The following is a 72,089-nucleotide window of genomic DNA, read 5'->3' on the forward strand; positions in this document are numbered from 1 at the left end:
TCTATTTTATTTTCCACCTTTGTGTATTTATACAAGCTGTTCTCCATGCCTGAAATACAATAGCTCCTCATTTCCAGCTCTCACAGTACTTATTATCCTTCCAGGCTCAGCTTAGGTATCACCTCATCTATGAAGCTTTACTTCACCCTACCCTCAGTTTCTAATGTATTCCTCCTTGTCAAATTCATTACAACTATTTATCTATATACCTCCAAGAAGAAATGATTTCCTTGAAGATACTGACTTTTATTTTTGCCTTTGTGTCCCATGTCTGAGCACACAGTAATTGCTTAATAAATGTCTCTTGAATTGAACTGAATTGTATTCTCATAGTGCAATAAACTAATTAGAATCCTTAAGCTATTTTCCTATTTGTGTGTAGCGGGGATAGAGAGTGGAACTCAATAATGAACAGGCCACGCTGAGAAAAATATCTAAGGCAAGCAAGTCAACAAAGGGCAAAGTACGTACTTCAAAAAAAAAAACAGATTAAATTTAACTCTATTACAATGTCCAAGGAGCCAGACATGAGCTAAATGTTCCAAATGTTTGGACGTGAACACTCATTCATCTGACCACACAAAGTCACACATTCTTGAAATGTATGGTTCAATGAGGAGTGCTTTTGTCCCCAGAGTCTTCATTCAGTGTATTTTCCAGTGGTATGTGAGCAGATAAATGCACCTAATTACTAGATTGCACAGCCTGATATATGTTTATTTGACGAAGCAAACAACCCGCCAAATGTACAATTTTCTCTTCTTAAAGAACACAGTAATTTAAATGCAAAAGATATGTTAATCAGCATTATCATTGAGTATTTTTCATATGACAAGTTAGGGTATTCACAATTATCATTTTCCTGACAGCAGTGAAGGAGCTGCACTGGAATTCTATTATGGCAACATTTCTGTGGACTCAGTAAAAGCAATAAAGTCCCACTGCCATACTGAGATCAGCACCACTACAGGGACAGTTCTTTCTGCATTTACATCCTCTGTGTGTATACCCTCTTTATAAGGAGAAAGGTGGATTTGCAGCTCTTTCCTAGTACTGTAACTTCTCTGCAAGGGGTCGACAGTCCCAGTAACATAATGCGGAAGAAAAGAGCCTATAAAACATTTAGGAAAGCAAAATTTGAAAATGAAGGAGATAAATAGGATGTGTTCTCCAAAATTACTGTACATCTTCTTTTGAAGTCAGGGCAGTCGGAGCAATGTGATAATGTGAAGTTGAGGGGTTTTAATCATACCAGGAGGGATGGGGAGCCAGCTAGCAGAAGGACGCTGCTATTAGTGTCTCTAACAGTAATTGTTATTTTAATTGGCTGAAATAAACTATAGTGCCCTCAGGCCAGTAATAAAACTCTACTGGCAGGCAGCTCCTCTCCCTTTAGGAAGGAGAACCTTAATGAAAACCTTGCCCTTTGAATAAAACAATGGAACATTGTTATTAATTTTTATCAAGACTGAATGGGCTGAAAATACACAGATCAGATTGGCCTGCTTTTGGCAGTAATGGCTCCTCTTGAGGGGAGGGTACTTATCAGACATTCCCCCCTTCCTCCAAGAAGGTGAAGAGAAGGCCAAAGCCATGTTACAAATCTGTAGCTATGGCAGTAGAAAGTATGCTTTTAAACCATAGTGAACTTTCTATATTATAATATAGTAATAATGAAAACAACACACAGGGAGCATCCTTGTAGCACTTTATATATTTCACATTTATTATTTCATTTCATACTTGTGACAAACTGTAATGGGAATGTAAATTTTTAAGATCTTCCCTGCCCCTAGGCTAAGGTGCACCTGGAGCCTGGGGTGGGAGGCTTGTTTTTCAGTAGATACTTCTTGATTGGCCAGTGGGTCAATAAGGTTGTTACATTCTCTGAGCCAGGAGAAGGGTATATAAACCCCGATTTGAGGCTTTGTTTTGTAGCTCACTTTGAGAAGTATTCTGTGATTTGATATGGATTCTGGGAAGCTGTTGTCCAGAGCCCCCCGGCTTTGAACAACCCAGATGCTGAAACCCAGATGTTGATTGGGTATGGATGTAATGGTTGGACAGTTTGGAAATCTGTCTACTTGATCTGTTTCTCTGACTTGATAATTCTGTCTGTATACTTTGAAGTTCGGGGTGCTGACCTTCTCCCCCTGAACTAGGTGAATGATACATATCTGACTGATTAAAGTAAGCTTGTTAACCCATTTTGAGTTGCTTTCCTTTAACAAAGTAGATCCAAGAACCTGTGTTGGCAGCAAACCCTGAGGACGCTTGGGGTGCTTGCTGCTACAAAATGGCATCACGAACAGGATCTGCAGAGTAAAAGGAAAGTATGGGGGCTGGGATAATTGTTTGTTTCCCAGTTGTGGTAGCTGTGATTCTGTGGAGCCGTGGAGCAGGAGAGGAGAATGGCCTGCATGCGGACTTCGCTGACCTGAGAGCAGGAATGGTGAGCTGCCTGCACTGCAGGAGGAGAAGGAGCCCAGGAGTTCGGAATTCAGCCACAGGAAAAGATAAGAACTGAGCAGCAAAGCAGGAGCACTGAATGTGTTTCCTGGCTGCATCCCACAGTTTGGGACCCAGGGGGAGGATGGACTTGTGACTATGGTGGATGGGATGAAGTGCCTTGAACCCCCAAGGACCCCACCTTGTTGGTTTTGTTTCCCAGCCCCCTCTCTGTACTTGGAAGCAGAGGCTGGAGCTGTGTGAGGGGAAGGACACCCCCCTCCTCCCAGGAGAACTTTGGACTCTTGTTTTGAATTGAATTGGTAATGCAATGTACTCTGTGTTTGTTTAAGGCCCAGTGGTCACTTTGGTAACTTCAGTTATATATCTTGCAAATGTGACCTATGATTGTTAATGCTAATTCAAAAGTAAATTGTCTATGCTATGGGCATGAAAGATCTTGGGGCCGAATGTAATGGGAATGTAAATTTTTAAGATCTTCCCTGCCCCTAGGCTAAAGTGCACCTGGAACCTGGGGAGGGAGGCTTGTTTTTCAGTAGATACTTCTTGATTGGCCAGTGGGTCAATAAGGTTGTTACATTCTCTGAGCCAGGAGAAGGGTATATAAACCCTGATTTGAGGCTTTGTTTTGGGGCTCACTTTGAGAAGTGTTCTGTGATTTGATATGGATTCTGGGAAGCTGTTGTCCAGAGCCCCCCGGCTTTGAAAAACCCAGATGCTGAAACCCAGATGTTGATTGGATATGGATGTAATGGTTGGACAGTTTGGAAATCTGTCTACTTGATCTGTTTCTCTGACTTGATAATTCTGTCTGTATACTTTGAAGTTCGGGGTGCTGACCTTTTTCCCCTGAACTAGGTGAATGATACATATCTGACTGATTAAAGTAAGCTTGTTAACCCATTTTGAGTTGCTTTCCTTTAACAAAGCAGATCCAAGAACCTGTGTTGGCAGCGAACCCTGAGGACGCTTGGGGTGCTTGCTGCTACACAAACCTAAAACGTGTGTAGGGTAGGTATTAACTCTTATTAAAGATAAAGAGAATGACTTTTCTGTGAGGGAACACAATAAGCTAGTAGCCCTGCAGTGAGGAGTACCTGAGTTCACATGCAGCCTCAGACATGTAACACAAAACTAGCCGTGTGACCTTGGGCAAGTCACTTAACTCAAATTGCCCTCCCTTTCTCCTCAAAAAAAGCAAAAATAAAATGAATCTAAAGCAGGTCATGTGATCCCAAAGTAGCTGAGAACAGTAAATATATTTTAGGCTCTCCACTCTTATCTCCTGGCATGCAACATATTATCCATTGAAAACTAGGACTTCCTCTTTCCAACAATGAAGAACAACTTATAGCAGAAGACAGAATTTGTGTTGCTTTACTTTACTGGGGGAAAGGGAGAGTATTTTGTACTGTTTCTGCTTGTACACTTTCAAATCATCTAAGGTATCTGGATTTTATTCTGAAAGGAGTAGACAGTGTCTAAAAGTGATTGGATTGGGGAACAATGAAAAAAAAGAGGTGTTTTTAAGGAAGATTGATCTGGAAGCTATATGTTAAATAGACAGGAAAGATAAGAGATTGGAGGCTACTCTTGAAATGCAGGCACAAGATGATGGGGCTTTGGAATGGGGTGGGAACAATGGAACAGGAAGGAACAATGATAAGGGATGGGTGTTTAGAAGGAGGGGAGGGTAGAGATTTATCACTAATTGGCTATGAGATGCAAAGAAACAGAGAAAAGTCAAAGATAACTACCAGGTTTCTAGCTCAGGAGCCTTGGACGATGATGGTCTAATAGAGATAAGGAAGGTAATAGCAGCAGTTTAGATAAAAATAATTTTAAATTTGGGACAGTTAAATTGATTAGCTATTCTATGAAATATAGCTTTGTTTGTTTCTTTCCTCCAACCCTTAAGGCTCTGAAGAAACAGAAAATATCCTGTCAAGTAAACATCCAGGGTTGTTGTGGCTGGTTTGTTTTGTTTTCAATGGCCAAACAATGGGATATGTGGGAGCTTCTCCCACTTCTAGGATGCATTTATTAATGAAAGAATTAGAGCACCAGAATGATATTTCATTTCTGCTTCCACTGTAGGCTTTTCCTTCAAGGTTTCTATGGACTAAAGAGTATGCACAGCAAACAGAAGGCAAAACAAATACTAGATCCTGTACAATATTTTATAAGACTTTTACAATGATGAAATGATATGCATATTGAACAATTAGTAGACAAGTAGATATTACTAGGTCCAGGCAACCCACTTCACAAGTGTGTTTGAGCTTGGTCCTGAGGCTCAGTCGATAATGCTCCAAATTTTAAGTATGCCCTATAAATAATAGTTCTCCCTAAGGATAGTGACTAGACTTATAATTTTTTCAGTTCAGAGTACTTCCTACACTAGAAAATTTCCTATAATGATGCAGCTTGACCCCTTTTTTACAACTTGTAGTGTTAGAGAATTGCACAGAGCCATGCGAGACTTGCCCACAGTCACCCAAGCAGAATGTAGTAGAGGAAAACAAATGTAATCTGATAATTTTTGATTCCAAAGCAGGCTCTCTATCCATTATGCAACAGTGCTTAACCAGTCAGGAAACTGATAAAAAGTGCATGAAGAGCCTTTTGCTCCATTGTGTTTCTCTCTGATAGATATCTACCAACCGAAGCATTTATTTAAAGTCTACAAGTTCACTTTTATAAGTTTTATAAGTAATTTATAAGTTCACAGGCAGATTTAACATTAAATACTTCTCCCAGACACACAGATCTATGCATGCATTTTCAAAAGGATTGGTTAAGTCCATCTTGGCACACTGGGGGAAATGACAACCAAATGAATAGAGTAGTAGAAGTTCAATTAGCATATTATTGATAGGTCTGAGGAAGAGATAATATAGATATTCCTGCTGTTCCCTAGCCAATGCTATTAATAATTATAGACTTATAGGCATAGAGCTGGTAGTAACATTGGAGATAGGATAGTCCAACCCCCTAGTTTTATAGTTGAGGAAATAGAGGTCCAGAGTAACACAAAGACTTGCCCATGATAACATAGTGGTGGTAGTAAATAGTAGAAATGGAATTCAAGTTTAGGGTGAGTGACTCAAAATTTAGTTTGTTTCCTACTTCATAATGTTGCTGCTCATTTTAAAGAAACAAATGAAACCTAGACCAATTCCTGTTCTAAGCTTAGTCAGGCTACCTATTGAAATGGAGATAGGAACAATTGCTAAACAATAATATCCTCTCTTGCCATGTTTGGTTCTCAAAATTGCATTTGATTTCTTTTTTCTTTTAAATGGAATATCCTCCTTTTCCTGCAGAAGAGGTCTTTCAGTTCATCAGATTTTGGAGTCACCATATTCAGAGATACACAAATGTTTTTTTTGTGTACATACCCAAAATTATCCAGCAGATCTTACTTGGGAGTAACTAACAAGGAGAATTCACAATGTAGAATTTTCAAAGAAGACATAATATTTTTTAAAAGATAGTATTTTCTATTTCTGAAATAAGGTTTTTAAATTTTTTTTCTTGTAGTAACTCATTTCTGAGTTAAAAATAATTTAAGATGAGTTTTTAAGTTAGAAAGAAAACAGAAAATGTATCACACAGGAGATGTTAGTTAAAACCTTAACAATAATAAAAATGGATGGACCTACCTGTTGTGAACAAAAGGATTTCTGGGGAGGATTGTAGCCAACAAGAGTTTATTGCAGCCCAAATCTTGGTGAATCACATCAGTGGTATCTGCTATTTTCTTATCTACCACATCTTCACCTCTCAGCCTTTAATGACAGTGTTCTAAAGACCTAAAAAGGGGAGGGAAAGACATTTTTGAAAAGACTGCTGAGTTACAGCAATGTCACCTTGTGCCTGCTTGAAATTGTTGTGCACTCAGGAATATAAAACAGAAACTTTTTTTTTTTTTACAGCAGTCAACTTGTTGAATAAGTTGAAGGGGTGGAGAGGCTAAAATGGCAATGAATTCTGAGGGAAGAAAAAAAAAGAAGCTTTTCTGTAAAAATATGTGGAAGGCAAAGCTTGATCAAAAAACTGTTCTTCACCAGATATTTTCTGCAGAAATCTAAATTGTTTCATCATCATGTGTAGAATGAACTACCTCAGGAGGAAATGGGTTCCCTTCACTGGAGGTCAGGTAGGTTGTAGAGAAAATATTTTTTTTGAGTCTAGGTTGGATTAGATAGCCTTGTAGGTCACTTCCAACTTTGAATTTCTATGATTCATGTCACTTGAAACACAATAAATGTTTCTTGGGACTGACAATCCATTATCTCTATCAACTAGACACACATTAGGCTCTACTTGATCTTCATTACATATTTATTTCTAGCCACATCTGAAGGCAATCTCTCTTCCTCTTGTACGCCCTCCCTGACATGAATATGTCCTGCCTAAACAAGTCCATACTGACCTTCCATTCTTTAAATTGTTAGTGTGGCTGAATTAGAGCATATTCTACATGCTGAAGAGAACATTGAAGGGATTTTTACTCAGAGCAGGTGGTTTCTCCCCTGTCTATGAGAAGGTGATTTCTAATTCACTCAAAGTCCATCATCTCTATTTAAAGAGCTCCATGTGTTCTAGTGGTTCATCTGGGATTATAGTTTCCTTCTGAGAAGAGAAGCTATTTTTTTTCTTTCCCTTCTATCTACTTTTTCATTTTGTTATTTGTTGATTTTATTTTTTTTCTCATTGTTTGGGGTAGAACAGGTCCTTATAGATACCAAACAGACAGACAGTTAACTTAGGATACAATTTGCAAAATGTTGTTTTCTTGCTGAATTTGCATACATTTGTATTTTGGGTTTATTATAATTTTGAAGGTATGTGGTACAGTGTATAGAAGAGTAGGCCTGGAGTCAGGAGGACTTAAGTTCAAATCCAACCTAACAAACTCTCTTGGCTGTGTAACCCTGGTCAAATTACTTAACCTCTGTGTCCCTCAGTTTCCTCTTCTGTAAAATGGGACACCTACTTCCCAAGATGGTTGCGAGGATCAAATGAGGTAATATTTATAAGGTATTTGGCAGAGTGCCTGTCACATAGTAGGTATCATATAAATGTTACATATTGCTGCTGCTGTTGTTATTAGTGCCATCAACTGTGGTAGGCTGGAAACCATTCAAGGGCCAATTAAGTAGAATTATCTAACAACTTTATTTATTAGACTGCTAAAACACCTTATATGACATTTAAAAGAGCCTTTAAGAACTATTTGAGACTCTCTAGAGTAAGGCACTAGGAGAAAGTGCTTGAAAATGCAATGTATGAGCCTCCTCAGATCCCCAGAGAACTTTCCAGAATTGTGCCAAATATGCCCTAGATAATTTATATGAATAACAACCTGAGAAGAGAGGGGTATAGCAGAGACTAAATAAAAATACACACCATGGAGTAAATGTGGAGCTGAGGTGAGCTTCCCTGGCCTCTTCTAGGAATATATTTGCTTAGTGCTGAGAGATTTGGGGATGATTTGGCAATTTCTTGGATCTCATGATGATAGTAGGGTTCTGAGGGGGTTAGATTGAGTGGAGGTTTTATTGGCCTAGGAAGAATGGTCAATTCCGTGGACGTTAAGAGGAATGATTCTTTCTTCTGAAAAGTCACTCCTTTTAAATAACTTCCAAGAGTCACTTGGAAGAAAACTTCTTTCTGGTGCTCTGTCTCTTTCCATCGGTCCAACATGTGGAATATCTTGGAATTCCCTTGGTAGATCCTTGATCCTACCCCAACCACCCACTACTATTATATTGTATGTTCTCACATGGCAGGGGACACATGTTCTTCCTAAATGATACTCAGAAATAGGCTTTTCCTTTGCTTAGGTAACAAAACAGTAATTCTGAAACGAACTATTTCGAGGCTTGGAAGGAACCTTTCTCATGAGTTCAAAAGATCAGGAGATACTGGATTCCTCAATCAGAGATGAATAAGGAGTTTTCCAAAATGAAACTCTTCTTAGAGAAGATGAGCATTACTTGAAGGATGAGTCTAGGCCTAGGCTATGCTCGGGCTTGCCTGAGGATTTGGAAAATCCCCCAATTGATAAATGGTCAAATGATATGAGCAGCTAGTGTTCAGAAGAAATGAAAACAATCTGTAGTCATAAAGAAAAAATACTTGAAATCATTATTGATTAGAGAAATTCAAACTAAAACAATTCTGAGGTACTACCTCACACTATCAGAAATGACAAATGCTGGAGGAGAGGTGGTAAAATAGCTACTCTAATGAATTTATGGTGGAGCTGTGAACTGGTTCAACCATTCTGGAGAACAATTTGGAACTATGCCCAAAAGGTTACAGAACTCTGCAAGCACTCTGACTCAGCAATACAAGTACTAGGTGTATATACACATCAAAGAAAAAGGGAAAGTGTGTGTGTGTGTGTGTGTGTGTGTGTGTGTGAAGAGTAGTTCTTTTTACAGTGGCAAAGAATTAGAAATTGAGGGGATGCCCATCATATAGGAAATGGCTCCGCCAGTATGATTGTGATGGAATAAATACTATTGTGCTATAAGAAATGATAAGGAGGCTGCTATATGGCACAGTGAATAGAGCACTGGCCCTGGAGTCAGGAGGACCTGAGTCCAAATCCAACCTCAGACACTTAACACTTACTAGCCCTGTGACCTTGGGCAAGTCACTTAACTCCAATTGCCCTGCCTACCTGTAATGGCAATATAATTGTTGACTGAAACAGGAAGCTAATGCTGAATATATATAAAGTAAAATTCCCAGGAAGGGCAGTCAGAATTTCTTGGGACCAGCATCTGGAGGCAGAGCAGTTACAGAAGAGAAATGAGAATCAAGAACTGAATCTGAATTTCCTGAGAACTTGTGATGACAGAGCTTCTTCTGAAGAGGAGCCCAGGAGCACCCCCCCTTTTCCCCAGGCTGAATAAAGTGATTCTTATTATTGAATGCTCTGCAGAAGACTGAGGAAGCATGACTGGGATGCTAAGACTTTGTCTGTTTGTGGCTTGGTTGAGCCTTGAATTCCTGGGAACAGAAATTGTGAAGGACTTGAGATGGACCCGACCCTGTGAACTTCAGTGTGGGACAGGACTTACACTGAGAGCTGGACAAGGAATTGGGAGCTTTCTGCCTTTGAATCCAGGTTACTGTGTGGTAGATTCAGGTAGGAGTTGCCTGCCTTGAGTCAAGATGAAAAGACCTCTCCATGGGTACTGAGTAGTGATGAAATTGTAGTGACCTAGATGTGGAGCGTCTGTGTATTTTCTAATGATTGTACTTAGTGATTAATGATACTTAGTAATTGATTGCTGAATAAGTGACTGATTGAGTTAACTTAGTGTGCCCCATGAGTGGAAGACTTTGACTATTATATTTTGAGATGTTTGAATGACTGAGTAAGGAGGCAAGCCTCCTGAAGGATGATTTTGATTGAGTTACAAAATGATTGAGTTACTAAATGAGTGTTCTTTGTTGAAGACTTTGTGGCCACTATGGTAGAAACTATGCTGCCATTTTAATAATAAGCTATTGTGAATATTATATTCTGATTTTCTGTATTGTTATAATATTGTAAATGGTGTACCTTGATTTTCTGTGAATGTTTTGCTTTGATTTGTTACTGAATAGAGTGTTCACTATATGGTGTAATCAGAACCTTAAAAGCTGTTCACAGTAGCATTCTTCTGGAAAGTTGCTAGTGCTTGGCTTTATACTTCCCCACTGTAAAAAAGGGAAGGAAAGAAGAGGAGAGAAGAAGAGAGGATAGGAGAGGAGAGGAAAGAGATGAAATAATAAGAGTGTTGATTTATAAAAGAAACTTTTCAAAACCTATATGAACTGATGCAAAGTAAGGTGAGCAGAACCAGGAGATCATTGTACACAGTAACAGCAATATTGTAACAATGATCAACTGAAACACTTAATGACCGATCACTTTAAGGAACCAATACAATTCTAAAGGACCCACGATGAAAAATGTGATCTACATCCAGAGCAAGAACTAACAAATTCTGACTGCAAATTGAAGTGTAGTTTTTATCACTTTATTTCTTTGCATTATGGCTAATATCAAGATACTTTAAATAATTTCACATGTAAAAAAATAGTATCTTGCCCATCTACCATCACCTTTTCATTCATCTTAATCCTTACTCCTCATTCCATCTCCTTTCCCCAAATGACATACTCTATGATCCAGTGACAATGGTCTCCTTGTCACACAAATGAAACACTCCATCTCCTTGGTCCTCATACTTTTACTGGCTCCATGCCTGCAGTTCTCTCCCACTCTGCTTCCTGACTCCCTTCAAGTTCCAGGTAAATATTGCCTTCTACAAAAAAGCTTCCCCTGATCCACTTAGATTTTAGTGCCTTTCATTTGTTGATTGCTTTCAATTTACCATATATATGTATACACACATATAGTTTACATTTAGTTTTCTGTATGATGGTGTCCTCCATTAAACAATGAGCTCCTTGGGAACCTGAACTGTATTTTAACATTTATTTCTGTATCCCTTGTGGTGAGCACAGCACCTGACATAAGGTAGGCACTTAATAAATGCTTATTAATTGACTAATTCTAAAAGTAAATAAAGTAATTGTCATTGAACACTTAATCTTTCTTTTAGCATGTTTATGTGTGTGAAATAAATAGCATATTTTAAATGAGATGCTTTTCTATTTTCTTTTGAAGAGTGCCTAAACAGGAACCAAATCTAAATTTTCAAGTGATTTTTTTCTTCTTCTGGGCTCTGGGGTGGATAAGGAGATGGGACTTATTGCATAAAGGAAGAAATTCTGTGGTTAAGAGTCTGACCAAGCCAAATGTGTTCAGAACTGAAAACTTGTTGGAAGAGGATGCCCCCTAGTCTTCTGGATTTATGCTAGTCTGTTGCTATGCTAAAAGATTTATGTCCTGTATCTTTTATCATTTAGGCATATAAGGTCACAGTAGCTAGATGGTAGAATCATTAGAGTGCTGAGCTTAGAGTCAGGAAGACCTGAGTTCAAATGTGACCTTACTAGCTGTGTGATCCTGGGCAAGTCTAATCCCGTTTGCCTCAGTTTTCTCAACTGTAAAATGAGCTGAAGAAGAAAATGGCAAATTACTCCAGTGTCTTTGCCAAGAAAACCTCAGATAGGGTCTAGAAGAGTTAAATGCAACTGAAAATGAGTAAAGAACAATAAAAAGCCACAGTTTTTGTGTTCTTTTGTTTCTTGGAAAGGATTTTTTTTTAATAAATTAGGTGCTGTGCATCTGGATAGTGACAATGTTATATATTTTATTACTCAATATGCAGCTAGGTGGCACAATGGATAGAGTACTGGACTTGGAGTCAAGACTTGAGGTCAAATTTGGCTTCACAAGCTTGCTAATTATACAGCCCTGGGCAAATCATATCACTTCTTTCTTAGTTTCCTTGGCTGTAAAATAGAGATAATGATGGCACTTACATTCCAGGATGCTGTGAAGAACAAATGAAATAATATTTGTTAAACACTTAGCACATAGTAGATGCTTAATAAATGCTTGTTGCCTTCCTTTTCCTTCTTTTTCCCTGAAGCTTAAAAGCAATAGGCAGGCTGATATACTGTATATATAACCAACCTTGATGTAAGAAGAAATAGGTTCAAGTCATGACTTTAACACATGTACTTGCTGTGTGACCACAGGCAAGTCATTTAACTTCTGAGTGTCCCCAGTGCCTCTCTAAGTTTTGAATGTGTTCCATCTATAATGGGAATTTCCACAGAAAGATTTTTTTTTATATTGAGGAAATGACAGTTTTAAGTTTCCTTCATCCTCCACAAAACAAAACAAAAAAAAATTACTAGTACAGTACTAGGGTTTATATTTAGGTCCTTAATGCATTGAAATTGAATTAGTTTCTTCAATTGTCTATTTAATCAATAGCCATTAAAAAGAATAAATTTAGGGTTTTTAAAAATAAAAATCATGTTTAACTTAATGAAGGAATTTTAAAATAACATTTTTAAAATTTTTATAATGATTTTATCTGCATTTGGGGACATTTATCTGGTATGATGAAGATGATTTACATAATTGCAAACTGGTAAGTTTGTGCTTATAAATTACAAGAGAAAAAGTCTATTCAGTTTCTGTCAACATGCTGCCAAACCAAATGAGTTTTACAGATTAGAATCCTTTCCCACCCAAATCTTTCACTGTTACCAAATTCTTAATGTATATGTAAGAGTTTGGGGAAGCTCTTAGAGATAATTTTGTCCAATCCCCTAATTTTATAAGATGAGGGAAAAAAGGGGCCTAGAGAGCCCAATGAAGTTCATTGTCCAAAAACTTCATAAAAATAGTAAGTTTACTACTTAGAAATCACTTAGTATACTGCTCTGAGATCACCCAAGTAAAAGTCAGAACTCAAAATCAGGTGTAATAATGCCACACCTAGAATGCTTTTCTGTACATAGTCCCCCACCCCTGCCCTCACACACACACACACACACACACACACACACACACACAGAGAGAGAGAGAGAGAGAGAGAGAGAGAGAGATTGCTACTCATATGACTGATTGTAATTTCTCTGTAACCCAATTTATCTGTTCCTACAAGGCAGGTAGGTGGCACAGTGGATACAGCATATGATCTGGAGCCAGGAAGACCTAAGTTCAAATCTGACCTCAGACACTTACCTTCTGTGTGACTCTGAGCAAGTCACTTAAGACTTTGTTTCAGATTTTAATCTCTAACATAAGCCAGAGAAGGAATTGGTAAACCACTTAATTATCTTTGCCAAGAAAACCCCAAATAGGGGCACAAAGAGTCAGATATGACATAAGTTTGTCATGCCTGACTGAAACGACTGAATAATAAGAAAGATAAAAGGTAATATTATTCTAATGAAAATAATGTATTATTCTTATACTATTTGATGCAGTTTGAAAAGAAATGTTCTCACAGTAAGTCACTGTCTTGCTATTATTCTGCTATTTTTCATTATTAATCAGGCCTTTGCTTCTATTATTTTACTAAAATTACTCTCAAATACCATCAATCACCTCAGTTACCAAAGTCCCTAGTCTTATTCTGTTCTCATCCTCTCTGACCTCTGTAACTTAATAGCATATACCTGACTTTCCTAATGGATAATCTTCCATCTCTCAGTTTCAGATACCCTATCATCTCTTTACCTGCTGCCTCTCAATCTTCTTTGTCTCATTCATTGGTTCGTTATATTCTTTTCCTGAATAGATAAATTGTGCATTCCTTAGGGTTCTATACTCAGTACTCTCCACTTTTTTTTTCTAAGCTCTTTATTGAGGAAAATATTCAAAATGAATAAAAAAATATAAATTTTACTAGTAGAAAAAAACAATAAAAATAAATAAGAAATAATAATTTGAAGAGAAATCAGAGTATGATAGCATCTAGGTAAAAAAAAAATTCTTGATGAAGAGATCCTTGAACTCTTTTTGAGAATGGCATTGTCATAGATTAGGCAAAAATAAATTAATGTGTATTCTAGAAGGATAAAAGCAGATAGCGTTATTTTCACAAATTTGTGTAATAAGGGAGAAGCTACTAGTATACCTTCTACACTGTTGTTGAAGGTGAGCAGATGGCCTATAAATGGCTTGATTAAAGTATATAATAATTATATTTTAAAATATCAAATTTACCATTCCAAGAAATAAACAACCAATCTGAATACAACACTTCAAAGCAAATAGCAAAAAAAAAAAAAAAACCTCCAAAATGTGGTTTGTAAGGTCCTTGGTCTTCTTCGGAAAATGAAAGATTCTTCCTTTTCTTTTTTAATCTTTGCTCTCAGAAATATCTTACAAATTGGAGACCTTTGCCAGTATATGAAACATCTTTATTTTGTGAATACATACATATATGCATGTGTGTATGTATCAGAAATGCCAAGTATTAAGCAAAAATAAGAATTTTATGTTAGTTTTCACAAGCTCTGTTCTACCATAGAATTAACCTTGAAAATAAATTACTAATAATTTTACTATTTTTTCTGCTCATCCATACTGTTTTCAAACACTGAGGTAGAATTTGCATTAGTCAGAATGTAGGGCAAAATCTCTTTTCACTGACATATACAAAATTTGACAAAAGAGGCATGGGGTGGGGGGCATGATGATTTTAACTTCTTCCATAGTTTTTTTTTTTTCTCTCCTTAGCTTCATTTTCATGTCAATCAAAGAGAATTTGTTAAGAGACCTGGCTTTCATTTCCAATCTCAGAATATCTTTTCTATGGTTATTTTTTGGATACCTTCCAAAACAGGTTTGGGGTCAGACAGTTTTGCAAGGTTACAAATGGTGATTACAAGCAATTTTCATATTCTAAGAAAGGCAGTTTTCTGTGACTATGGAATTTGAATCAGTACTGGATAGTGGAATCTGAAAAAATAAAATACACAATCTAATCCAGGATCATTTGGATTGGTTCATAGCATTGCCTATGAACTAAAGAATTCTAAAGTGCTAAAAAAAATGTGCTCTTCTCAGAGAGAGGCTTTCTGATCATCCCACAATATCAAATGGGATCAGGTAACTAGTAGATGACAAAGAAGACCTAAGGCCCAATTCTATAGATGATAGCAGAGAATATCTAGTAGGCACATGCTTAGGATGGTACTCACCAAAAGAGAAGAGACCATAAGATTGAACATTTAAACACAATGCCTAAAAATGAGCATCATGACAATATTGTCAGTAGTCACAAATAATCTTATAATATCAGAATTCTAATTTTGTTTGGCTATACATATCCAGTGCATATGTGCCCCCATTCATGTTTCTTGGCATATGTATATGTAGATATGTATACACATATACAGACAGATATGTATATGTATATGTATGGGTGTATGCATATATGTAATGAGAAAGGGAATTTGATGATCTTCCCTGCCCCTTAATAAGCCTAAGGGAACTTCAGGACCTTTCCTGATTTGAAAATATACCATGCCTCCTAATATGCTGAATGTGGTCACATGGAACCTGGGTGGGAGGAGTTTGCTGAAGGGTGGAGAGGAGCCCAACAGGGGAAACTTGCTTAGGGGAGGCTTGTTTTTCAGGAAGAACCACACCTTATTACTTTGTAATTAGGCAGTGGGTCACAAGGGTTGTGATGTTCTCTCATCTGGCAGAAGGCTATGTATACCTCTGAGGTGAGGTTTTGCTTTGGAGCTCACTTTGGGAAGAGTTGTGTGATTTGTCCAGATGAGACTCTGGGCAGCCATAGAGCCCCTGGCTTTGAAAACCTGGATGTTGGTGCTTCTCTCTGGTAAATAACACTATATGGATGTGATGGTCAGACAGCTAGAAATCCTGTTTGTTAGTCTGCTGAATTGTGTTATTTTCTCTGTCTGTATATTTTGTCTGCTTGTTACTTCTGTTTGTACTCTCTGAAGTTTAGAATGCTGACTTTTCCCCCTGCACTAGGTAAATGACATATGTTTGATTAAAGTAAGATGGTTAACCCTTTTTGAGTTGCTCTCCTTTAGAAAAGCAGATCAAAGAACCTGTGGTAGCAGCCATCCTGGGTATGCCAGGGTGCTTGGTGCTACAATATATAATATGTGTATGCATGTATGTATGGCATATGTATGTTTATGTGCATGTATACATGTACATCTATATGCACACACATATAATACACTATATGTATATGTGTACACATGCACATGTATTGTATATATGTATACACATACACACATGGATATGCATGTATGCATATGTGTGTATCTGTAATGTTGCTGCCTTTTGTTCTTGAAGAAGACCAGAATGACAACACTATGCTAGAGTCAAGTTACAGTATGTCTGATTGTGGCTGATCAGACCAATATGAGCTCAGAATATTCTACTACAGGTTGGGCACAAATAGTCCATGTGAACATATAAGCTCCAAAATGTCATTGACCTTTGTTTTAAGATCACTATAGAGAGTTTGAATTCAACACGAACTCATTAAGCACATGATATGTTCAAGGCAGTGAAGTAGGGGCTAAGAATAAAAAGACAACATTTAACTGAAATTACTATATGCCCTTAAGCAGCTTATGTTTAACAAGAAGGATATAATATACACAGTTGGAAATTTAAAGTAAATAGAAAGCATGGAGGAATACATAGAATTAATAAGTGGATGGGCCAGGAGAATCCTTATGTAGGAGGTTGCATTGGAATTGAGCCTCGAAGGGATGGAGAGATTCCAAAAGGTTAAAAATGAAAAGATTTCAGGTAGGAGGAATAGGGTGCACAAAAGCCTGGTGGTGGCAGATAGACAATCCTGTTCAAGGAAGAGCAAGTAGGCAAGTTTGGCTGGAGTTCGAGGTATATTGTGTGGGGAGTGAGGGGATAGGGGACATAAAGTAAGTCTGCAAAGGATGGGCTGCAGACAGGACTTGCAATGTCAAACAGAAAAGTTTATATTTTGACCTAGTGGTAGATGAATGATTGAATGACAGTTATTTTACCTATAGTTTTTTAAAAAATAAAATGATAAATTCTAGCATGTTGGCATCTCTTATAAAATGCTTCAGGAAAGCCAATCCATTTATTTAGAAAGCACTTTTGTTATGGAAATGCTTGTTTTATCCCATAAATTAAATATAAAATAAATAAAAGAAAATAAAAAGAAAGTAGGATTATTTACTTCTCTGATTAAACTAGGATTTTTCAGATAATTCAGGGGAAGAAAGGACAAAAAGAGGGAGGAAAAAGAGAAGAGAGAAAAAAATAATAGAAACATTTGAAGTAGACAGCTTTTCTCACATTTCAGAATTTTAATACTCATACGGAGGCATAACATGATTAACCAGGCATCTGCCTTCCTCCCTGGTAGTTTCAGAAATTCTGGTCCAAACTTAGAGACCAGGAAAAAGGAATTATTAAAAATGAGATGCTGCAGGTGGTGGGTGGACACAGACAGGGAGTTGTGCTCACGAGGAGAAATTGCTGAGCCTGGCTTCTTGCAGGGTCTCTTTTGTTGCCATAAATGGACTTTGAGCACCAGAATTTGAGCGATTTAGGCTATGTTATCAGCTCTGATTAGATTCAGCTCTATGCATCTCAGAACTGGTTTGGTGGCCTAGAAACAGTAAGGATGGATGAACTGAATTAATAATTCTGCTGAATGAAACTGAAATTAGTGTGATTCAGTCAGATGGATTTGGGGTTGAATATCAACCCTTAAAAATTCCCTTCAGTCTAGCCCTGAATGTGTGTATACATATTCAGATAAATATAGTTGTACATTCATATATACATGTATATGAATGTGTATAGGATATATAATCAAATATATGCTATGTATATTTGCGTGTATATATACATATATGCACACACATACATATGCACACGTATATGCTATGTATATTTAGGTTATCTGATACATTACATATGCAATTTATGCAGTCTATCACCAAAATTTAGCTTTTCTACACAGTTATTAATCAATCTGTTATGATCCAATTTTTTCTGAATGACATAATTTTCTCTAAGCTAAATAAGCTTTTACAGAAGAGAGAGTGAGAGGGATGGCAAGAAGGAACTTAAGCATAGGCAGAAAAATGGATTCTCTTCAGAAGAACTTGGCTACCATATAAACATTTACTTTTTTTTTCAAACTTCCAGAAATCCTTATGTCTATATTTTTATTTGGCAGCTAGGTCATGCAGTGGATGAAGCACCAGGCTTAGCATGAGGAAGATCTGGTTTCAATTTTGGCCTCAGATACATATTAGCTGTATGACCCTGCTCAAATCACTTAACCCCTATTTGCCTCCATTTCTCATCTTGAAAATTGAGGCACACTGGAGAAGGGAATGGCAAACTACTCCAGGATCTTTGCCAAGGAACTCCCCCAAGAACAAAATTCCATGGCATTGTGTAATGTCATATAACAGAATTTTTTAATTGTTAGTATTATATGCATTAAATCTCTGATGACCTCCCCCCAATTGGTCTAGCAATATTAATTTAAATATTTTCTTTTCATTTTTTCCAGTTTTCCTTAATGAATGGAAAACAAAAACAAAATACATCCAACAGCAAACCCCCCTCTCCCCCCAAAAACCCTAGTCATTTAATTTCAAAATATGAACTGAAAGAAAAACTGGAATTTCCTATTTATAAATGTTAAACTTTAAATGAGAATAAAGTGGATTGTGAAAGAATATCAAATGTACATCATCAGTGAAGTTGAAATTTAAGAGAGATAAAAAAGTTTTAAGAATATATTTAAACTGTATTTGTCTAATTAAAATTTCTCCTTTGCTTTTATATATTTTGATTCCCTCAGTGTAGTATCCAGCATCTAATTTTCTCATACATCTATCTAATATCTCTCTCTCTCTCTCTCTCTCTCTCTCTCTCTCTCATCTATATATCTATATCTATGGGTATACACACACAACACACACATACATATGTGTGTATACATACATGCATACATTATATACACATATACACATATACTGCTCTCCCTTTATAATTGAAACTCATGAGTATAAGTCAATTCATAACTGACCCGAGATTTCATAGGTGGGAACTTCTTCAATGGAAGCAGATCATGATTGGTCTAAGAGTTATAGTCTTAAAGATTTATCTGAGGTGGAGAAAGGCAATGTGATACATCCAGCTTCACAAAGCTAATAAGTGTAAGAGTCAGGGTTTGAATTTAGGACTTCTTACTTCCAAATCTAGATATCTGCTAGATACGTGAGGCAGGGGTGATGCTTTCTTTAAATTTTGTGTTCTCCTCAGACCTTGATAAGAAATAACCTAGGATCCCAAACCAAAGAGCCTTGAGAATAGCAAGGCCCTCTCCCTCACCAATGCTCTTGATCTTGCTTAAAGAATCTATAGCTATATTTGAGGGAATCAATCCTTATGGGGAAAATGTCCACTTTTTCTCACCACCACCATCACTACCAACTGCTGACTAACTGCTACTATCAGATATATAAGCTCAAGAGTCCCAGATGTGGCCACTTTCAGTGGCCATACTTTCAGTCCTGCCCCTAAGTCAGCCTCCATTCTTATATCAGGTGAAGCAACAATCTCAGTGGAGATGCTACTAGGCAACTTCGCTTTCAGGTACTGGATCCCCTGTCTCCTTAACAGTCAGACTCATAGAAGATCACAAAAATAAGATCTTTGCAACCAAATTCCTTGGCATAATTAAATGTTTCAACATCAGAAATTGATAGGATTATCAGGAGAAATGACATTAAGGAATATGCATTACCATCTGTTTTTCCCCTGCTCCTTAAGGACCATGGGACATTTTCATTTGACTTGCTACTGAAACTGCCTATATGTATTATCTCTCCTGTTAGAATATGAACTCCATGAAAGCAGAGGCTGTTTTGCTTTACTTTTTGTTTCCCTACCACTTAACACAGTGCTTTGCACTTGACTAATATTTAATAATTTTTTTTCTTTTCCCCTCCCCTCCCCGTCATGTTTCTCTCTTCTCCTTTCCTCTTGTCTTCTCTCACTCCCTTTTCCCTCCCTCTTCTTTCTTTCCTTCCCCCTTTCTTTTTTCTTTCTCTCTTTCTTTTCCTTCCTTCCTTCCTTCCTTCCTTCCTTCCTTCCTTCCTTCCTTCCTGCCTTCCTTCCTGCCTTCCTTCATTCCATCCATCCTTCCTCCCAGCTTCTAGTAGAGGTCTAATTTCAATGTACAGACTTAATAAATGAGTTGGCTTGTTTAACTTTTCATTGTTGGAGTTTTCAAATACCCCCACTGAGTCATCTATGCTTCTTCTCCACTCTGTTTCTGCATAAACTGACAATCCTCACAATTTATGCAGCTCCAGTGGAAGGGTCTCATTTGATCCAGTTCCCCTCTCTTTCTGCCTCACTGATCTTTCTTTTCATTTAATTAATTTGGGCCATCTTCCTCCCACTATTAAATCAAAAGATCAGAGTACAAATTATACAATTGAGGTGACTGGTTCATCATTTCTATATTCTATTTCCACTGTCTAAATCTGCACATGTAGAAATACCTAGACAATAATTACTGTAGCATAGATTATCATTGTAACCCAATTATCCTAACATATACAGATTCCAGAAAGTTAAAATGTGAAAGGAGACAGTGATATGAAAGGTGGTAGGGGAGGGAAGAGAACACTAATGGGGATTAGAAGAAAAATAAAGGCTTAAAAAATTACCACTGGGCTTACTAGAGGGGGGTGGGTGGGAAATAAACAAACCTGGATGCTACCCTGAGGCAATTCAAATACGTGGAAGCAAAAGAGGAATTTTAATTAGACAGATACAGTTTAAATATTTCCTTAAAACTTTTTAAAAATCTCTCTTAAATCACAACTTCACTGATGATGTATATTTGACATTTATTCACAACCCATTTTTTTTCTCATCAAAAGTTTATCTTTTAAAAGTAGGAAATTCCAGTTTCTATTTCTGTTAATATTTCAAAAGGAAAAGACTAGGTTTTGTTATTGGATATGTTTTGTTTTTATTGTCATTTTTACTTCATGAAGGAAACGTTCGAAGAATGAAAAGAAAATATGTAAAACTATTATCAACAGACCAATTTAGTGGAAGAGCCATCAAGAATGTAATGCATGTACTAGCAATTACACACACACACACACACACACACACACACACAGAGAATTTTCTGGAGGTTTGAAAAAAAAGTATTTATAAGGTAGCTCTCTTCTGGAGAGAATTCATTTTTCTGCTTATGGTTTAGTTCCTTCCTACCATCCTTCCTATCCCTCTCCCTACCCCCCCCCCCTTTCTGAGAAGCTTGTTTAGCTCACAGAAAATTGTGTCATTCAGAAAAATTAGGATCACAACAGACTGATTAATAACCGTGTAGAAAAGCTAAATTTTTGGTGATAGACCACATAAATCTTTCTAATATGAGATGTCGACCTGGCAGCCTGTAGGGCTGATAGAGTTTATTGTAGATTTTAGCTGACTTTCTTCAGGTGCTCTGGCAATGTACTTCCACTCAAAAAATGTCATTAGAAGAACCTATATGTTCTTAATGGAGAGGTGGGAATTCTAGTTCTGGAAACCTCTGAATAGCACCACAGGTTATTAGAGTGGGGCATCAGGGGTTGGAAGGGATTTTCTAAATGTGAATGAATAAAAATTATTTTAAGAATATTCACTGGAATGCAGGTAGCCTGTCTTTGGAATGATGGGAGATTAGTTATTTATTACTCAATTAGTTTTAGAAGTTTAATTTAGCGAGAAATGTTAATTGGAGAGTCAATTTCAGTAACACAGTCCCTTTTAAAAACCCACTTTATCTAATAAATTCATTTAGATATTTTTGGCCCTCATGGAATATCTTCTTACTTTGTTGTTATACTCTTATTATATGAGCATCATACACTTATTGGTGTACTTCATAATACAATTTTTTTTTAGTTTTTATTTTTAGACGACCTCTTTTCCAGTTCTCTTCAGTTTAATAAGTATTAATCAAGTCCCAAGCACATGCCAGGCATTGTTAGGTAGTGGAGAGACAGAGGCTAAAATTTGTTAAACAGTCACTTTCCTCAATGAGCTTACATTCTATTACAAGATACAACAAATACATCAATAAGTAATTTTGGAACTCTTTAATAAAGTAAATACAGAATAATTTTGAAGGGTAGACTAACAAAGGAAAAAGGAAATCAGTCTTGTAGAAGGTGGCATTTTTTATCACTACTGAAAATATTTCTCCCTTCCCTAAATTAGACCCTGATATTATTAAGTAATAAAGCATAAGTTAAGACTCAGTGAGAAAACAGTTGAGAGGGTGTTAAAGGGTTGACCTACAAACTAATAATAATATGGGAGAGAAATTGTCTTCAGGTGAAACCAGTTACTTAATTCTCTCAGGCATTCCTTTGCACTCAGTTGATCTCTGTCCTGACTCTATCCCAATATATCTATGAGTCATAACTGGAATATGCCACCTAACACTTCTGATCTGCTTTGCCACATGCCTAACCCATACTAAGCAATGAAATCTGATATCCTAGTTTATTAATTACATCTGATAACTTGATTTGTATGTTTCTTGTACCTATTCTCCCTTTCTTCGAACTCTGCTTCCTCACTAGATATTAATCCTGTGTTTCCAAAAATATCATTGTTTGCACAATTTTTGGTATTAATACTCTAGTCTCAGCATTATTAACTTGTCACAAAGCGGTGAGTAAGTCTAGGAGATTATGAAATTTTACAATTATATTTGTTCTATAAAATGTGAATAGTTATTTGCCACAGTAGAACTACTCTCCAGAAATCTTTTGATTTTCATATCATTGAGATATATAAACACCAAACAGTTCACAAAGTCAATTTCACACGTCTATCTTATATAATTGAACAGAATATGTTAACTTTCTTTTGATCCCTCTCTCTGAATTTCATTGGGTTTGCTGCTAGATTTCTTTAAAGTCTCACATATTATTTTTATAGATGACTTATTAATCAATAGTTGCATTAATTACACATAGACTCAAAACTCATATCCTCATTTCATAGAAAAGATTTCCCAAGGAAAATTTAATTTGAGCTTACCAAACCAGAAAGGTCACTATTTCTATGAACTAGGCTACAGGGCACCAAGGTAAGCATTTGGTGGCATTATATTAAAAAAAAAAATCTCAACAATAACAAAAAGGGATAAAGATGACACTTTTTTGTTCATGCAACAACCTTGATCATCTCACTAGGTCACTTTATGGACTCTCTGGGTTTCCATATTCCATATATGGCTTTCTATAGCATTTACTAAATTTTTTAAAAAATTATTTATCTTTTGCTAGCTTGAATAATTTTTAAAAGTCATATTGAGTGAGCCTCACAATTCCTCTTTGGTGTGCTCTAGCTCTAACGAGGAAATAAACAACATTTTTCTGGCATCCCCATCTTCTCCCACGTAGATGAGTGATCTGATTAATTGAACTAATTTTTCAGTGTTATGAGGTGCATGATTTGTTCAAGTCTCTTAACATTCTCTTAGTCCCCATGATATCTTTCTTATTCTTTACAGTTTTGACAATAAAGCAACTCTCTTATTTCTTTAAACCCAAACCACAGAATTATGTCTATGTATAGTGTTAGTTTCCCTGAGTCTATGTTAAATTAAATATTGACTTTGCAGAGACTATATCATTTATTATTTACCGTTCTCAATCTGTGGAATTTATTAAAAAATTGATAAGAATGCCTACTGGTGAAATCCCTACAGGTGCCAAATTGGAATACCAGGCCAAGCCAATTACAAAATTGACAAGTCTATAGTTACAGAAATAAAAATGACACAATTTGATTTTAACAGGGACTGATATTCTTTAAAGGACACGTGGAGAGACACTTTCTTTCAAGAAATAATGTTACACAATTTTAGAAAACTTTCTCTTTTGGGGGGAGAAAATTGCCTTCTTATGTTGTTTCTTAGTCCTTTCTTTTCCTTCTTCTGCTCCCCTAGAAGTTGATTTCTCATTCTTCTGTGGTGTAGAAAAATGTAGGTACAATTTCAAGCAATACACAGACACACACACTCACACACACGTATGTGTGTGTGTGTATTAGCAGATTTACCTTTTGTGCAAAGTGTCAGACAGTTCAAGGTGCATTTTGAGCTTCCTCATATCCTTTTGCCAACAGAACAAAATTTCATTCCTAAAGAACAATTGTTCACATGACAAAAATAAAACCGGCACAGAGGTGCCCTTGATGATAGCCTCAAGAGAAAGGCTAAAATCTAAATGAACGTCTAGGCTTATTAATCTCCTCTCTCACCCCTAACTGAAACTCTGGCTTTCAGTAAAGTCATAGTGAAGGGACAGTTTGAGGAAACTTACTTTGTGGTTTCCTCTTCTAAATAGCTTCCTAAATTTTTATCATGGGATTGTTCTCCAGCTTAGTTTCCCTGAGGAAAGGTCATAGAAATAAAGTATAAAAATATAAAATAAAACAAATCTAAGTTGAAAGTAGGGATTTAGAATGTCTGCTGATGCTAATGTAAGAACATGTTTAATAATAATGCCATGCACACAGTAATATATTACATATATACACATACATACATATATACACACACGTGTGTTTAATGCCTAATGCACACAGAAATTCTCTCTTTGAATTTCTACATCTATAGAGGAGGAAGGGAATAAGCATTTAAATAGCACTTAATATTTGTGAGATTCTGTGGTGAGTGCTTTAAAAATATTATTTCATTTGATCCTCATAGCAACCCTGCAAGGTATATGCTGTCATTTTCTCCATTTTACAGTTGAAGAAACTAAGGCAAAGCATGGTTAAGTGACTTGTCCAGGGTCACACAGTTACTGATTTTCTGAGGTTACACTTGAACCGAGGTCTTCCTCACTGCAGGTCCACTGCTTTGTCCATTGTGCTACCCCAGTACTTGCTTGTTTCAACTAATTCCTGGAAAAGCATTGACCTATTATTAGAACATTAACTTCTAGATCATTTGGCTATTTACTGCCTGGAATCAAGAACTTACTCTTAAATAATTATTATAATATGCCTAAGGCTTAAGATTATATATTTTCTCACTACTCATTGGGAGGTCAATAAGAAAATCCAATTCAACAAACATTTATTAAATTCCTATTATATGTAATGCTATAGTGGTTGAGGGAACAGCCTTGGAGTTAGAAAGACCTGAAATTAAGTTCTGACTCTGACAGAAATTGATTATATTATCATACTTCCATACTGTAATATGATTATTTGATTACTTTTTTTTATCCCTTTCTACTAGACTCTTAAGTTTCATTAGGACAGAGACCACATCATCATATTTATATTTCCCCTCAGTGCTTAACAAAATGTCTTTAATTTATTCAATAAATGTTGAATGAATAAATCAAATAATGGATTCTAAGTAATCTGAGACATAAACATTTATAAATGATAAAAAGAATATTATAAACTGCTTGAAAGAGGAATAGCCAAATGTGCCCTATGATTAGAAATCTCTAGAGAAAACAAACCGAGTTTAACAATGAAATCAAATTATAAAATTAATATTGAATAAAAATAACTTGTTAAGGCAATGGAAAGGGCAAGGAAATAAACAGGCAATGCTTGTGCAACAAACTCCCCCCCCCCCCAGTTAGGAAACTGCATAATTAAAATGTCTACTTTCTATGTAGCTTCTAACTATCATACAATCACTATATATTTAATAAGTACTATGTATATTATACTATGGGACATACTCCACCAATGTAAAGTAATACTCTTGTCCTCAGGTTACTTGTGATCTAGCTGGGAAGACAATATAAATAAGAAATTTTAAAAAATAAAGCAGTTACCTTGGCAAATGAATGGTATAGACTTACTTCTATTGATGTTAGAGGAAGAGGAAATCCCTACGGGATGATCAAGGACATTATCAACAAGTTAGGATGTGAACTCAGTATGGAAATATGGGTAAGATTCAACTATCTAGAAATAAAAGATGACGAGAAGGCATGGAACATTCTAAGCATGGGGAATGTTGTATACAAAAAATCCTTTTCCTGTTCTATGAAAAGAATAACCTTAATTCCCTAGTAAGGTATTAGATTCTAGTTAATATTTTATAAGAAACAACATGTATCAAAGAAGCCAGATAGTAAAATTTGTCATTATACTCAACAGATCAATCCCGGGGTTAATATATAATCTTTTTTTTTTTTTTGTACAGGATGGGCAGAACCCCCAACAACGAAGAGACAATATCAGGAACTTTGCTTATTCAGGCATACAATATTACTCAAACTTTTCAATGATCTAGATGAAACAGCACTGATAGCAAAGTTTATGATTTTTCATTATGTTTGGATACACTATTAATAAAGCTTTCTCCCCAGTAAATCCACAGCAGCGTCATATCTATCAATAACAGCACTCCACCACTAATGCTATCAACAATAAAACAGTGATCATAATCTCAGAACTGCATATAAAGAGCTTATGGGCTTTTATTTGATAACGAGTTACCCAGATGGTCTGTGACTCACTCAATTTTCTCTCCTCATAGCTAGAGCAAGAATTAAGCGGCTCACATCTTAAATACATATTTGGCTTACCATATACAAATGTAAGATTTAAAAAATGCAATATGATATCAATGTGAAAATTGGATGTTCCTAGATGAAAGCAAATTCAATATATATTTAGAAAATTTTCTAAGTGTGATGTGTGTGTACTTGTCTGCATCTGCAGTGGTAGTGGTGGTGGTTGTGTGACTAGATGTCCAATACTTCAATACTTCATCTACTCTTATTTAACATTATGAGAAAATTCTCTATTCCTTTGTAGTCACAAGGTGAGAAAATCCTTTTACTTCAGGTGAATCATTTTCCTCCATTGGAAGCATCTTTACAATTATTTTCTTTTTGAGAACTGTGCAACTCTCAAGGGAATGTAAAGAAATTCTCCAAAGAGAATTTCCACATTATATCCATGGACTCAGTGTGTAATGAAAAACCTTAATAAATTCAACCTATTAACCTGTGCACCAGGTCTCTGCTTTTAATGAACAACCATGTATAAGGAGTTTCTAACTTATAAATGGGCCAGGCTCCAAAAATTCCTTTGTAAGGCAGCTATTTAGAACTTATAACAGTTTCCTGTAGAAAACAATGTTATAAATGGCGATCAAGGTCTCCCTAGACTAAAAAAGCTTATATAACATATATTGTAGTTGAAGTCCTTCACATTTACTGTGAAAATAACAGAAATACCAGTATTGTTGACACTAGTAAGTAGTTCAGTCAATAAGCAGAGATTAAGCACCTAGTGTATAGAATAGATTGTATCAGTTACCCAAAAGATAAAGATGAAAATAAAATAGTACCTGTACTCAAGGGATACACATTCTTTCGGAAGACAACATGTACACATGTGAGTGTATTCATTTTTTTTAAGTTATACTTTTGACTAGGAGTGTAGCTGGTAAGAGATCTAGAAAGGCCTTATGGATAAGGTACTATTTAAGCCAAGTGTTGAAGGAAATTAAGGATTTTCACAGAGAGATGTAAGGAGGGATCACATGTGTACCAGACAAAGCAGAAAACTTAAACAGAGGTGTGAAGATAAAAAAAAAAAGGAATCCCTATAAAATCAGTGGAGAAAAAGGAGTGGTATGCATGGTATGTGTGGCTCTTCAAAAAGTTATAATCTGAAAAATAACATTTTAGTAACTATGTGGCAGTATCAGGCCAAGAAAACTTGATTGTTGAGAGTAAGGCTAGGCAAAGAGGAGGATTGAGGGCAGAACTAAGCAATATAGCAGAGTTTCTTTGTTTACATAGGATATTTTGTTGTTGTTGAGTCATTTCAGTAGGGTCTGACTTTTTGTGACTTTATTTTAGGGTTTTATTGGCAAAAATAGTGGAGCAATTTGCTATTTCCTTCTCCAGTTCATTTTACACATGAAAAAACTGAAGCAAACAGGGTTAAGTGACTTGCTCAGAGTCACACCACTAATAAGTGTCTGAGGCCAGATTTAAACTCATGAACGTGAGTTTTTCTCATTCCAAGCCCAATATGTAAAATATCTATAATGCAATGAAAGAGGCATTGTAATAGAGTGATATTTATATTTGTCTGTTCTGGGGTGGTATACACACATGTGTATATATACATAGATACTATATATACATATATAGCATACACACATGTGTATACATGCATATATGTTTATATATGATCTATTAAATGCATTATGATTCAAACTTCTCACTTAACCCATTCATCCCTTCTGTATAAGAACTCTGGTGATGTTTCTAGCCTGCTAAAAGTTCAATTTCACATTCATTGTAGGAAATAACATGGTAAAATGTTGGGATTTAAAATTCTTAGGACTTGAATTTCAATCTTCATTGCCACTAAGTAACTTCCTTTTCTTGAGTCAAATATGTTATCTCTGAGCTTGGGTTTCTGTATCTATATAAAGGAGGTGGTGAGAGTACTGGGTGGTATCTAAGGTTCCTTCCAGCCCTAAAATCCTGTGAATGTGAGAGAGTCTCTATACCCAGTTTGGATGATTTGATTTGAGCAGAATATTTGATTCTATATTCAAATACAGTCTCTAAAGATTGAGTGAAATAGATACCAGGGAACTGAAGTAAATTGCAGATGTGATCCCAGACTAACTGGGAATAGAATAGGACACTGGAATAAAAGTTGAGCAAGGATATAAAATACAGAAACTACAGCTGGCTGGGGTTTATATGGAATTGTGGGAAAATTCTAAAACAAATTGTCAATTGTCAAATGAATCATTTGGAAGCATTTAGCCAAAACAAAAAAGGTTTGTCAGACTCACCACTGATTCACTAAGGAAAAAAAAAAATCTTGCCAAGCTACTTTCATTTATTATTTTGATAAGGATAATCAAGAAAAAAGCCACGATAACATCAATCTTAATTTTATTAAGGTATTTGATGTAGTCACTCATGATTTCTTTACAGGTATCATGGTGAAACATAGGCAATACATTATTGTAAGATGGATTTAAGATAGCGGCTATATCAAAGTGTGTTGATAAATCACTCAGTATGAACCTAGAGGGAGTCCTTTAGGTGAGTATCACAGAGCTATGTCCTTGTTCTGTTCTGTATAACATTTTTTTCAATGAATTGAATGAAGACATATGAGTTAAGCTCATCACTTGTTGCAGAACTACATGGGATAGCTACTAGGTAAATGACAGATTCAAAATTCACAAAGATCTCAAGAGACTATAATGCTAGGTTAAAACCAATGAGATGAAATTTAGTGGAGATAAATTTAAAATAGTTCAATCAGGTACAAATGATCAGTTGAAAAAATAGAGGCTAGCAGAGAACTGCTAATCTGAAAAAATATCTTGTGCTTTTTGTCTGCTATATGCTTAATATAAACCAACAGAGTGATCATCGAGGAGTCTGTGATCTCACCAGTGGACATATTCCCTCCAGTGGTGCAGGTATCTATCCATGCCTCTTCATGTGTGTGATTATTGTTCTTGTTCTTCCAAAAACTCTTTTATAAAGGAATAAGGAAGTCATTAACAAAGAGACTTTCAATACACAAAAAAAAATAATTATAGCAACATTTTTTGAAGCAGCAAAGAACTGGGAGCAAATTGGATGCCCATTCACTTGAGAACAGCTAAAAACAGTGGTACAGGAATGAAATGGATTGTGGCCTATGGCTGAATGTCCATTACTGAACTGAAAGAAATGAATATGATTAATAAAAAGAAATATGGAAAGATGTATATGAACTGATGCACAGTAGTATAAGCAGAAGCAACACAACAATACACTCAGTCGCTATAGCAATGTAAATGGAGAGAACAACACCACAATTCAAAATGAAGGCCAAGAAATTGCAATAACCAAATTTGAAGTCAAAGAGAAGATATGAGAAAATTCCTTCCCCCTCCCCTCCTACTTCTTTGGAGAAGTATATGAGTATGAGACATTGCATAGTGTCATGTATATTATATAACAATAAAATATACACATTATATTATATATATTCTGGTTAATTTTGATGAATTATATTGCTTTCCCCTCTTTTTGTTCTTTGCTATGGGGAATCAAAATATAGGAGGCAAAGGAAGAAGAGAAATATATTGGGAAATGCAGGTGATAGAAAAATAAAAGTTAAACTTTTTATATTTTTAAGATGGCCTTTGGTGGCAGGGAATATATTGAGATAATTAAAAGTACTATATAAATTTTTTTTCTAAATGTGATCTAGATGTTTATTCTGTCTTGTTGAATTCTGAACCTAGTTCGTTGTCTAGCAACAGGTTATTTCTGTTAGCCCAATTGCATGTTAACTGGGTAACATGCATTCTTTTTTTTTTTTCTTCTTTATGTTTCACTAGGCTGATCTTTGAGAGCCTCCTTGGTTCTCACTGAGAAGGACCAGCACGGTTTCAGAGCTCATTGTAGTCAGGGCAATGACATCAGCAAACAAGAGAACTTAGTATCGCCCTCTAGAGGGAATCCTTCCTCCATTTAAACTTTGTCATTTTCCACATTGAAGATATGGTGATAAATGGTATCTTTTCTATTGTTAATTTTATATTTTTTTAGAAATAAGGTTGTATTAGGTTACTTTGTAAAACCATATATGTATATATAATATGTGTATATATGTTCTTATATGCACGCATATATATGTGAATGTGTCTATGTTAGATTGCATTTATTGTAATTCACACTCAGAATCCTCTTTTTAAATTTTGCTTTCTTCCCATTTTGACCTTTGTTCTAACAAGTCAGTGATTTTACTCATGCTAAGATCCGAATCTGAAGTAACTCCAGCATCCGTAACTGGTTAATTACTATCTGTTAAGACATAATAAATTTCGGTTTTTATTAAGGTGTTCTCTACATGTTATGTCTACTACTTCCATACTCCCTTCTTGGAGGAAATATTCATCATATAAATATATGAAACTTCTGAGTAATTTTATATCTATGACCATTTTTTTTCTAATTATAGCAGACCAGCTATACCTTGACTTTTCTCTGCTTGTATCAGTATTACTGTGTTCTCTAACACCTAGAGTTATTCCTCCCTGCCCCACACCAAATTGTTTCCTAAACATTTCATCCCCTTAATATTCTTGTGCACTTGGTTTTCTGAATCCAAGTGAATGATTTTACATTTATGTCCTTTAAATTTCATCTTATTTACTTCATTCAGAGGCAGTATTACATAATAGATTGAGTGTTTGCCTTGATGTCACAAAGCCCTGGGCTCAAGACTTACTTCTGACATACACCTTTTTTGTAACATTGAATGAACCACTATATCTCTCAGGGACTCCAGACAACTCTCTAAGAAAATAAGCTCAAAATAAGGACTCTATCTGATTTGGTAAAGAAAGTTCCTTACTATACTTCCTAGAGCAAAGAAATCACAGATGGAGTTCAAAACAGAAAAAAGTAACAGCAGTAACAACAACAGCAACAAATCCATTTAGTCTATTATTCTTTCCTAAGATATTTTTTTTCAGTCAGTCAATAAACACTTATTCAACACTTGTATGTTAGACTCTCTGCTAAACAGTGGAATCCTTTTGGATCTTGATTGTATAATATAAGGTATTAGCTCAAAATAACCATTAAGTGGTAGTTGGGCAGGGACCTACTGTTCAATCCAGGAGATACAGAGTAAACAGGGTTTAAGGTTTTGTCTTTCAGAAAGAAGTGAGTGTAAATAGGAATTGCTTTTGGCCAGCAACCCTGAGGGTCTTCCCCTCCCAGTCTGAATTTTTTAAAATAAATTTTTTGAGTCACTTCTTAAAGAGGCCTATTCATTGAAAGGGCTTTGCCTCAGGCAAAGTGAGGACCTGAAAAAGACCTTAGCTTAAAAGGGTCAAGGTCTTCTACTGCATTCTGGGCAATCTCCAGTCACCTGATTGATATTTGGTCACTGGACCCAGATGGCTCTGGAGGAGAAAGTGAGGCTAGTGACTTTGTACAGCCCTCCCTCATGCTAATCACAGTGAATTGTGACTCACGTCATTATTTCCCTGAGCTTGGTCCTCTTTGAGAATGAAGGACAAACCACAATAAGGTATCAGCTATTCCCCTTAGTTGTATACTATCTGGAAACTTGATGTGCATACCAGATAGAATTTTATTAAATTTTATCAACCTCTTAATATACTCGTAGCTCTCCAAATTGTGATGGTAGCTAAGGGCAAAATTCTTCACTTTCCAGGTTCAGAAAAAGCTTGATTGTCCTGCTAAGGTAGGTACAAATTTTAAGAAAGGAAATATGCAATGATAACTAGTTTCATGTTAAGATTATAATATTTTAAATATATAATCTGGAACGATACAGTGGGAGATGTGGTGGGAAAAGGAATGGACATATGTTGTACTAAATACCTACAAAGAAGACACTAATGAAGGGATAGTCATAAGATATACACCAAGAATTCAGCATCAGCAGAACTAAAGATAAAATAAGCAGGAAATGGATTTAAAAATATCCAAGTCAGTATTGTGCTATAAGATATGATGAGCAGGCAGATTTCAGAAAAAAAAAAAAAAACTTGGAAAGACTTACATGAACTGATGCTGAGTGAAGTAAGGAAAACCAGAAGAACTTTATACATAGTAATAGTAACATTGTGTGGTGATCAGCTATGATAGACTTAGCAATACAATGATCTAAGACAATTAAAAAAAAAAACTCTTGGCAGAAAATACTATCCACATCCAGAGAAAGAACTACAGAGTCTAAATGCAGATCTAAGCATACTATTTTCAAATTTTATTTTGTTTTTCTTTCTCATGGGTTTTCCTTTTGTTCTGATTCTTCTTTCAGTACATGACTAACGTGAAAATATGTTTAACATGATTTTAAATGTACAACCTATTTCAAGTTTGCTTGCTGTCTTTGGGGAAGGGGAAGGGAAAGAGGGAGAAGAATTTAGAACTTAAAATCTTATAAATGTTAAAACTATCTTTACATGTAATTGGAAAAATGCTATGTCAATATCTATATATCCAAGTCAAACTAAGAATTAACTTAAATTATGGTGCACTAGAGGAGTAAAAATTGGTTGCCAAGAAGAATAGATTGTGATTTCCTCAAGAGGAAAGAGTTTCTTTTGCCATTCTTTGTATCCTTAGTGCTTAGCATAGTGCCTGACATATAGCCAATGTTTAATAAATATTTATTGACTGACTGACAGTAATAGAGTCTGGACCTTGAATTGGTACAATGAATTGGTACATATATCTTGGTTAGCTCAAGACATGCCTGTTCATTCCTTAGCCATCTTGTCACCAACTACTGGGCACTGGCATGATACTACACCTAACTTGGAAAACGCACAGACACATACAGACATAGATATATACACGTAGACAGACAGACACACAAACACACACAAACACATTGCCTTCTAGTTCTGGAACTAGAATCAAATCAATACTGACATTATTATTAAAATTATGCAAGTCTCCTCCTTTATGGTTGTATCTATCCATTATCTTTATAATTTTTTGAAACAAAATATCTTCCAGTGACCACCACTCCCCTTTATAATGTCTTTTCCTGAGAAATTCAAGCTCCTTGAAGGTAGAGCTTCATTTTCTATTTTATTTATATCCCCAACACTCAACACAGTTTAGCATATTCTAAATGCTTAATAAATGCTTTTTCTTTCATGCATTCATATAAAATGATGCAAAGTACAGCAACTATCAATAAAGGCAGGGGATTTGAGGCTGGTATTTGCATGGTAATTGGAGTAATGAATGAAGGGGAGAATAAGCTCTGTGAATGTTTTACAATGGGAGGGAAATGGAAAGTAGTGCCATATATTAGAATATGGACTTTAACTTTACATGCTTAGCAAGACTACCCTATAGTTTTAATGAAAATTGTGAAAGAGATAGTATATCCAGTATAGTAGAATAAAGAGAAGAATAAATAACATTTGAACTCAAGTCCCAGCTCTGATACAATCAAGCTATGTGAGCATGGGCAAGTTATACGACTTTTGAGTATTCCAGGAAACTCTCTATGACAACAAATTACAGATGTGTTGCCAGTCTTCATGGGTGGAGGAAGTTTTCACAACTAGTATATTTTATACTTAGGAAATCACTGATATCAATTAAGAAAACCAAAATGTATGCTCTGTAAATGATTCAGATGAATCTAGGCTCTTCTATTACTGGGGCTATTTAAAAGGGGGCCAAGATATTCACCTGGCACAGACAGTATAAAAGAGGGTCCTGAGTGGAATGGGATTTTATATGAGATTACCTCTAACCTCTGCTCCAATTTCTGTCATGACATTCTACTTGATCTTTTTTACGCAATTAAAATAAAACCTAATACTATAATTATGTGAATACATACATCATTCCTTCTTTTCTAGACTATAAGCCCCTTGAGGTCAAAGACTGCTTTAATTGTCATTATTGAATTCCTAGAGTCATGCATAGGGTTTTTATACAAAACGGGTATTTAATAGCTTTTAATTTAATAACTATCTGTTGAACTGTTTTGAAAAAAGATTTTAGGATTCTGCCTAGCAGTCATATATTGATATGAGCCTAAGTTTAAGCACCCTGTGTGAGAAGCAGTTAGATGTGTAAAAACATATGGTTTGACTCTTAGAGAAAATCAAGGAAGCAAGCATCATTAAAGAGAAGACATATAAACAGTGAAAGTACAAAGTCCGGCAAGTTTCCAGCCTGTACTCCTATAATAAGCCTACAATATTCCCCACAGGAAAGTGTGAGTGAAATCCCTCTGAATAATGAATTTCTCTAGAGTTTTGTAATTTAGAAAACTCTTTGTTATCCATTGCTTTCAATAATTTTCAGTATGTCTCAGCTGTTCCCCAGAAAAGCTGTTTCTAAGGTTGGGTCATAGTCATTTGGGGATGTTGGCATGAGATGATTTTAAGACCTGACAATTGCCTAGTCTATTTCATATGAGCAGACAACAGATTTGAGGAATTGAAGAAAACAACCTTAGTGTTTATATATGAAGAAACAACAAGGCCTCCACATAGATAGGAAGAGGAAAATGTACCTTATGCATGCAGCTCAACCCTCAAAGAATACGTGCTTTTTACCAGAAACATAAAGAAAGCCTAATATAAATTTCGGTGAGTCCATTATGTGTGATAACACATGGCAAAAATTCAAGGATCAACAATGAGACTTCCTTCATTAATATTTGCAGCCAGTATAGACAGAAGCAAAAGTATCTGATTAAAGATGATTTTGCATTCTTTTCCTCTGTCCATTCCTAATCTCCACAGCATCTTTTCCACAACCTTCTCTTTTTCCCACAGATTTCCACATTACCATCCCTCCCTTTCTCTTCTCACTTCCTACTCTATTGAGACTTGAGTTTTCCTCATTTGATCCACATTATAAGGGGGAATCATAGAATTCTGGGAATGGAAAGGACTTCAGCAGCTAACTTATCCAATCCAAGCATGAAAGGAACAGTTGCTACAACATACCTAGCAAAATATGGGCCCTCTCCTTGACACGGTTAACTCCTAGACTGTGCTTTTCATCTCATCTGTAGTCATTACTTCAACCTAATCTTCAATTTCTCCTCCTCACGCTCTCATCCTCTGTTGCCTACAAATAAATCAATATTTCCCTCATCTTAAAACAAAAACAAAACAAAACAAAAAACACCTTCACTTGATCCTCTCATTTTTTTTTTTTGCTTTTTGGAAGGGGAAGGCAGGGCAATTGGTGTTAAGTGAATTGCCCAAGGTCACACAGCTAGTAATTGTTAAGTGTCTAAGACTGGATTTGAACTCCAGTCCTCCTGACTCCGGGGCCAGGGCTCTATTCACTGCACCACCTAGTCACCCCTCTCATTCTTTCAAACTAGCATTTGAAGCTCCTTTCTGTTTGACAGTCAAGTAACTGGATAATATCGACTATATTTATCTCCATTCACTCCCACCCCCTTGCACTCCTTTCTCCATTGCTTTTAGTCTGCATTTTGACTCCACCACTGGACTGAAACTGCTCCCTCCAAACTATAAATTATTTCTTTTCTACTAAATTCATTGTTTTTTTCCCCACTCATTCATCATTACTTCTCTACAGATTTTGAAACCTTCTCCTCCATACTTTTCCTTCCCTTGGTTTTATGAGAATGCTATCTCTTTGTTTACCTGCTTTCTTTCAGTTTACTCCTTCTTATTCCCAACTTGTGGATTTTAATCTCCACCCCCCTTCCCAGCCAAGTGTATACATCCCCTAAGGTTCTCTCTTGGTACTTCGATTTTTTTTTTTATTTACCCTCTCTCTTGGTGATCTTATCAGCCCATATGTGTTTAATTATCATCTCTATGCAAATGATTCCCAAATCAATGTATCTAGCTTTAATCTCTCTTTTGAGCTCCATTTCCCTATTATCAGCTGCTTAGTGGGCACCTCCAGCTAGACTTTCCTTACACTTTTCAAACTCAGGGTTCCAAAATTATTTTGTCCAAAAAGAACATGCAACTCCTCCAATCTAACCCAATATTTTTAGCTGCTATTATTAGTTATTGCAGGTTTGCATCGTCGGAGTCATTTCTGACTCTTTCCTCAATCAGTTGCTATATCCTGTCAATCCTTCTTCCATAGTATGTCTTATCCTTGTCCTCTTGTCTTTACTCACATAGTTTTTTATTCTGCTTCAAGTTCTCCTCCCCTTACAACATGTGGTTCCCAAAGTCAGCTCATAAATGCTCTCCCTCCTCCCTCCTCCAATATTTTCTCTCTCCCACCCATTTTCCATATTGTTAAAAAACTGATAAGCTGCACATTTCAGTCCACATGCTTAATAAATTCATTTAACTTAGCATAGCAAGTTGCCTCTAGAATAAATTTTTGATCATCAGTCTGGCATTTAAAGTCCTCTACATTCTTTCTTATTTTGCATTATTCCATTTTCTTCCAGTCCAACTGGCCTGCTAGATGTTCTCTGCATGCTACATTCTATCTCCAACTTCCATGCCTTCATAAAAATAATCTCCTATATCAGTAATGCACTCTTCAGTCTTCTGTGTGAATTCCTTAGCTCCAAAGCACAATTCAAGTGCAGCCTTCTAAATGAGACCTTTCCTGATCTTCCAATTCTTAGTGCTTTCTCTTTCATGAAATTAATTTATACAATGTTTTATTTGTTTGCATTTACATGTTGTTCATAGTATTATTTATTTCCAGTAAAATGTAAGCACATCAAGGGCAAGGGACTATTTTGTTTTTGTCTTTGTATCATCAGCACCTGGTACACTTGACTTACACCAAGTAGATGCTTAATAAATAAATAAATAAATATATATATATATTTTAATGGAATAGAACTAAGATTGAATATCCAAAATTTAAGGAAGAACAGTATAGAATAATAGATTTAAGTGCTAGTCTAACAATTATTCATTCCCAAAACATTCAAAGTAAGATAACTTTGGATCAACCAAAGGCACTTAATGAGATTTAACATAGATTATGATATATCTCTTTCAAGTAATTTTCAAAGTCTACTAGGTACCCAAAGTATTTTCTCAAATAAAGGTAAGAAAATATTTTGAAGTGGTAAAAAGTGAAAAGGACACAGGATCATAAAATTATTGCAAAAATGGCCTTTTTAGAATTGCTTTGTTAAAATTCAATGAGCAGTTATGAAATACTTACTGTGTTCCAGGTACTGCACTAAACATTAGAAATAAAAAAAAATGAAAGCTCAGTATTCCCTATACTTAAAGAGCTGGCATTCTACTAAAAGGAAGCAACATGTACAAAGATAAATCCAAAAATATTTACAAAGTAATTTCAAGAACATGGGACAGACTAATAGTTGGGGGATCAGGACAGACCTTAACCAGAAGTTATTACTTGAGGTGAACCTTTTTTTGGGGGATGGTGGTGGTGAAGGCAAGGCAATTGGGGGTGACTTGCCCAAGGTCATACAACTAGTAAGTGTGTCAAGTGTCTGAGGTCAGATTTGAACTCAGGTCCTCCTGACTCCTGCACCACCTACCTGCCCCTTGAGGTTAACTTTGATGAAAATAAAGATATCCCTGTTTAATGGAAAGCACAGAAGTAGTTCACACCTTGTTTCAGCTATTGAATTAGCACCTTGTTTCAGTACAAATTTCTTTTGAGCCTCAAACAAATTTGTTAAGAAACAGCACATGTGAACCCTAGAACTTGTGAACCCTAGAACTCATGAACTCCTGCAACAGGAAGGGGAAGAGCTAATGACTGTATATGAGGAGAGGCCCAGGCTAGAGATAGCAGAACTGAGAAGAGGACTCTTGTGGTGGCAGAGTCAAGAAGGGGAAAACTTGTGGTATCCTGGCACTTTGTTTGTCTGTTCTGTCTTTGTTGATGTTTGTTTGTGATACTTTGTACAGAAGCCCTGAAAGAGGATTTTCTTGTTGTATGTTTGCAGAAATCCTGGAGGAGGGTTTTGGATGTCTTTACTGGGACTTTACTGATGGTTTGTACTAACGTCTTGAACCTCGTTTGTGGGTCTCTGTTGATTTCTATGTTGATTTGTGTTAAATTCTCAAACCTTGTTGTTGGGTATGTGTTGATTTCATAGGCAGATAGTGAATTGATGATGGTGCCAGCAATGTGAATGAATATTATTGTGACTCTGTTAAGCTTTGCCTTCTCAGAAACAGGAATTGTGAAGGACTTGAAGTGCACTGGACACTCTGAGATTCAATATGGAATGGGAACTGGATGAAGAACTGGACAAGGAGCTGGACAAGGAACTGGCAGCTTCCTGCCTTGGAACCCAGGTGACAGTTGGAGCTGGGACCATGGAAGAGGAACCATGGAACCTGAGAGCCAGCCTCAAGTCAAGCTGAAAGAGGACTTTACTTGGATACTGTGTAGCGACTGAGATGATTATGATTTACTGTCACCTAGGTGTAGAGAACTTTGACTTTTGTACTTTGTGATTGAATTAAGGATTTTATGATTGATTAAATGAATGTACTTTGTTTAAAAATATGTAACCACTTTGGTAAAAATGATTTGGCCATTTTAGTGATAAATTGTTGAGTCGTGACATGGTGAATGCTGTACTTTGATTTGCTATGAATGTTTTGCTGTGATTATTTTATTGAATAGAGAGCTCACTATACTATGTAATCAGAACCTTGAAAGCTGTTCACAGCAGCACTCCTCTGGAAATCTGCTTGTGCATGATTTTACACCATGAGACAGAGGTGAGGAGACAACACATTTTGAATATGGCTGCCAGTCTGTAGAAAGGCATGGAGGTGGGAAATAGAACATCAAGTTTAGGAAGTAAGCAATATGCAGGATGACTGAAATATGTGAGGAGAAAGAATGTGAAATTGGTCCAAAAATAGAAGTTTGATGCCAGATTACAAAGAGAATAATATGACAAACAAAAGTTTGTATTTTATCCTAGAAGTAGGGGGTCAACAATCTTCTTGAGCAGAAGAATATAATTGTTAGACCTATGCTTTAAGGACAGTCCTATCATCAAAAATAGTTAGCTTTATTATTGACTTAGCCTATGTATTAGGACAAAATGTTGAATATATTGATGCAGTCTCAGCTAAATCTGCCTTCAAATGACAGGATTAGGTATTGTGGAAAGATTTTAGTTGAACAGAAGATTGTTATGTAAAAACTTAGAATTATAATGATGCAATGTGACAAATTCATTAGTTATCTCACAGGTTCTTGACAAGGAGATTCTAATTTTCAATCTTGAATGTAGATGACAAATATTTGGGATGGGAAAACATTCTTCAATTACTTTTAATCACCTCTGGGAAATCTCTTCCAATTCATCTCCCTCATGTTAAAGATTAAGTCTTCAGAGAGATAACTGACTAGCCCTGAATTCAAGAATCCCTGTCAGTATGCAAAATGTGCTTTCTTTGAATAATCAGTCTGTAGAAATAGTTCCAAACTATGGAATTTCCTAAGAATAATAAGAACAGTAGCTACGAAATAGTCCCTCCATAAACCTGGGACATACTCTCTCACACTGTCAGTGGGAGGAAGAGGGACTTACACAGAGTAAACTGGCAGTGAGGTACACGTATAAATAGGAATCAAACAAGGCCAAGGCAATACATGCCTTTGGTACTGCTAGACGCCAATATCCTTTCTTATGTTTTCTCTACCATATTCTTCTACCTTGAATACAATGCTTCTGCTAGGCTAATTGTTTGGCTGGGTTCCTTTTGTCAAGTCCTTTGCAGTTCAACTCCTGATTGCCTGGATAAATTATCTCTTAAATCAATATCTGGCTTTCTTCTCTGTTGAAAAGAGCTGGATGACCTGTCAACAACCGGTCAATTAGCTCCTGGCCAAACTCCATGGATGGTAGAGGGAAGGAGAAGAGAGAGGAACTTCACCCCTGCCTTCTATGATTAAAGTTCTAAGTGCAAGGGGAAAAGTAAAGATTAGGAATTCCTGATATGATGGATTTCTAATGGGAGGCAAATCTTCCAGCTCCCACATAACTTTGCCTGTAAGACCATGAAGTTTGCATCAAAACAAGTAATGACCAAGATATTCAAAGAGTGCATGACTTCATCTACCCATAACTGCAGAAAAAGTCAGACAGAATCCAATGGTCAATCGCAAAGTTAGAACAAGTACAGGATAGCCTGCCAGCATGACAAGAAATAAGACCAAGATAGCTTTCCAGGCTCTGTGTCCAGAGGCAATAAGAAGAAAAGGGTTTCATGAGAAATTTCCAGGTTTAGTACCACTGCAGCTCTGGGGAACAGCAGTAGGGGGTAATCAACACATTATTTCAACTGCTCTGAGCATGTCAGTAAAGGTCCACAGTTTGCTACTTTGCTAAGGTTGCTAGTACTCCATTCTGAGATACCAAAGAGTATCCTGAAGATCCATCAAGATTTAGGGAGTCTAAGGATGAAAGGTGTAGGCCATCACAAGAAGCTTGGGGTCCCATAGTCAAACAGGGCCCCACTCAAAATTTTAACAGGGCCTAAAATATGGCTCTGGAACAGGGCATCAATTCAGGAATGAAAGCTATAGAGAAATGAGTAAATCGCATAAGAAATCAACTCATAGAAAATATTATTGCAAATCTAGAAATTCATAAAAAAGGAGAAAATAATTCTACAACTACAATCAGACTTAAAAACATTTTCCACAAGGATTACATGCATATCTGGAAGAAATGAAGCAAGGGATAAAAAATGAAATAAAAGCTTTTAAAGAACAAATTAGGGTGAAGATGGTGGAGTAGAAACATGACTTTCATGCGGCTCTGGCTTCCACCTTCCCAAATTCATTTAAAAGGGGACTCTGGACAAACTTTGGAGCTACAGAACCCACAAAATGACACAGAGAAGCTAACCTTCTGCTGAGGACAGCAGAATATAAGGGGACCAAGCGACCAGTCTGAGGGGTAATTGCTCTTGCTTTATCCTGCTTGGATCTAGATTGCATTCTAGGATGGAGGTCCCAAGGTGTGTGTCCAGCTTGCCAAAGTGTGTGGAGGCTTCAGAGAGGGCACCCAACTAATACATTTTCTCAACTGAGAAAACCCCAGCATTTGTTAAGAAGCTTCCCTGTCTGGTAGCAGAGTCCTACTGTGGCAAAAAGCCCAAAAGTCAAGTCATTGAGTGGCAACATACCCAGGCAAAGGAAACAAAGCAAACAGAAGAACCCAACATTAGACTCCCATTTGAGGGACAAAAAGGATCAAAGCATGGAACAGGAGGAAGACAGTGAAGTCAGAACTCCTGCACCAAAAGCTTAAAAGAAAATACGAGCTGGTTAAAGGCCATAGAGTTCCTTAAGAAGAAGATAAGAGAAGAGGAGGAAAAATTGGGAAGAGAAATGAGAATTTTGCAAGAAAATTACAAAATGAGAGTCAACAGCCTGACAGAGGAAAATGACACCTTAAAAAACAGACTAACTCAAATGGCAAAAGAGGCTGAAAAAGGTAATGAGGAGAAGAATGCCTTAAAAAGCCAAATTTGCCAGATGAAAAAAGAATCTCAAAAGTTCAATGAGGAGAATCATTCCTTCAGAATTAGATTGGAGCAAATGGAAGCTAATGACTTTATGAGAAATGAAGATGCTATTAAACAGATGCAAACAATTAAAAGAATAGAAGGCAATGTAAAATATCACTTTGGAAAAACCACTACCCTGTAAAATAGATCCAGGAGAGATGATTTAAAAATTATTGGGCTACCTGAAAGCCATAATCAAAGAAAAAGCCTAGAAATCATCCTCCAAGAAATTCTCAAGGAAAACTGCCCTGATGTTTTAGAACCAGAGGGCAAAATAGAGGTTGAAAGAATCCACTGATCACCTCCTGAAAATGATCCCAAAAAGAAAACTCCCAGGAATATTATAGCCAGGTTCCTGAAATTCCCAGATCAAGGAGAGAATACTACAAGCAGCCAGGAAGAATCAATTTGAATATTGTGGAAACAATCATGATAACCCAGGAACTGGCAGCTTCTACACTGAAGGATCAAAGGGTTTGGAATATGAAATTCCAGAGGGCAAAGAAGCTGGGATTAAAACAAAGAATCACCTACCCAGAAAAACTGAATATCATGTTACAGGGGAAAATATGGTCATTCAGTGGAACAGAGGACATTCAAACATTCTTGATGATAAAACCAGAGTTGAATAGAAAATTGGACATTCAGATACAAGAAGCAAGAGAAGCATGAGAAGGTAAACAGGGAAAAGAAACCATAAGGAACTTATCAAAGTGGAACTATTAACATTCCTACATGGAAATATGTTAATTGTAACTGAGGGAACTTTTCTCAGTATGAAAATAATTGAAGGGATTATATACATATACATATATATATATATATATATATATATGTCGGAGGGTATATGGGCATATGAATACATATGTGAGTGTGTGTATATATGTTTACAGGTAGACATAGAGGGCATAGGACCTATTTAATAACAAGGGATGATATTTAAAAGGTGAAATTAAGAGGTGAGAGAGGAATATAATGATAGGAGATGGGGAGAGACAGAATGGAATAAACTATCTCATATAGAAGAGACAAGGGAAAATGGTTACAATGGAGGGGAAGAATAGGAAGGCAAAAGGGAATGGGTCAACGTTATTCTCGTTGAATTTGGCTTGGGGAGGGAATGAAATATACACTAAATAGGGTATCTCACCCTACAGGAGAGCAGGGGGGGAAGGAAATGAGATGGGGGATGAAGAATGGAGGGCAGGCTGGGGGGGAGGGAAGTTGGAAGCACCCTCTTTTGAAAAGGTACAGGATCAAAGTATAGAATAGAACTAGTAGGAGTTGGGATAGGAGGGAGAGAAATATAGTCAGTCTTTTACAATATATCAACTATGTTAATGTTTTGCATGATATACACATGTACAACCTATACTGAACTGCATATCTTTCCAGTAAGGGCAGGTGACAAGAGAGGAAGGGAATGAACCTGGAACTCAAAATTTTAAAATCAAATGTTTAAATATAAATAAATATATATGTACATATATATACTATTAATTTTATATGTAATTTGGAAATAGGATATATAGCTACTAGGGCATGGAGATCAACTATGCCCTACTGGAAAAGTCAAAGGGGGTATGAGAGAAGATATGGGAGAGAGCAGATTGGAAGGGGGAATATCCTGTAAGACTACTATTTTGGGGCAGTGGGTAGGGGAAAATGGGCAGAAATTGTGTAACTCAAAATCTGGCGGAAATGAATTATGTAAATCAGAAGTTAATAAAGCATTTGAAAAATGAAAAAATAAAATAAAATGGAGAAAAAACCAAAAAAAAAAAAAAGAAAAATGAAAAAAAGAACAAATTGGAAGAAAAATAATTAGCTTAATAACACACTTCTTGAAAACTAGAATAGATCAAACAAATGAATTACTTAAAGAGAAAGAGATATAAGAACAAAAACAAAATATTGAAAAATACACATTTTTTAAAGAATTTAATATCTGTGATATAAATTCAACTTACCTGAGAAAAAGACCAAAGAGTGATAATTTAAGAACCATTTTATTCTTCATTCTCTTTGACCTAAAGATTCTACCACTCGGAATATATATTCCAAGGAGGTCACTGGTATGAAAACACTTGTATATATGAAAATATTTATAACTATGCTTTTTTCCCCTAATAGCAAAGAACTGGAAACAAAGTAGATGCCCTTAGATTGGGAAGTGGCTAAATGAATTCTGTTATATGAATGAAATATATAATAAGATTTAATAGGCATCTGACTACAATAGAATATTACTGTGGCATATAAAATTATGAACATGATGAATATTGAAAAAGCCTGTAAAGAGTTATTTGAATCGATATAGAGAGGAGTAAGCAGAGCCAAGAAAACAATATGAACAATGGAAATGGAAAGAACAGTAATCATAAAACAATCAAAAGTGAATGTTACAAAATTATGAAGAATAAGCATAGCCCCCAAAGAGAGATATGAGCAGACAACTCCTCTGTACTTGTTTGTAAACATAGGAGGCTTGCAGGTGTGGAACTTTGAATTTATTTTCAGACCTTTTCAGTGTACTGATTGGTGTTGCAGATATTTTTCTTCATCTTTTTTCCCCTTTAAAATATTTATTATATGGAAAGGCTCTCTGAAGGTGAGCCAATGGAAAATGAGATACATTTTGTTAATGTGAAAACAGAAGGTTATCAATTTTTTTCTAAAATAATAATTTGACTCCTTGAAAACCATAACATATTTTTCTTAAAGAAAAAGCTTGGACATTTTTTTAAGAAATGATAAATAAAAATTTTCTAGATTTATTAGGATCAGAGATTAAAGAAAGATAAAAAGAATCCATAAATCATGTCTTGAATGTACCCTCAGTGGAAAATGAAACAAAACAAAGCAAAATAGGAATGCCATAGCCAAAATCCAGAGCTTCCATAGTAATAAATAAAGAAAAATAGAGACAGAGAGAGAGAGAGAGAGACAGGGAGAGAGAGACAGAGAGAGAGAGACAGAGAGACACACAGAGAGAGACAGAGACAGAGAGAGACAGACAGACAGACAGACAGACAGAGAGAAAAACAGAGAGAGAGAGAGACAGAGAGACAGAAAGAGACAGAGACAGAGAAACAGAGACAGAGAGACAGAGAGAGATTGCAAAGATGTAGAAATGAGGATTCTGGGAAGATGGCAGAGTAGATCAGAAAATTTCAAGCTCTCAAGATTTTCTGCTGCAAATGAGATAAAACAGCATGTTAGGGGAAACTTAGAGCTGTGAAAATAAATTAGAAAAAGACCAGAACAGGGGTCCTTCTGGGACAATTGGAGAAGATCTAAAGACAAACCCTGGGACCAGGTTTGGTCCCTGTGAAAAGTAAACACTTCTAGACCAGGGATTGCTTTGACAACAAGTGGCAAGCCCATGGGTTAGTTGTGTTGCAAGGCTGCCTCAGTCCCAGCCACAGGAAGTTTTACCCCTGGGATAGTGAGAGGAGTTGGCTATCTGAGTCAGGGAAGATTGGGGAACCTTTGTTGACCAGGAAATCCAGACCCAGCTGAGCTGCAGAGATGTTGCTGGGGTGAGAAGGAACCAGCACATGCCCAGTGAGTATAGAAATAGTGGGGCAGGGATGCAGGTGATTGTGGGCACTTATAAGAGGTTGGAGGCCTTGGTTTGGGTTCAAGATCACAGAAGTGAATTGAAGGAGGATCTGAGGCCAGAGACACCATGTGCTATACCCCAGGACTAGAAATGATTAAAAAAATTAACCTATTACTAAGGGAAAACATGTATAGGCAAAGAAGAAATAATCCAACCATAGACAATTACTATGAGAACAGAGAAGACTGGGGTTCATCTTCAGAAGAGGCTAATGAAGCAAAAAGAAAAAAAAGCAAAAAAAAACCTTCTTCTTCTCCAAAGAGTAATGTCAAATGATCACTGGCCCAGAGATGATTCATGGAACTTTAAAAAGACTTTAAAAATAAAATGAGAGAAATTGAGGAAAAACTAAAACAAAACAAAACAAACAATCCAGGTGTTATGGGAATGGGAATCTCAGATCTTCCCTGCCCCTTGGCCCTTTGATAGGTTCAAGTGACTCTGAGAACCTTCCTTGATTTGACAATATACTCTGCCTCCTAATAGGCTGAATGTGATCACATGCAGCCTGTGGCAGGAGGATAGTTTTTTCAGGAATGCGCATACTTGTTACTTTGTGATTGAGCAGTGGGTCAAGGGGGTTGTTACATTCTCTGAGCTAGGAGAAGGCTATACATACCCTGATGTGAGATTTTGCTTTGGGCATCACTTTGAGAAGAGTTGTGTGATGTGACCAGATGAGACAACGGGCAACTGTTGATCTCCCTGGCTTTGAAAACCCAGATGTTGGTGCTTCCCTCTCTGGTAACTGACTAGGTATGGATGTAATGGTCAGACAGATGGAAGCCTGTCTGCTGATCTGTTTCTCTGTCTGGTAGTAACTTCTGCTGATAACTTGTTTGTATTCTCTGAAGTTCAGGGTGCTGACCTTTTCCCCCTGAACTAGGTAAATGACATATGCATGTTTAAAGCAAGATTGTTAACCCAATTTGAGTTGCTTTCCTTTAGAGAAGCAGATCTAAGAACCTGTGTTGGCAGCCACCTTGGGTATGCTAGGGTGCTGCCATACCAGGAAAAACAAGAAGATTATGAAATGAAGTCACTAGCAAAGAGATCAAGAATCTTAGAATCTTAAGGAAGGAAAGGACTCCTTGAAAATCAGCATTGGGCAAGGGGAAATCATTGAAGTTGTAAGAGATTAAGAAATATTTTTTTTAATATAAAGAATGAGAAAAGAAAGACTCTGAAACACTTCAAAAGAAAAACAACTGATTTGGAGAACAGAACAAGAAGAGAAAACATATGAATAATCAAACTACCAGAAAACTATGATCAAAATAAGAATCTTGATACAGCAATACAAGAAATAATTAAAGAAAATTGTCCTGAAACATTAGAGCAAGAGGGGAAAGTAGAAATAGAAAAAAAATCCACCAGTCATCACCTTTTAGGAGATCTTAGGAGGAAACCCCACAGGAATATTTTAGTCAAATAGTTAAAACCCCAGCTCAAGGATAAAATGTTACTAGGACCAGAAAAAAAAAATTAATATGGTGGCACCACAATTAGAATCACACAAGACCTAGAAGTGGTGACACTTAAAGACCACAGGTCTTGGAACATTATATATAGAAGAGCAAAAGAATTAGGCTTCTGGCTGAAAATATCACATACAACAAAGCTAAGCTTAATTCTGTATGAAAAAAAAATGGATATGTAATAAATTGTCAGATTTTTAGTACTTTGTTTAAAAAAATGAATTTAACTGAAGATTTGACATACAAAAGCCAATAGAAACATAAGGTACATACCAAAGACCAATTACAAGAAACTCAGTAAGGATACCTTTTATGTACACAAAATGTAAAACATATGTCTAAGATTGTTATTAGTATTTGGGTAGTTCATAAGAAAGATTAGGGTAGACTTGAGCATGATATGACTTCAAAAAGTAAAATTGTTCAGGAACAGCTAAAAAGGGTAACTACCTTATACAAATGAGGTGTGAGAAGAAGAACTGATACAGAGGAATTAGGTGGGGGAGGAGGGCTGTTAATTCTGGAAACCTACTTCCATCAGTAATGGGTTCAAGAAGAAACAATACAAACATATCTAGAAGAGTATAAATGTCTTCTAAATGAAGAAAGAAATAAAATGCTAAGGGCATAAGGAAAGGAGAGAGTATAAAGGAGGGATCTTTAGAGAGGAGGGTCAGGAAATAGGTTAAAAGGTAATATAAAAAGGTGTTTAGAACCAAGATTAGGAGGGAAGCATAAAATTGGGAAAGAATTTTTGCAACTGGTGCCTCTGATAAAGGCCTTATTTCTAAAATATATAGAGAACCGAGTAAAATTTACAAGAATACAAGTTGTTCCCCAATTGAAAAATGGTCAAAGGATATGAACAGGCAGTTTTCAGAGGAAGAAATTAAAGTCATAGTAATATGAAAAAAAATTATTGATTAAACTATCGATTAAAGAGACACAAATCAAAACAACTCTTATGTACCACATCACACCTATCTAATGGGCTAACATGACAAAACAAGAAAATAATAACTGTTGGAGAAGATGTGTGAGAGTTGGAATACTAATTCATTGTTGGTGGAGTTGTGACCTGATCCAACCATTCTGGACAGCAATTTGGAATTACGCCCAAAGGGCTACAAAAATGTGCATATCTTTTGACCCAGCAATACCACTTCTAGGGCTATATTCCAAACAGATCATAAAAATGGGAAAAGGACCTACATACACGAAAAATATTTAATAACAGCTCTTTATGGTGGGAGCCAAGAACTGGAAACTGAGGGGATGTACATCAATTGGGGAATGGCTGAACAAGTTGCAATATATGGATGTGATGGAATAATATTATGCTATAAGGAATGAGGAACAGGTGGACTTCAGAAAAACCTGGAAAGACTTATGTGAACTGATGCTGAGTGAGGGGAGCAGAACCAGGAAAACTGTACACAAGAACAACCACAGTGTGAGATGACTGACCTTGATAGACTTAGCACTTCTCAGCAATGAAAAGACCTAAAACAATTCCAAAGGACTCATGATGGAAAATGCCATTCTTACCAAGAAAGAGTTAAGGAGTATGAATGCAAAGTGAAGCACCATTTTCTTTTCTTTTCTTTATTTTTTTTGTCTTTTGTTTTCCTTCTCATGGTTCCTCCCATTCATTCTAATCCTTCTGTACAATGTGGAAATGTTTAATAGGAATGGATATATAGAACATATATCAGATTGCATGCTGTTTTGGGGAGGGAAGTTGAGAAAATTTTAAACTTAAGGAAGTGGATGTAGAATGTTGAATGTTGAAAACTAAAAATGAATAAATTAAAATTAAAAAAAAGAGAAAAGGAGGGTGTTTAGATTAATGGGAATGAGAAGATAAGGGAAGGATCCTTGGGAGAATAAGGGAAAGACCTTTAGAGGGGAGGGTGATGGAATACTTCAAGGGGGTATAGGAGGGTGTTTAGATTTAAGGGAATGAGAGGATAAGGGAGGGATTTTTGGAGTGGGGCAAGCTAAGTAATAGGAGGGCAAGGGTAGAAATAAAGTAGAGGAGTCAGGAGGAATAGGAAATAAGAGATATGTACAAACATAAGAAGAAAGATTTGGAGTAGAATCTCTTATGGAAAGTATATGTTTATGTATGTATGTACGTATATATCTATATATAAATATATCTGAGCTTATTTGTAGACAATGGGGGGGGGAAGGGGAGTGAAAGGGAGATAAAAGAACAGAGTAAAAAGTGTACAGCAGAGAACCTACCAAGAAGTAAAGATGGACAGTGCTCAACACAACACATAATATTTAACATACAGGCTTTTTTTTGAAATCGAAATTTATTGCTATATATCAGGCCCACAAAATCTGTAGTCCATGGCCCATAAGCAGTCCTGGGCCAATTGTGGATTGCCAAAGGATTTGGGGTGTCATGTTAAAAATGTAGAGGAAAACATTCTCTACATTTTTCATGGGCCTCCTGAAATCCTTTGTCATACCCACAGGTCACTCAGCCTGTGGGTCACAGGTTGTGCAGGCCTGCTATAGAAATACTGAATTCTCTCTGACATTTTGCTGTGCAGATAATATATTTTTTCTTTTTTTCTGTTCAATTTGTTTTAATATTTAAGTTTATAATATGTTTCCTTTTCTTTTTTATTATATTTTTAAGTTTTAGTATTAAAGTCTAAAATTTAAAAAAAAGATGCAGAATTAAGGAGTTCAAGTACCATAGAAACAGGATCAGACAAGATCTTGTACATTTTACAAAAATTTAGAAGTCATGTGATACAATATCCCACAATTCAAAAGCTTGATTATCTTAGAACCAAAAATAATTTACATTACAAACCTGAGTATAATCCTACAAGGGGAAAAATGACCTTCAACAAAGCACAAGATATTCAGGTATTTCTTATGAAAAGAGCAGGTCTGAGAAGGAACTTAAGAATACAAACCAAAGAGGGCAGAGAAATCTAAAATGATAACTTTATTTGAGAAGCTGAAAGGGTCTGTATAATGATGTAGTGCTAACCCTCCACTTAAAGTGAGAAGAACAAAGAGTTCCTTCAGAAAATTAATGTCTTGAAAACTTATTGTAAAAATTAATGTCTTGAAAAGTTATTAAATTTAAAGAATAGTAGGCCTAGCAGTGAATTAGTCTGGTTCTAAAGGTTTAAAGGGAGGAAAGTGAAGGGAAGAAAAATGATGTATTAATAAAGAAAGGAGGAGAAGGGAGTAGAACTTGCTGTTTCTCATAATTTAGGGATATTTGAAGAAAAGAATAAAAACATGGGAAAGAGGAAGGGAAGGGGGAAGTCAGTATTAGTTAATCTTCATAGGGGAAATTGAAAACACACACAAATGTGCTCTCTCTCTGTCTCTCTGTCTATGTCTCTCTGTTTCTGTCTCTGTCTCTGTCTCTGTCTCTCTGTCTCTTTCCAAACCATTTGATGAAGAAATATGTGAACCCTAAAAGGGAAACAAGCAGTGTTTGGGGGCGGGGATGGGGATGTAGGAATTTAAGAATAATATGCAGGAAGGGATAGTAAGGAAGAAAACAAATTTCTTGACCTCAAAGAGGATATAAAATGGAAGGAGTAAAAGAAAAAAGGGGATGGTTTAGGTGACTGTTAGACAACTGAGGAATGGCTAAATGAATTGTGGTTTTTGAATTTATTATGGTATCATTGAGGTATAAAGAGTGATGAAAGAGAAAATTTCAGAGTTCCTCACAATATGATCTCTTTTATAGTAAAGTGCAAAAAAATCAAGATATCTGTGAATTAAAAGAACAACATTGTAAAGTTAGTCAATAAGTGTTTACTTTCTATGTGATAAGCACTATGAATTGTAAAGATCAAAGATCTGTAAAGATCTGTTCAATGCAATGACAAAACACATCGCCAGAGATCGTAAAATGACTCAGTTTGCAGAGACATATATTTTTGGACATGGCCAGTATGAGAATCTTCTTTATTTGATTATGTTTATATGTTAGAGGGTTTTTTCTTTTTGTCTCTCTCAATTTTTAATGAGGCAGTGATAGGAAGTTTGGAAGAAAACTTAGCAGTAGTGATAGAGCTTAAAAAAAGGAAGTAACTTTTGCAACTTTGTTAGTAATTGTGACTTTTAAAAAGTGTACAATGAAAACAGAAGGAAATTAAGATGGAAGCACAGACAATCAGGATAGTTTTGGTAGTAATACATGGACATTTTTGTTAGTTTTTTAAAAGTTAATGAAATGAAACAAAGTTAAGAAAAACACAATAAACTGGAAACATTTAAATGAAGACATATTAAATTTGGACTCAGATATCTTGACTCTGTCATTTATTACCTTAAATTACTAATTCATTTCATGTCTCTGGTCATGTTTCCTTATGGGTAAAATAAAGGTGTTTGACTAGGTGATATTTAAAAAATGGAAATACTTATTTGACAAAGAAAACTGTTCAGAATCTTTAACATAGTTTGTCTTCGATGGAGGAAACAGAGATCTCTCAGTTTTGCTTATTTAAATGTTTGCATATGAGGGGCCTGAATATTATTTTTCCTTGGTACAAAAAAAGTTGAGTAAAAAAGATAAAGATTGATCTGTTGTCAAGAGATGAATTTTCCTTCCAAATATGATTCCTTTATTGACTATTTCTAGGACTGGCAAGCTGAATTTTTAAAAGCCACTAAAGGTATTACTGATTTTCAGCCAGTCAATCGCAAGCTTCCTTTGAATTCCATAAAGGAGTAATCCTAAATACTTCTTAAAGGGACAATTAAACTGACTTAACTGAGATTTCACCAACTGGGTGAAAAAGGAGCTGAAATGATCAGTGGTAGTTTCTTCACCCCTCACCTCACTATAATTCTGGCAATCTGCCAAAAATGTTAAGCATTGAGTATGCATTTAAATTTAATGGGAATTTTCTCTACTTCAAACAGGCAAGTGACATAGAAATTAAATACAAAAACAAAGAGGGATTTTGCACAAACACAAAGAATTGGGAAGTTGAAAAGGAAGTTGCTTTTAAATCTTTTGACAAATTATTCTATATGTATTTACTTCACGATAAGCTTACAGAGGTAAAACATTACAAATCAGATATACATGACTGACATGACATGTTCAACCTTATTACAATATCAGGAAAGTTTCTGAAATTTTTTTATGTGCTTTGTAGAAAGGGCTATGTGTTTTGATGTGCATGATCAAAAAGGAACTACTTTCTAGTATTTGAGAAGGCTAATAAGAATGAAGCTATGACCTTCATGCAGGCTATATAATAATTGCTTTGGGTATCCAAACAGAACTTGACCATATATAAGTCAGAAGATGTCATAGCCACCGTTTCACAGTCAAGGTCATAGTGCCCAGCTTTTAAAACAACACTTCATCTTACTGTAGTTCTCAATAGATTTCTGTCTGCTAGTATCAAAACTGAAGATCTACCTGAATATTATATGATGCTGTGAGATTTAGGAGCTTTGTGATGATTTGTCAAGATCTGCCTAGTTTTTCACTAGAGAAACTAGTGCAAAGATGCAGATAAGATATGGCAATAAAGGAAAAACAAAAGATTAAAGTAAATAAGCAATATGCCAGATGAGTTTCTAAAAATTTCCAATCATCTAGGGCTAAGATGGATAAAGTTGAACAATCCAGTGGCTTTAGATTGGACTTAAAAAGAAGATTAATTAGTCTTTAGAAGATAAAGTAGATAGATGTTGCCAAGATGAGCTGTCTCAGGTCTGAAAAGCTGACAAAAAAGATAAACCAAATAGATATAAGCGTGCAATATGAACAGTTGGAGGAGAGCTTCCAGCAACTTGTTACAGATTACTAAAGGATAATAGAACAACTTGCTTGAGGTGAAAGATTTTATCTCGCTTTATGGGAAATCTTCTATATATGGTGCTATGAAAACTCAGGAATATTTTCTCAGTTGGAAAATTTTATGTACATTTTTAATAAGAAAGGGCATTTTATTATTTCTTTACTTGAATATTTAATACTGGAGAGGTTGTATATTTAAAAACATGGTTTTGATCTAGGAGCACTTCATGCTGAATAAACCTGGTATAGCTTCTGGGGAGAAATAGGAAGTGGTTAGGAAGCCTTAAATATGAATCTAATGTGACTGAATGGATTAATAATTCAGAGAAGCAGGAGCAAATATTTATGCAGGTTAATAAGATGCTCCACCTTCCACTTCTACAATTGACATTGATGAAGAATCCTCCAAAACCCTCCAACTGTATCACAAATTTTCCACAAATTCATCCTGTTTTATTTATTTCTATGCTTTTTTCAAGTTCATTCATTCCCCCAGCCCCTTTTTTTGTTTCCATGCTCCTGAACACACACTTGTATATCTATTAGCATTCTTGTATTTTATAAAATGTAAAGTAACTGCATTTGTTCCTTCCAAATAGTAGAATTAATTTATTAAACAAATATGCTGCTTCCATATGTTTTTGATTTAAAATCAGGGCACTGCATGCAAGAAAATGACAGCAATAACTGGAATTTTATATATATGTATATATATATATATAATCACCAAAAGTAACCTCATAGCTCTGTTATATGAAAGTAGGCATCCCCTCTTAAAAATAACTGAATGCGTTTATGATAACATCAGGATTCAATGACAGTTAACAAGGTTTATTAAAAGCAGATAAAGCTACATATAGAAGCATTAAAATTTTATGAATGACAAAACTTAACCTAAGGGGGAAAATTAAACTTTACAAACATGGTTAAACTATAATATGTGAATTCAAATAAAGAATGAAGGAGTTTAATAGTTCTCAACTTTACTAGCCATACTTGATTTTTTTTTTTTGCTTAGCTTTTTTTTTGGGGGGGGGGGGGTATAATGAGGGCAGGTATAATGAGGGCAGGATCTAGACCTGTGACTTCATCAGTTCAGAGAGCTCCTTGTAGAGGAAACTCTCTTTACCAAAAATATCTGTGACCATTTTAGAACTTCTAATCATACAGTAATATAGAGAATTCAAAGGTTAATTACTTTGCCCAAGATCATAGGGCCAGTATATAAGAATGATGGGACTTGAACTCAGGTTATCTTCATCTCAAGGCTAGCTTTCTGGCCTTCACTCTACTAAAATGAATAGTAGACTTTTGAGGTTCTGCTCTTTATATGATCTTAGATGAGTTGCAAAATTAGGTCCAAGCTGTCATTTTTAAAGCGTTTTATTTTTAAAGATTTTTGAGAATACTAATAATTCAGAAGTAAGACTGTTAAATTGTGTGTGCATGTGCATGTGTGTGTGTGGTGTGTCAAGGGAGGAGGTGTTTTATTCATGATATGAAAAAAAACTCTGTTTTTATTGTATGAAATGGTTTGGAGAACTGATGAGAAGTGCTGTCCTATTGAAGGTCAATTTGGAATCTCAGTAGTCTTCTGAGAGGTCAATTTTAAGATTCTAAAAGAATTTGACTCTAGGATGTACTAGATATAAGGATTACATAATACCTAACCTGGCTAAAAGTGGGAATCCTTCAGGTGTTTGGCATCATTTACAAAATATATTTGTTTTAATGACCTATTTGGTTTTCAAATAGGATAGTAGTTAGTATGTGGTCAGAGGAATTTTTTCCCCTTAAATTAATTTTATTACATGGAGCAAGAAAAAAATACAACTTGAACATGTTCTCATTCAAACCCAACAGTCTAGTGAATGTTGGAAGGCTGTACATATGTTGCTTTCTTCTCCATTGTTTTTCCAGGTTTATCTCTTACTATACACCAAAACTTTAAAACACAGTAAAAGAAATTGATTTTAAATGGTAGATGAATGAAAAGAGACTAGGATAAGTGCTTCTCATGTTTTTTTTTTCTTAATCCTTAAGGAATTATACCAAAAAATTAAATGTGAAACACATTACTACAATTCAATCTATAAATATTCATCAATTACCTACTACATGCCAGAGACTGTGCTAAGTGCTAGAGATACAAAAAGAGGCAAAGTATGGCCCATACCCTAAAGGAGCTTAAACATCTAATGGGGGGAGACAATGTGCAGACAAATACATACAGTGCAAATACATACAGGATAAAGAGGAAATAATTAACAGAGGGAAGGTATTTGAATTAAAAGTGATTGGGAAAGGCTTCCTGTAAAAGATGAAATTTTAGTTGGAATTTAAAAGAATCCAGGTAAATCAATAGGTAGACTTAAGGAGAATTTTCCAGGCTTAGAAATGTAGTCTAGAGAAAATGTCCAGAGGTGAAAGGTGAAGTGTCTTGTTTGTGGAACAGCCTAGAGGCCAAAGTCCCTAGATTGAAAAGTATGTGATGGGAAGTATGGTGTAAGAAGACTGGAAAGGGAAGAGGAGACTAGGTTATGAAGAGCATTCAGTGTCAAATAGAAAATTTAGTATTTGATGCTGGAGGTGATTGGCAACCACTGGAGTTTACTGAGGAGGGGATTGACATGGTTAGACCAGTGCTTTAGAAAAATCACTGTGGTGGTTGAATGAAGGATGGGAAGGAAAGAATAGGAAGAAATTTGAGACTGGCAGACCCATTGAATATTGAAATAGTCCAGCTGTGAGATGATGAGGGCTGACTCTAGAGTGGCAGTGGCAATGGAGAGAAGGGGGCATATTTGAGAGATGTTGCAGAGATGAAATTGACAGAACTTGACAAAAATTTGTATATAGTAGGTGAGAGATAGAGAGGGGTTTTGGATAACTTCTAGGTTATGAGCCTGAGGGACTGGGAGTGTCCTCTACAGTAATAAGAATGGTAGGAGGAGAGACATTTTTGGGAGAAAGAAAATGAACCCTTTTTGGGGCACATTCGGTTTAAAATAATTCTATATCAGGACCTTAAGGGCCAGCATGCATTTGAACATGTGCCTTTTTCCTATGGTCAGAATAGAATAGGGGTTAACAATATTACTTTTATCAAACATATATCATTTACCTACTTCAAGGGAAAAAGTAAGCACCCTGAACTTTGGAGAATACAAACAGAAGTTACAAGCAGACAAAAATTACAGACAGAGAAACAGAGCAGCAGACAGGGCTTCCAGCTGTCTGACCATGACATCCATTCCTAGTCAGTTACCAGAGAGAGAAGCACCAACATCTGGGTTTTCAAAGCCGGTTTTTAATAGCTGCCCATAGTCTCATCTGGCCAAATCACACAACTCTTCCCGTAAGTGAGCTTTGTAATGGTAAGCAAAGTAGTACTTTGCTGCTTGTTTCAGCTATTCAAGTGCCTTTGAGCCTCGCCTTTGTGTCATCTTTGTTGGAAACAGAATACATTGTGTTGCCCTTAATAGGCCTAAGGGAGTTGGGAATCCTTCCCTGCCCTAAACAGGCCTAACATCATCACATGGGGCACAAGATGGGAGGAGCTTGCCAAAAGAGGGGAACAGGAAGGAACAAAGCAGATAAAACCTTGAGCACAAATTGGCAACAAGGAGAACTGAGAGGGAGAATGTTTGCGATGTCTGGCACTCTGTCTGTCTGTTCCGTCTGTGTTGATGTTACGTTGTCAGAATGAAATATTGTGTCTATTGAAAGAGGCCTTCACCAGAAGCTTAGAGTCTAGAAGACCTACATTCAAATCTATCCTTGATACTTTTCCAATTTTCTAGTTCCCAGGCCAGTCATTTAACCTCCATATTCCTCATGCTACACTTTGGAAATTATACATTAAGCCACTCAGGGCTTATGTATCTATGTCCTATTCCAGGAATTTCCCAGACAGGAAATATTAAGTCCTTCAAGGATTTGTATACAGAAAGGAATGAGAGTCCAAGAATTCCTTGGTGAATTCCAATTTTACTTAGAGGAAAATTTTTTTTTCTTGTAAATAAGAATTAAATTTAATAGTCAAGGAATCATAAATTATTACTTCTTCAAAAAAAATAGAGGCCAAATGAATTTAGGTAAGTTCATATAGATTTAGAACATTTGAATAATCTAATAGCAATATTGGCTTGAGAAGTTGAGGAAGACAGTTCTTGATAAACAACAATGAAATATGTCTGTGTATATATGTATATGTACAAAAAATTAAAAAAAATATGATCTGAATGGAAGAAATCAATGACTCTAAGGTTCCTTCCACATCTAAATATGTCATACTATGATTTTATACACAGAAAAGTAACTGTATTTGAACATCACATAAAAGTTTGATTTAAAACTATTTTGGGTACCTTTATAAACTAAATATTGCTTTCAGGGAATGTAGGAAATGTAGAAAAAATGATTGATTCATTTGTTTGGTTTCTCTGAGCTCTAAGTATTTTCTTCCATTTAAGAAAATAAAATATTCCAGGGAAAGTGATCTCCCATGGACACATCTTGCCTTAATCCCCATTATTCTTCCCCTCCTTTCTCTGATTATAGGATATGGACCATTGGAGAGTAAAATTAAAACAAAATGCAAAAAAATGTTCATAAAAAAGTATTTAATACTTTATTTTTCCTTTTTAAAAAGAAAATGCATGATCACTCATAACAAAAACCTATCATTTTCATTGCTATTACAATTTATATTTGCTGAATATCTTTAAACCTCAATTAAATGAATAGGTTTAAAAGACATATGCAATTTTAAAGAAATTAGATGTGATATTAGTCACATTAGAATGTTAGCCCCTTTAGGGCAGGGACTATGTTTATTTTTCTCTAAATGCTCCTCAGCACTTAACCCAGTGCCTCATAACAAGGGATTAATAAATGCTTGTTAACTGACTGAATTTGTTGAAGCACACACACATACACACACACACTTACACATATTAGCATTTTATTAAATTTTAATTACTTTTATAGATAATTATTTATATGATTTTCTATTTTGCTAAATATTTCAAGTTCAAATATTTGTGAATGGGCTTCTAAGTATTTTTACTAAAGAAAAAAAAAAAGAAAGGCTTGTTAAGAAAATTATATTTCTTAGAATACTTGACATAAGTCAGGAGCACAGGAAAGCAAAGTGGCACAGTGGACAAAGTACTTGACCTGGAGTCAGAAAAGCTCATTTTCCTGCTTTCAAATCTGGCTTCATGCACTTAGTAGCTGTGTGACCCTGGGCAAGTCATTTGACTCTGCTTCAGTTCCTTATCTGTAAAATGAGTTGGAGAAGGAAATGGCAAAATATTCCAGTACCTTTGCCAAGAACACCCCAAATGAAGTCATGCAAAGGTAGACATAACTGAAAATGACTGAACAACAACAGTCAAGAGATCATAGGACTATCAATCAAATGAACCTAAATTAATTTGGAAAATAGTTACAAAGTCAGAAGATTAATTTCTGTAGAGCAATGAAGAAAGAGAAAGGCTCCTAGCAAGGAAAAAAAAAATAACTGCGACTGGATGAGACACAATTTTTAAAAAATAATATAGTGTGCCACAGTTCAATGAGTTTGAGCCAACAAGGCACAATACAACTCCTTTAAAAACAAGACTGGGCAGAATCAAGAAGGCAGAGAGAAAGGAAGAAGTTGTCTGGGCTCTCCCCAGTTTCCTTCAGAAACAACATTAAACCAAGCCTCTAAAAGAATTTTGGAGTGATGGAATCCACATACAAATAAGACAGAGTGAAACAATTTTCCAGTCCAAGATAGCTTAAAAGGGGAGTACAGCCCATCATAGAGAGTGTTCAGGTAAGGCAGCATGAGGCTCTTAGTCAGAAGTGTAGATAAGCAACCAAAGTCCCTTGGTTCTGGCTCAGCAGGTTAGTGGCAAAGTATGCCAGCTGTGAGGCCTCTAGTTCCACTGCAACTGGTAAACTGCCAGCCTTAGAACCCTAGCACAACAGGAGTGACTAGGCCAGGTCACCTTAGAACAGTTGGCAAGACACCAGCACTGAGATCCTGACATAGAAAGCCAGGGACAAGGCACCTAAACCCTAGTCCAAGAAGCTTAGGACATTGTCCCTTGAACCCCAGAAACAAATTTCAACTTTTAAAAAATGAGCAAAAAATAAAAACAAGAGAGAATCCTAATGAAAGAAAGTTACTATGGTGACAGGGAAGATCAAAATACAAACTCAAAAGGGAACAACAATGTCAACATGTCTGCATCGGAAGCCTCAAAGAGGAATATGAATTATTCAAATGCAAAAAGACTTCTTGAAAGTGCTCAAAAAAGGATTTTGAAAATCAAGTAAGAGAGGTGGGAGAAAAATTGGGAGAAGAAATGAGAATTATGAAAAAAATTATGAAACAAGTGTCAAAAACTTAGAAAAGGAAACATAACAGTTGACTGATGAAAACAACTCCTTGGGAGCAGTGGAGCCAAGATGGCAGAATAAATGTAGGAACTTGCTTAACTTCCTGCACCAACCACATCCAATACCTGTAAAATATGACTCTAAACAAATTTTAGAGCTACAGATCCCACAAAGTGACAAAGAGAAACAAATCTCCTGCTGAAGGCAGCCTGGCAGGCTGACAGAAAGGGTCTATCACACAGGGTTGGTGGCTGTACAGTCCTTTGTGAGCCGTGTTGGCCCTGACCAGTGGCATAGACCAGCCAGAGCAGACTTCAGGAGAATGAATCACTAGCAGCTGTGGTGCTTTCCAGACTTCTCAACCCATAAATACCAAAAAGAGAAAGTAAAAGGTCAGTAGGGAACTCTGATGGAACGGGGTGATGGAAGAACCAGGACTGGTCCGTGCCCCCAAGGTAAGAGGTGGTAGTGCAGCAGTTGCAGCTGCTGTTGTGTTGCTATCTCTGGAGCTGCTGGCCTGCATATCATAGGGGAACCAAGTGACTATTCAGAAGGCAATCACTCTTCTTTTGACCTGCTTGGATCTGGGTCACAGTCTAAGGCAGTGGTCCTGGGGGTAGAAACACTAGTATGCCAGAGCTTGTGGTGAGCTTGTGGTGGCTGTAGAGAGGGCACCCTCCTCATAGCTCTGGCAACTGTGAAAACCCCAGCAATTTGAGACACAGCTCTCTCCACTCTGGAAGCAGAGTTCTACCATGGCAAAGAGCTCAAAACTCAAGTAATCAGCTTGTAAGATGAGCAAGCACAGGAAGCACCATCACACCATAGAATCCTTTTTTGGGGACAAAAAAGATAAAAATATGAAACCAAAGAAAGACAACAAAGGAAAAACTCCTGTATCAAAATCTTCCAAGAAAAGTATGAATTGGTTACATGCCATGGAAGAGATCAAGAAGAATTTTGAAAATCAAGTAAGAGAAATGAAGGAAAAATTGGGAAGAGAAATGAGAATAATGCAAGAAAATCATGAAAAGCAAGTCAACAGCCTGCTAAAGGACACCCAAAAATACTGAATAAAATAACACCTTAAAAATAGAATAATGGGATAGATATGTGGTGCAGTAAATAGAGAGCCATCTCTGGAGTCAGTAGGAACTGAGTTCAAATGCAGCCTCAGATATTTAACACAAAACTAGACATGTGACCTTGGGCAAGTCACTTAACCCCAATTGCCCTACCTCTCCCCCCCTCCCAAAAGCAAACAAACAAAAACAAACAAAGACTAACTCAAAAGTCAAAAGATACCCAAAAAGCCAATGAGGAGAAGAATGTCTTAAAAAGTAAAATTGGCCAGATGGAAAAGGAATTTCAAAAACTCACTGAAGAGAATAATTCCTTCCAAATTAGGCTGGACCAGTTCATCTTGGAGGGTGGAGTCAAGATGGCAGGACCTCTGCACAGCTACGTCTCCCACCTCCTCCAATTCATGTAAAAAATTACTCTACACAAACGTTGAAGCTACAGAAACCACAAAATGAAAAAGAGAAGCTAACCTACCAATGAGGACAGCCAAACAGGGAGGCAGAAAGTGGCCAGTATAGTGCTCTGGGAGTCGACCCCAGCCCTGCACCAGCCAAAGGTTTTAGACCCAGGTTGGGCCAGACTAGCCGCTGGCTGGAGGGACTTCAGATCACCAGGAGCTGTGGTGGTTTCCAGAATTATCAACCCATAGATTCCAAGGACAAAGTGAGAGGTCAGTGCAGTGTGGACTTTGGGACCTGTTAATTCAGAGTGCCATCTGGTCTTTGCCCCCAGGGTGAGAAGCAACTGAGATGCTGTGGCAGACGCCAGGTCTGGAGATTGAAGGGGGAACAAGCAACCAGTCTGAGTGGTAATCGCTCTTGCTTTAATCTGCTTGGATCAGTATTGCTCTCTAGGGTCTAGGTCCTGGGGTGTTTGAGCATTCTGCTAGAGCATGTGGAGGCTTCAGAGAGGGCACCCAACTAATTCCTACAGCAGCTGCAAAAACCCCAGTGTTTGGGATAAAGCTCCCTTTTCTGGTAGCAGAGTTCTACTGTGGTAAAAGGCTGAAAAGTCATCTAATTGAGTGGCAACATGGGCAAGCAAAGGAAGCAAAGCAAACAGAGTAATTCAACTTTACACTCCTATTTTGGGAACAAAAAGGATCAAAATATGCAACAGGAGGAAGACAGCAAAGTCAGAGCTCCTGCTCCAAAAGCTTCTAAGAAAAATATGAGATGGTTACTGGCCATAGAGGAGCTTAAAAAGAATTTTGAAAATCAAATAAGAGAAGAGGAGAAAAAATTGGGAAGAGAAATGAGAATGATGCAAGAAAATTATGAAATAAGAGTCAACAACCTGACTGAAAAAAATAACACCTTAAAAAATTGACTAACTCAGATGGCAAGAGGCTCAAAAAGGCAATGAGGAGAAAAATGCCTTAAAAAGTCGAATTTGCCAGATGGAAAAAGAACCTCAAAAGCTCCCTGAAGAGAGTCATTCCTTCATAATTAGATTGGATCCAATGGAAGCTAGTGACTTTATGAGAAATCAAGATACTATTAAATAGATCCAAAAGAATGAAAAAAATAGAATGCAATGTGAAATATCTCATTGGGAAAACCACTGACTTGGAAAATAGATCCAGGAGAGAGAATTTAAAAGTTATTGGACTACCTGAAAGCTATGATCAAAAAAAGAACCGAGAAATCATCCTTCAAGAAATTCTCATGGAAAATTGCCCTGATGTTTTAGAACCAGAGGGCAAAATAGAGTTTGAAAGAGTCAACCCATCACTTTCTGAAAAAGATCCCCAAAAGAAAACTCCTAGGAATATTACAGCCAGGTTCTGGAGTTGTTATAGGAATGTAAATTTTTAAGATCTCCCCTGCCCCTAGGCTTAAGTGCACCTGAAGCCTGTGGTGGGAGGCTTTTTTCTCAGGAGATATTTTGTGAATGGGCAGTGGGTCAAGAAGGTTGTTACATTCTCTGAGCCAGGAGAAGGCTATATAAGCCCTGATGTGAGGCTTTGCTTTGGGGCTCACTTTGATAATTATTGTGTGATTTGACCATGTTAGACTCTGGGCAGTAGTGGGTGAGAGCCCCCCAGCTTTGAAAAACCCAGATGTTGATGTTTCCCTCTCTGGTAACTGTGATTTGGTTTGGAGGTAATGGTTGGACAGTTTGGAAGCCTGTTTGCTGAAATGTTCTTGTAACTTATGATTGTAACCTCTGTATACTCTGAACTTTGGGGTGCTGTCCTTTCCCCCCTGAACTAGGTAAATGATGTATGTTTGAATGATTAAAGTAAGCTCGTTACCCATTTTGAGTTTCTTTCCTTTAGAAAAGCAGATCTAAGAACCTGTGTTGGCAGGCCCCCTGGGGATGCTGGGGTGCTTGCTGCTACAGGAGTTCCCAGATCAAGGAGAAAATATTATAAGCAGCCAGGAAGAAACAATTTGAATATTGTGGAAATACAATCAGGATAACTCAGGATCTGGCACCTTGTACACTGAGGGATCAAAGGGCTTGGAATGTGACATTCCCAAGGTCAAAGGAGCTGGGATTAAAACCAAGAATCACCTACCCAGCAAAACTGAGTATAATGTTCCAGGGGAAAATATGGTCATTCCGTGGAATAGAGGATTTTCAAGCACTCTTGATCAAAAAACCAGAGTTGAGTAGAAAATTTGACATTTAGATAAAAGAAGCAAGAGAAGCTTGAGTAAGTAAACAGGGAAAAGAAATCATAAGGAACTCATCAAAGTTGAACTAATTACATTCCTAGATGGAAAAATGATAATTGTAACTTATGAAACTTTTCTCAGTATGAGAATAGTTGAAGGGAATAGAAATGTGTTTATACACACATATATATATATGTATGTGTGTATGTTTGTATATATACATATATTTGTCTATACAGGAGGGTTTATGGGCATATGAATACATATGTGAGTGTGTGTATACATGTGTATACAAGTATACATAGACAGAAGGCACAGGACCAATTGAATAGGAAGGGATGATACTTATAAGGTGAAATTAAGAGATAAGAGAGGAATATAATGAGAGGACATGGGGAGAGACAGAACAGGGGAAAATCATCTCATACAGAAAAAGCAAGGAAAATTGTTACAATGGAGGGGAAGAACAGGAAGGCAAAATGGAATGAGTCAACCTTATTCTCATTGAATTTGGCTTAGGGAGGGAATGACATGCACACTAAATAGGGTATCTCAGGCTGCAGGAGAGCAGATGGAAGGGGAAGAGAGGGGGGATAATGGAAGGGAGGGCAGGCTGGGGGGTAGGGAAATTGGAAGCACCCACTTTTGATAAGGGACATGATAAAAGTAGAGAATAGAAGAAGTGGAGGGTGAGATAGGATGGAGTGAAATATAGTCAGTCTTTCTCAATATATGCACTATGGAAATGTTTTGCATAGCTACACATGTATAAACTATATTGAATTGCTTATCTTCCCAGTGAGGGTGGGTGATGAGGTTGGAAGGAGCAGAATCTGGAATCCAAAGTTTTAAAATCAAATGTTTAAATATATACATATTATTATTATTGTTATTATTATTATTATTTTACATGTAACTGGGAAATGAGATATACAAGTACTGGGGCATAGAGATCCACCATGTCCTAATGGAAAGTTGAAAGGAAAATGCAAGAACATATGGACAAAGCAGATTGGGGGAGGGGATATTCAGTGGGAACTCTGTTTTTGGGTGGTGTGTAGGGAAAATAGGGCCGAAAATTTGTAACTCAAAATCTTGTGGAAATAAATGATATAAACTAAAAAATAAAAAAAAAGAGAAAAAAAATTAGACTGGAGCAAATGAAAGATAATGACTTTATGAGAAACCATGATAGTATAAAAGAGAACCAAACAAATGAAAAAAATAGAAGGCAATGTGAAATATCTCACTGGAAAAACCACTGACCAGGAAAAGCTGTCAGGAAGAAACAATTTGAGTATTGTGGAAACACAGTAAGGGTAATAAAAGATGTAGCAGCTTCTATATTAAGTTATCAAAGGGCTTGTAATATGATATTCTGGAGGTCAAAGGAGTTAGGACTAAAACCAAGAATCACCTACACAGCAAAACTGAGAATAATTCTTCAGGGGAAAACATGGTTGTTCAAGGAAATAGAGGACTTTCAATCAGTCTTGATGAAAAAAAACAGCTGAACAGAAAATTTGAATTTCAAATACAAGAAGCAAGAGAAGCATGAGAAGGCAAACAGGAAAAAAAACACAAGAAAGAAAGTGGAACTATTTACATTCCTACATGGAAAAACAATAATTGCAACTTATAAGACTTTTCTCAGTATGAGGATACTTGAAGGGAATATATATGTATATACATGTATATATACACATATATGTTTGTAGAGGATGCATATATGTGTATATGTGAGTGTGTGTATATTTGTGTACATGTATATATGTACAGGGCACAGGATCGGTTGGATAGGAAGGGATGATATCTAAAAAATAAAGTCAAGAGGTGACAGAAGAATGTAATGGGATGAGAAGGGGAGATATAGAATAGGGTAAATTATCTCATATAAAAGAGGCAAAAGAAAACTTACAATGGAGGGGAAGAGCAGGAAGGTAAAAATGAATGGGCCAAGCTTACTCTCATTGGATTTGGATTAAGGAGGGAATGACATATACTCGATTGGATATCTTACCCTACAGGAAAGTAGCAGGGAAGGGGATAACAGAGGGGATGATAGAAGGGAGGGAAGATTGGCAGAGAGGATAGTTAGAAGCTCACACTTTTGAAAAGTGACAGGGTCAAAGTAGAAAATAGAATAAGTGGGGGGTAGGATAAGATGGAGGGAAATATAGTTGGTCTTTCACAATGTATCTACTATGGAAATGTTTTGCCTAACTACACATGTACAACCTAAATTGAATTGCTTATCTTCCTAGTGGGAAAAAAGGAAAGAATTAAGATATACAGGCACTGGGGTAGAGAAATACATCTTGCCCTACTAGAAAGTTGGAGGGGGGTGTTAATTGGGGGAGGATATAAGAGAGAGCAGGTTGTCAGAAAGGATATTCAGTAAGCTTGCTATCTTGCAGTGGGTGGGGGTTAGGGGAAAGACAGAAAATTTGTAACTCTAAATCTTGCGGAAATGAATATTGAAAACCAAAAATAAATAAAAGAAAAAAAAAGGAAACAACTCCTTAAAAAACAAAATTGGACAAGTGGTAAAAAAAAATCTACTGAAAAAAAAAAAAACTTTAAAAGTAGAATTGGCCAAATGGAAAAGGAGGAACTAAAGCAAAAATGAAAAGGGGAAATTTACCACCAATGAAGAGGAAATTAAAGCAATAATGAGGAGCCATTTTGCCCAACTATATGCCAATAGATCTGACAATCTAACTGAAATGCAAGAATATTTACCAAAAAATAATTTTCCCAGAACAGAAGAAATAAAATATTTACATAACCCAATTATAGAAAGAGAAATTGAATGAGCAATCATTGAACTCCCTACAAAAAATCTGCAGTGCCAGATGAATTTACAAGTGAAATCTATCCAACATTAAACAAAAGAAGTAAATCCTATTTGGAAAAATAGGCAAAGTTCTTCTACAAAATTCCTTTTGTGATACAAATATGGTCCTGGTACATAAACCAGGAAGAACCAAAAGAGAGAAAGAAAATGATAGACCAATTTCCTTAATGAATATTGGATGTAAAATATTTTAAGTAATATATTAGTAAAGAGATAATAGCAATTTGTCACAAGGACAATCAAGTATGACCAGGTGGGATTTAAACCAGTAATACAAGGCTAGTTCAATTTTAGGAAAATTCTCAGCATAACTGACTATACCAATAAAAAAACTAACCATAATCACATGATTTTCTCAATAGATGGAGGGAAAAAAAAACCTTTTGACAAAATAGAGCACCATTTCACCCCCCCCCAAAAAAAAACCCAGTGAGACAAGTAGAGAGCATAGGGATAAATGGAATTTTCTTTGAAATGATAAGTATTATCTATCTAAAACCATCAGCAAGCATTGTATGTAATGAGAATAAGCTAGAAACTTTTCCAATAAGATCAGGGGTTAAACAAGGATGCCCATTATCACTACAATTATTAAGTATGGCACTTGAAATTTAATTTTAGCAATAGGAGACAAAAAAGAAATTGAAGGAGTTAGATTAGGCAATGAGAAAAAAAACTACCACTTTTTTTGCTGATTTATATGACTATACTTAGAGAATCAACTAAAATACAACTTGAAACAATTTAGAACTTTAGCAAAGTTGTAGGATATAAATTAAAACCACATAAATCACCAGCATTTCTGTATATTAACAACAAAGCCCTGCATCAAGAAAGAGAAAGTGAAAATCCATTTAAAATAACTACAGACATTATGAAATATTTGGAATTCTACCTGCAAAGAAAAACCCAGGAACTATATGAACACAATTAGAAAACACTTTTCACAGGATAAAGTCAGATCTAAATAACTGGAAAAATATTTATTGCTCATGGGTAGACAGAGCTAATATAATAAAAATGTCAATTCTATCTAAATTACTTTACTTTTTCTTTTTTTTTTTAGGTCATCAACCGTTTATTACCAAGTTAGACTATTCCACAGCCAGTGTGCATGTTCATGTTAGAGCACAATAAAAACAGGTCAGTAATAAGTATCCAGGGACCTCAAGCCTCTGAAGCCTGTATATTTCATCATGGTTTTCCATACTGAAAGACATCAGCCTGATTCATCTCTTCAAAATCTTTCACAGCATCATACTGTCTATAGAGATTTTGATATGCCCTTTTCTTAGGTTCAGCCACTCCAAACTTATACAGAGTAGCACATCCCAATGACAGAATAAATGGTATAATACTATGAAATCGGAAGCACTTAGCCAAACGGCCTCATAGCTGTGGTTTGCCAAAACAGGAGCAGACATGCTGACAATTCTTCCTCAGGACGAACGTCCTTCTCTGGTTCCTGAGAAATGAAGGGTGATGGGGAGCCATGCAGGTGCAGAGCTGGAGAAGCTCCTATTTTACTTTTTCAATGCCATACTAATCAAACTATCAAAATTATTTTATTGTGTTAGAAAAATAATAATGGAATTATCTGGAAGTACAGTAAAAAATTTAGGGTAAAGAATTTAATGGGAATTAATGGGGAGAAATGCAAAGGAAGGTTGACTAACCATATCACGTTAAAAACTATTTTATAAAGAAGAAATTATCACAATTGTTTGGTATTGGCTAAGGAACAGAGTGGTGGATCAGTGGAATAGATTAGGTACACAAGACACAATAGTCAAATATCTATACTCATCTACAATTTGACAAACCCAAAGACTCCAGCTTCTGGTGTTAAGAACTCACCATTTGACAAAACTGCTGGGAAAACTGGAAAATAGAGTAGAAGAAACTAGGTACAGACCAACATTTTACACCCCATATCAAGATAAGGTCAAATGGTTACATGATTTAGACATAAAGGTATAATGCAATAAGTAAATTAGGAGAGTAAGGACTAGTTTACCTTTCAGATCTATGGAGAATGGAAGAATTTGTGACCATAAGAGATAGAGAACATTATGAAATGGAAAAAGGATAATTTTGATTACATTAAAAATCTAAAAGGCTTTGTACAAACAAAACCAACACAACCAAGATTAGAAGGAAATCTGAAAGATGAGAAGCAATTTTTATATTGTGTTTTTAAGAACAGCTTAATTTCTCAAGTATATAGAGAATTGAGTCAAATTTATAAGAAAATAATCATTCTTCAATTTATAAATAGTCAAAGGATATGAACAGGCAGTTTTCAGAGGTAGAAATTAAATCTATCCATAGTCATATGAAAAACAAGTGCTCTAAATTACTATTGTGTAGAAAAATGCAAATTAAAACAACCCTGATGTACCACCTCATAATTATAAAATTGGTTAATATGACAAAACAAGAAAATGACAAATATTGGAGAAGATGAGGGAAAAATGGAAATCTAATACATTGTTGGTGAAGCTGTGAAGTGATACAATCATTCTGGAGTGCAATTTGGTAGTATGACCAAAGGGCAATCTAACTGAATATCTTTTGATCCAGCAATACTACTACTAGGTCTATATCATAAAGAGATCATAAAAAATGAGAAATGACCTACTTGCTCAAAATATTTATAGCAGCTCTCTTTTTTTGGGGGGGGGAAAGAGTTGGAAATTGAGGGGATGCCCAACAATTGGGGAATGACTGAACAAGTTGTAGTATATGAATGTAAGGAAATACTATTGTGTTATAAGAAATGATGAGCAGGATAATTTCAGAATAACCTGGGAAGTCTTACATGAACTGATGCTGAGGGAAGTGAACAGAACCAGGAAAGCATTGTACACATAACAACAACACTGTGCAATGATCAACTATGACTGATTTAGCTCTTCTCAGCAATACAATATTGTAACAAAATTCTAAGTCACGATAGAAAATTTTATCCATATACAGAGAAAGAACTATAGAATCTTCATGCAGGTTGAAGCATACTATTTTCTTTTTTTTAATTAAATTTTATGTTTATTTTTAGTTTACATCATTCATTGAAACAAGATTTTGAGTTACAACTTTTCTCCCCATCTTTCCCCTACCCACCACCCCAAAATATCAATCCCACTGTATACCCCCTCCCCCAATCTGCTCTCTCCTATATCCTCCCCCATTCCCCCTCTAACTTTCCTGGAGGGCAAGATGGATCTCTATACCCCAGTGCCTGTATATCTCATTACCAAGTTGCATGTAAAAAAAAAAAACTATATATATATATATATATATATATTTCAAAAATTTGACTTTAAAACTTTGGATTCCAGATGCTTTCCCTTCCTCTCTCATCACCCACCATTACTGGGATGATAAGCAATTCAATATAGGTTTTATATGTGTAGCAAAGCAAAATATTTCCATAGTGGGTATATTGTAAAAGATTGACTATATTTCCCTCCATCCTATCCTGCCCCCCACTTGTTCTATTCTCGTCTTTGACCCTGTCCCTTTTCAGAAGTGTGTATTTCCAACTTCCCTCCCCATCACCTGCCCTCTCCTCCATCATCCCCCATCTTATCCCTTTTCCCCCTCCTCTCCTGTAGGGCAAGATATCCTATTTGGTGTATATGTCATTACCTACCTAAGCCAAATTCAATGAGAATAAGGTCGATCCATTCCCTTTTGCCTTCCTGTTCCTCCCCTCCATTGTAGCAATGTTTCCTTTCCTCTTCTATATGGGATGATTTATCCCATTCTATCTCTCCCATCTCCTCTCGTTATGTTCCTCTCTCACCTCTCAATTTCACCTTTAAAATATCACCCTTCCTATTCCTATTCAACTGGTCCTGTGCCCTCTGTCTATGAATATCTGTACATACATATTATATATATATATATATATATATACACACACATATATATACACTCACATATGTATATATGTATACATTTATATTCCCTTCAACTATTCTCATACTGAGAAAAGTTTCATTTACAATTATCGTTTTTTCATGTAGGAATACAAATAATTCAACTTTGATACATTCCTTATGATTTTTTCCCCCTATTTACCTTCTCATGATTCTCTTGCTTCTTGTATCTGAATGCAAATTTTCTATTCAACTCTGGATTTTTCATCAAGAAGGCTTGAATAACCATAATTTTCCATGAAACATGATGCTCAGTTTTGCTGGGTAGGTGATTGTTGGTTTTAATCCCAGCTCCTTTGACCTCTGTAATATCATATTCTGAGCCCTTTGATCCCTCAGTGTAAAAGCTGTCAGATCCTGTGTTATCCTGATTGTATTTCCACAATACTCAAATTGTCTCTTCTTAGCTGCTTGTAATATTTTCTCCTTGATCTGGGATCTCTTGAACCTGGCTATATTATTCCTAGGAGTTTTCTTTTTGGGATATTTTTCAAGAGGTGATTGGTGGATTCTTTCAACCTCTATTTTGCCCTCTGGTTCTAAAACATCAGGGCAATTTTCCTCGAGAATTTCTTGGAGGATGATTTCTAGGTTCTTGTTTTGATCATGGCTTTCGGGTAGTCCAATAATTTTTAAATTATCACTCCTGTATCTATTTTCCAGATCAGTGGTTTCTCCAATGGAATATTTCACATTGCCTTCTATTTTTTCATTCTTTTGAATCTGTTGCATAGTATATTGATTTCTCATAAAGTCACTAACTTCCATTTGCTCCAATCTAATTTTGAAGGAATTTTTCTCTTCAGTGATCTTTTGAGATTCTTTTTCCATCTGGCAAATTTGGCTTTTTAAGGCATTCTTCTCCTCATTGGCTTTTTGAGCCTCTTTTGCCATTTGAGTTAGTCTATTTTTCAAGGTGTTATTTTCTTCAGTAAGGTTGTTGACTCTCTTTTCATGATTTTCTTGCATCATTCTCATTTCTTTTCCCAATTTTTTCTCCACTTCTCTTATTTGTTTTTCAAAATCCTTCTTAATCTCCTCTATGGCCTCTAACTAGTTCATATTTTTCTCGGAAGCTTTTGGTGCAGGAGTTCTGAATTCATTGTCTTCCTCCTTTTCTATGCTTTGATCCTTTTTGTCTGCAAAAAAGGAGTCCAAAATCGGATTTCTATCCTTGCTTTGCTTCCTTTGCTTGCTCATGTTGCCACTCATTTACTTAACTTTTGAGCTTTTTGCCACAGTAGAACTCTCCGACCAGAGAGGAAAGCTTTGTCCCAAACCACTGGGGTTTTCTCAGCTGCCAGAGCTATTAGTTGGGTTTCCTCTCTGAAGCCTCCACATGCTGCAGTACCTGATCATACACCCCAGCACCTCCACCCAAGATAGCTTTTGAGATCCACGCAGTTTAAAGCAAGAGTGATTACCTCTCAGACTGGTTGCTTGGTTTCCCTACAATCTGGAGGCCAGGAGCTCTGAAGCAGCCATGTGGTGGTGACTGCATAGATGGCTACAGTTCAGCTACTTCTTGCCCTCGGGGCAGAGGTCAGACTGCATTCTCAGACTCCCTGTTCCCATAGTCCACTGACCTCTCACTTTGTCTTTGGCATTTATGGGTTGATGATTCTGGAAACTGTTTTTCACGGCTGTTGGTAATCTACTCTCCTGGAGTCCCTCCAGGTCAGGCCGCCCTGGGGCTAAAACCAAGGACTCATGGGGCTGGAGTCAGCTCCCAGCATTCTGCGATCAACCCTTCCTTCTGCTCTGCCAGGCTGTCTTCAGCAGGAGGTTTGTTTCTCTCTGTCACTTTGTGGGTTCTGTAGCCCTAAAATTTCTTTACAATCACTTTTTATAGGTATTTGAGGTGATTATGGGGGGAGCATAGGGAATCTTCCTGCTTCAATGATGCCCTCTTGGCTCCTCCCCTGTAGCATTCTATTTTCACTTTTTTTGAGACTTTTTCTTTTTGCTCTGTTTCTTCTTTCACAATGTGACCAATGCAGAAATATGTTTAATTGACTGCACATGTAAAACCTATATCAGATTTCTTGCCTTCTTAGGGAACGAGGATGATGAGGAAGGAGGGAGGAAGGGAGAAAAAATTTGAAACTCAAAATCTTATTTAAAAAACCCATGTTGATAACTGTCTTTACATAAAATTGTAAAAACTTAAGTACTATTTTTAAAAAGGCTGAAAGCAGAGATAAGATGGCAGAGTAAAAGGAA

At 36.2% G+C, this 72,089-nt stretch overlaps 1 long non-coding RNA gene across 3 annotated transcripts; it reads left to right on the forward strand.

The window, feature by feature from the left end:
* The first annotated feature begins 15,537 nt into the window (after nucleotides 1–15,537).
* Nucleotides 15,538–39,073, forward strand: LOC138172684 (uncharacterized). Of its 3 annotated transcripts, none has more exons than XR_011171214.1 (3): nucleotides 15,538–15,764; nucleotides 26,190–29,073; nucleotides 38,676–39,073. It is a non-coding gene; the product is annotated as an uncharacterized lncRNA (long non-coding RNA). The 3 variants fall into 3 exon arrangements; XR_011171215.1 differs by lacking the exon at nucleotides 38,676–39,073 and adding an exon at nucleotides 30,372–31,170; XR_011171216.1 differs by lacking the exon at nucleotides 38,676–39,073 and adding an exon at nucleotides 29,402–29,576.
* Nucleotides 39,074–72,089: the final 33,016 nt, after the last annotated feature.

The sequence above is a fragment of the Petaurus breviceps genome, unplaced genomic scaffold, assembly GCF_028583685.1.
Source record: "Petaurus breviceps papuanus isolate PSGF00001 unplaced genomic scaffold, PetGlider_PUasm1.0 551, whole genome shotgun sequence".
Classification (NCBI taxonomy): domain Eukaryota; kingdom Metazoa; phylum Chordata; class Mammalia; order Diprotodontia; family Petauridae; genus Petaurus; species Petaurus breviceps.